The sequence below is a fragment of the Aotus nancymaae genome, unplaced genomic scaffold (genome assembly GCF_030222135.1).
Source record: "Aotus nancymaae isolate 86718 unplaced genomic scaffold, 86718_ANA_hifiasm-v0.15.2.pri h1tg000072l, whole genome shotgun sequence".
Lineage (NCBI taxonomy): Eukaryota > Metazoa > Chordata > Mammalia > Primates > Aotidae > Aotus > Aotus nancymaae.
Genome location: NW_026988487.1, coordinates 2024317 through 2094422, shown reverse-complemented (window position 1 = coordinate 2094422; position 70106 = coordinate 2024317). Strand labels below are relative to the sequence as shown.

Here is a 70106-nt window from a genome sequence, read left to right as displayed (position 1 = left end):
TTTTAAGTATAGGAAACTTACTCCCTCTTTTGTGCTAACATACATATAAATCCTATAATACAGTGCTATGCATTTTGCTTTTAAATAGTATTTAAAATTTTTAAATTTTTTTTTAGAGATAGAATCTCACTCTATTGCCCAGGCTGGAGTGCAGTGGAGCAGTCATAGCTCACTGCAGCCTAGAACTCTTGGGCTCAAGTGGTCCTCCTACCTCAGCCTCCTGAGCAGCTTAGCTGGGATGACTGTACCACTGTGCCCAGCTAATTAAAAAAAAATTATAGAGACAGGGTCTTGTTATGTTGCCCAGGCTGGTCTTAAACTCCTAGGTGTGAGCAGTCCTCCTACTTTGGCCTCCCTAAGTGCTGATTACAGGTCTGAGCCACTGTGCCTGGACTAATCATAGTATTTTAAAAATTTAAGAGAAGGATATCTATACGTCTATATAGATATAAATAGATATGTTACATATGTATGTAAGCGTGTGTGTGTATATATATATATGTTGTTTTTAATCTGAAAATATCTCTGTTATATTTATTGTAGTGTACATCTATCTGTTGGTAATAAATTTTCTATTTTTGTTTATCTGAAAATGTCTTTATTTAGCCTTAATTTTGAAGAATATTTTTAGTGAACCTAGAATTCTGGGTTGACTTCTTTTTCCTTCAGCAGTTTATTTATTTATTTATTTATTGAGCCAGAGTTCACTCTTGTTGCTCAGGCTGGAGTGCAATGGCATGATCTTGGCTCACTGCAACCTCCGCCTCTTGAGTTCAAGGAATTCTCCTGCCTCAGCCTCCCAAGTAGCTGGCATTACAGGTGTGCACCACCACACCTGGCTAAGTTTTGTATTTTTGGTAGAGACGGAGTTTCACCATGTTGGTCAGGCTGGTCTTGAAATCGTGAATTCAAGTGATCTGCCTGCCTCGGCCTCCCGAAGTGCTGGGATTACAGGCATGAGCCACTGTGCCTAGCTCTTCAGCACTTTAAAGATGTTGTTCATTATCTTCTGGTCTTTTTTTAAATAAGAAGTCAACTATATTCATAACATTGTTCCCTATATATATAATATGTCATTTTTCTCTGATCGCCTTTTCTTTGGGTTTCAGCAATTTGGCAATGATGTGTCTGGGTATGGTTTTATTTGTAAAAGGCAAAAGATTTATACGATCTAAAGAGAAACCGGAGTATGATTTTATTTGTATTTATCTTACTTAGGGTTCTTGATCTTGTTGTTTTTATGTTGACAGCTTTCACCAAATTTGAGAAATTTATTGCCATTATTCAAAATCTTTTGCGGCCTTATTTCGTTTCTCTTATCTTCTGGACCTTCAATAACATATATGTTAAGTCACAGAATATTGTCTCAGGGACTTCTTAGGTTCTACTTATTTTTCTTTAATCTTGTTTCTTTTTTGTTTTCAGATTGAATAATTTTTATTGCTCTATATTCAAACTTGCTGACTCTTTTGTCTGCCATTAAGCCCATCCAGTGAATTTTTTATTTCAATTATTATACCTTTAAGCCCTATGGAAATACTACTCAGTTCTTTTTATTTATTTTTTTGCGACAGTGTCTCACTCTATCACCCAGGCTGGAGTGCAGTGGCACAATTAAAGCTTACTGAGCCTCAACCTTCTGGGCTCAGGCAATCCTCTTGCTTCAGCCTCCCAAGTAGCTGGGACACCTGTGCATGACACCATGCTTGGCTAATCTTTGTAGTTTTTGTAGAGATGAGGCTTCACCACATTGCACAGGCTGGTGTTCTTTTTTATAGTTGCTATTTTTCTGCTTAGATTCCCAACTTTTGAATTTTTCATGCATATATTTTTTAAATTATTTGGCCATATTTATAATGCTTGCTAAAGTCCTTGTCTGCTAATAAAGCAACATTTGGGTCATCTCAAGTATTTTATTTCTTTATGTTTATTTATTTATTCTTTTAATTTTTTAAGCAATGGGGTCTTGCTATGTTGCAGGCTGGTCTGGAACTCCTGGCCTCAAGTAATTCACCTGCCTTGGCCTCTCAAAGTGCTGGGATTATAGGTGTGAGTCACTGTGCCCAGCTGGTCTTAGAGTATTAACTACTTTTTGTTCTCTTGAGTGTGGATTATTATTATTATTATTATTTTTCATATCCAGTGGGGTGTTTTGTCTTGTTTTGTTTTGAGATGGAGTCTCGCTTTGTTGCCCAGGCTGGAGTGCAGTGGCGCAATCTCAGCTATTGCAACCTCTGCCTCTTGAGTTCAAGTGCTTCTCCTGCTTCAGCCTCCTGAGTAGCTGGGATTACAGGCATGCGCCACCATGTCTGGCTAATTTTTGTATTTTTTTTAGTAGAGATGTGTTTTCACCATGTTGGTCAGGCTGGTCTTGAACTCCTGACCTAAGGTGATCCACCCGCCTCGGCCTCCCAAAGTGCTGGGATTACAGGCGTGAACCACTGCACCCAGCCAGCTAATTTTTAAACAGTTATTTGAGAGATGAAGCTCTTGCTGTGTTGCTTAGGCTGGTCTCAAACTCCTGGCCTCAAGGGATCCTTCCACCTCTGCCTCTCAGATAGTTGGGATTACAGGCATGAACCACCTTGCCCAGCCTAAAAAGTGATTTTTATTTGAGCAATCCCTTAACTTCAAATTCTAAATCTACTGTGGTGAGCAGAAATTGAAACATTATTAGTTATTTCAGCTTCCAGTGCTATTTTTTTATTGGGTCCCCTGAGATCCTTTCCTCCCTGTTCCATACCCCTCTGCATGTGTAGTTTATTTGTGATGCCAAACTGCACATGAAAGGATTTCACACTTTCACAATTTACGCTCTGTCTCTCTGGCTTCTCTGACTGCTTCAAACTTTACCTCTAGCCAGTAAGGCTGTGGCTTTCTGCTGCCCATGCCTTGTGGATTGTGGGTGTCCTTGGACAAAAAGCTGCAATGCTACAGATCTCATCAATGCAGTTTCTTTTTCTTTTTTTTTCCTAAGATTAGGGTGGTTTTTTTTTGTTGTTTGTTTGTTTGTTTTGTTTTTTAGACAGAGTTTTACTCTTGTTGTCCAGGGTGGAGTGCAGTGGTGCGATTTCGACTCACTGTAACCTCTGCTTCCCAGGTTCAAGTGATTCTCCTGCCTCAGCCTCCCAAGTAGCTGGCATCACAGGTGTCTGCCACTATGCCTGGCTAATTTTTGTGTTTTTAGTAGAGATGGGGTTTCACCATGTTGGCCAGGCTGGTGTCGAACTTCTGACCTCAGGGATCCACCCGCCTCAGCCTCCCAAAGTCCTGGGATTACAGGTGTGAACCACCTCACCTGGCCTCAAGACTAGGTTTCAACTACCCATTTCACCTTATCAGTTCTCCAAGGTAGGGACATACAGGTTGCCTTTGCTTCTCCCCCACTATAAATAATGCAGCAGTGAACATCCCTCTATATGTTTTTTATTATCATAAAATATACATAATGTAAAACTTACCATTTTAATTATTTTCAAGTGTACATTTCACTGTCATTAAGAACAGATACACATTTATGCAGCTATAGCCACGATCCATTTCCAGAACTTTTCTATCACCCTAAACAGAAAATCTGTGCCCGTTAAACATAACTCTTCATTCTCCCTTCCCCTCAGCCCCTGGAAACCCCTATTCTACTTTCTGCTTCTATTAATTTGACTACTCTAGGTACCTCATATAAGTGGAATCATATAATATTTTTACTTTTGTTTCTGGCTTATTTCACTTAGCATAATGTTTTCAAGGTTCATTCATGTTACAGCGTGTGACAGACTCTCCTTCCTTTTGAAGACTGAATAATATTCCATGGTGTATATATATATATACATACACACACACATACATATACACAACATGGAATATTATTCATATTATGTATATATACACACCGTGTATATATACATATATATACATTATATATGAATATATACAAGCATATATATAATATATACATATATGTATATATACACACCATGTATATGTATATATACATATATACTTATACACACATATATATAGTTTATACCATATATATATGTTGTTTATACCATTTTGTTTATCCATTCATCTGTTGGTGAACATTTAGTAGTTTCTCCTTTTTAGATATTGTGAATAATGCTGCTGTGAAGATTGGTGTATCTTTTTTTTCTTTTTTCAGACAGAGTCTCACTCTGTCACCGAGGTTGGAGTGCAGTGGCAGCATCTTGGTTCACTGTAACCTCCATCTCCCAGGCTCAAGCGATTCTCTCACCTCAGCCTCCCAAGTAGCTGGGGCCACAGGTGGACACCACCATGCCTGGCTAATTTTTGGTAGAGACAGTGTTTCACCATGTTTCCCAGGCTGGTCTCAAACTCCTAAGGTCAAGTGATCTACCTGCCTCAGCCTCCCAAAGTGCTGGGATTACAGATATGAGCCACCATGACCGGCCACAGTGTATGTATTTTTCAAGAACTGTCTAATAACATATTAAGTATATATACCTAGCAGAAGAATTGCTATGCCACAGAGTGCTTGTAATTTTACTTTGCCAAGTATTTCTAGATGGTTCAGAATGGCTATAGCAGCCTAGATTGTGAGCAGCCATGGGTTCCTGTTCCTCTGCACAGGAACAGGACAGGCTTTATCTAGCTTTCTAATTTTTGCCAGTCTGATGGCTGTAAAATAATACCTAGGCCAGGAGTGGTGGCTTATGCCTGTAATCCCAGCACTTTGGGAGGCTGAGGTGGGCAGATCACTTGAACCCAGGAGTTTGAGACCAACCTGGGCAATATGGCAAAACCCCATCTCTACAAAAAATACAAAAATTAGCTGGATGCGATGGCGAATGCCTGTGGTCCCAGCTACTTGGGAGACTGAGGTGGGAAGATTGCTTGAGTCCAGGAGGTAGAGATTGCACCACTGCGCTCCAGCCAGGGTGACAGGGTGAGACCCTGTCTCAAATAATATTAATAATAATAATAATAATAACAACAACAACAATAATACCTATTGTTCTGATTGCCAATCTTTATTGTTTACAATCTCTCTCATGTTCAGAGACTCTTAGAGGAGGCTGTAGAGTCGTCTACCATCTTCTTGCCTTAGTGTTTAACCAATTCATGGTGAGGAAACTATTTTAACCTAATCTTTCTTGCTGCTGAACCCAGCTCTTAATCTGTTTATTTTAATCAAGAATAGCATGGGAGCTGAGCATGGTGGCACTCATATATATGTAGTCCCAGCTACTTAGGAGGCTGAGGCAGGAGGATCACTTGAGCCCAGTTTGAGACTAGCCTGGGCAGCGTAGCAAGACCTTGTCTCAAAAAAAAAAAAAAAAAAGCATAGGAAGGAACCCTTTGCTTTCCACACTCTCATTTTGAACTGTCTTTTCTTCCAGCACTTAACCTCAGTAGAAACTACCCCAGAATCCACCACCAAAGTCTCAATCTCCCCAGAGTCTCCACCAACCCTGGCCGTGACCGCCAGCTCTGAGTACAGTGGCCCAGAGACGGACAGGGTGGTATCCTTTAAATGCAAGAAGCAGCAGATCCCGCCACAATTCATCCAGGAGAAAATGTTAAAACCTATTCTGCCTACAAAATCCCAGAGCTTCTTGGGGAGTCCGAACATAAGCTGGACTTTGCTAAAGAGTGACATGAAGAAGCCGCATTTGATGTCCGAGCTACTCACCAAGCTTCAAGTGAGGGGGAAGCTCTCCTTCCCAGTTCACTACAACCCCAAGCTGGGGATGACTAACCTGTCACGTGAGTACCAGTGTGGACAGGGATATGCCAGGAGCTTAAGGGGGAGAGGGATCGATAGAACTAATCCTAATCTTTGGGGAGCTCCCAGTCTTTTGGTGGGGGACAGCCACTGTCCTCAGGGAAACTCCAGTCTGAGGGTGGAGACACAGTCCGTGCCATTAAGAAGTCTCTAGTCTGATTGGGAAGACAAAAAAGATAAAAACAGAATGCTGTCCAAGTCCCTTCTTCAACATTTTCTGGTTCTCGTTCACATGAGGCTCATTCAGCCGAGGCTGCACCAGTTACTGATTTTTAAGTATGAAAAAATGGGGAAGAAAAACTATTTGGAGCAAAGGAGCAATGGCTGATTCTGGCTCAAAGAGCTTCAGCCAGTTATAGACCATGGGACCCTGCTGGGAGGTGGCCTTCACCAGGAATTTGTGCTGAATCCAACAGCACAGATCACTGATCAGGCCCATGACTTTGCCTTTCCAGAAAACCCCTCCCTGCCTGGGGAGTGCTACTCCCGCCGTGACAGCTCTGGCGAGAAGAGGCAGCTGGATGCGCCCTCCCTCCCCCTGCAGAGTCCTCAGAGCTATAACGTTACTCTGAGGGACCTGCTGGTGATCGCCACTCCAGCCCGACTGGATCCGAGGCCTGGCAGAAGCCACACAAGTGCTATGAAGGGCTCGTGTATACAGGATCAAGAAGCATTTGGCCATTGTCTGATCTCTCGTCAAAAAGGATGTGAGAGGAGCTAGGTGGGCCTACTCATATTCTCTTAACGTGTTTGGTGCGTTGGCAGATGCTCTATATTTTTCTGGAATATTGGATAGGTAGGAGGATGAATGGATTGATAAAGACATACAGGTAAGTAGACAATGAAGACTTACCTCAATCACAATGTGATCCTGAATGGATGTAGTGGCTCATGCCTATAATCCCAGCATTTTGGGAGGCCAAAGCAGAAGGATCCCTGAGCCCAGGAGTTTGAGACCAGCCTGGGCAACATAAGGGAGACCCTCATCTCTATAAAAAATTTTAAAATTAGCTGGGTGGTGGCACACATCTGTGGTCCCAGCTACTTGAGAGGCTGAGGAGAGAGGATTACTTGATGCAAGGGCTTCAAGACCAGCCTGGGCAACATAGCAAGACCCTGTGTCTACAAAAAATTAAAAAATTAGCTGGGTGTGGTGGAGCACAACTGTGGTCTCAGCTACTTGGGAGGCCAAGGTAGGAGGATTGATTGAGCCCACACATCAAGGTTGCAGTGAGCCAAGATTGCACCACTGCACTCCAGCCTGGGTAACAGAGCAACATCCTGTCTTAAAAAAAAAAAGTGACCCCCTTGCTATGTATTAATATATTTCTGATAGAACTGATCCGCCCCCACTAGGCGCTTTGCCTTGTCTTCCACTTACGGCTAAAATTGAGACAGTCATATATGCAGATCCCAGAAGTAGAACCATGTCAACCATGATTTTCACACCCTTCAAGCTGCACAGCCTGGTCTAGGCTTAGATCACTTGCTCCAAAGGCTGGCCCTGTGATGCAGTGTGCTGAGGGGACAGAGCAACAGGACAGTGGAGACTGGGATGTGGAACCTAAACTTCTTCCTTGAGAAGCTTTGGTTTTACCGTGCAAAAGGCCCAGGAGGTGGTAAGATGCCCTCTGTCTGAACTTCAGTGCTTCTGAGGGAAGGTCATGTGTAAAAACTTGGGAGAACTCTACAACATAGAGCTGTGGAATTAAGGGATCTGTGCTGCTTGGCTGCCTAAAGAAGGCTAGAGATTGAATCACCTCCCTCCACCCTGCCGCCCAAAGCTTACTGTGAGCAGATACTCTCACCTGGCCCTTTGTGACCAGTAGATCACACTGCAGGAGGGTCTGCAAGGAAATATCCAACCCATAGATGGCACCTTGAGTGCCTGTAAAAAATGCATATTCGAGAGTCTCCTCCCAGAAATTCTGATTCAGTGGGTCCTGGGTGGAGAGCTCAGGAATCTGCATTTTATGAAGTTCCTCTAGTTGATTCTGATAGTCCTCTCACCATGCTCAGAGAAGAGCTGGGCCTGATGTTTGCCCATTTCCCTGATGATGGCAATCATGTGAGGGCCCTTGTTTAAGCCTGTAGTTTCTCAGGTCCAACCCCCTGGGAATTCAGGCATAAGCAGGCTGGGAAGGGGCCCTGGGAATTTGTCTTTTGAACAAGTCTTTTAAATATGAGTAATAAGTACTTGTCTTTTTTTATTTTTTGAGATGGAATCTCACTTTGTTGCCCAGGCTGGAGTGCAGTGGTTCGATCTCAGCTCACTGCAACCTCCACCCCCAGGTTCAAGCGATTATCCTGCCTCAGCCTCCCAAATAGCTGCGATTACAGGCACCTCCCAGCACGCCCAGCTAATTTTTGTATTTTTAGTAGAGATGGGTTTCACCATGTTGGTCAGGCTGGTCTGGAACTCCTGACCTCGTGATCTGCCCGCCTTGGCCTCCCAAAGTGCTGGGATTATGGGCGTGAGTCACCGCACCTGGCTATAAGTACTTGTCTTACATGTAGATCCAGGTCTGGGCAGAGGAGCCTATTACAGCCAGCCCTGACCTGTGGGCTGTCATTGGAGCAAAACTGTCTGATCCTTAAGGAGCTCCAACCCACTCCCACTATCTTCAGCATATGGTTCATGATTTTCTAGTACTGGAATTTTAAGTAAAGATAGTTACTTATGTATTGCTATTTATGTTCCTACTGTTTATTTTTTGAGGCAGAGTCTCACTCTGTCTCCTAGGCGAGTGCAGTGGCGCGATCTCAGCTCACTGCAACTCCCACCTCCTGGGTTCAAGCAATTCTCGTGCCTCAGCCTCTTGAGTAGCTGGGACTATAGGCATGCACCTCCACCCCTGGCCAGTTTTTGTATTTTTAGTAGATACAGGGTTTCGCCATGTTGAGCAGGTTGGTTTCGAACTCCTGGCCGCAAGCTATTCACCAACCTCGGTTTCCCAAAGTGCTGGAATTGCAGATGTGAGCCACCATATGCAGCCTGTTTCTACTCTTTAAAAAAGAGAGGATGATGTAGCAGATTACAATGAAAACTTGTATTCAATAGGACTGTTAAAACAAAATAATAATAATCAGAAGCCACACAAAGAAAGGGAAGAGATTATTATACTAAGAGGGTGTAATAAAGTGCTTCCTGCATTGACCATTGAATTTGGCTCTGAACCTCTTAACAGAAAAGGCGAGACATAGCATTCTGTTTTGGTCCCTTTTTTGTCCAATCATACCAGAGAGTCCCATCTCTGCCATCAGATGGGGACTCGCTGAGGACAGGAACTTTATTCTTCCCCCTCAAGACTGGGAGCTCCTCAAAGATTGGCAGTGGTTCTGTTGGTTTCTCTCCCACCCCCACGCTCCAGGACATCCCTGTATACACTGGCTCTCATCTGCTTGAAGTTGTAGTGAGCTGGGAACAAGGAGAGCTTCCCCATCAGTTGAACCTTGGAGAATACCTCTGACATCAGGTGCTGATTCTTCATGTCACTTTTTAGCAAAACGGGCTCAGATTCCCTAAGAAGCTCTGGTATTTTGTAGGCAGAGATTATTTCAATATTTTCTCCTAGATGAATAATTGAGACAGAATCTCACTCTGTCATTCAGGCTGGAGTGCAGTGCTGCAATCTCGGCTCACTGCAACCTCTGCCTCCCAGGTTCAAGCAATTCTCCTGCCTCAGCCTCCTGAGTAGCTGGGACTACAGGCGCGTGCCACCATGCCAGGCTAATTTTTTGTATTTTTGCATTTTAGTAGAGACAGGGTTTCACCGTGTTAGCCAGGATGGTCTCAATCTCCCGACCTCAGGATCCACCCGCCTCGGTCTCCCAAAGTGCTGGGATTACAGGCATGAGCCACCTTGCCCGGCTAGTTTAGTAGTTCTTTAGGGAAGACTTCTCTCCCTGAAAGAGCAGTTTATCATGTGGAGTCTCATAGATCTTTACTGCCATAATAAACAATGGTTGAAGGCACTGCTATGTGTTAGTATCAGTCATGGTGCTGGGCGTGGTGGGGAGTGCCTGTAGTCCCAGCTACTCGGGAGGGTGAGCCAGAAGGATTGCTTGAGTCCAGGAGTTCTGGGCTATAATGTGCTATCCTGATCGGGTATCTGCACTAAGTTTGGCATCAATATGGTGACCTCCCAGGAGCTGGGACCATCAGGTTGCCTAAGGAGGGGTAAACCAAGATGAAAATGGAGCAGGTCAAAACTCTCATGCTGATCAGTAGTGGGATCACACTGGTGAATATCCACCGCACGCCAGCCTAGGCAACATAGCAAGACCCCCATCTCTAAAGAAAGAAAAATTCAGAGCGATAGATGATGATAGTTACCCTTTTTTTTTTTTTTTTCGCTAGGTGACTATATAGATGCCAGCACTCTTCTAGATAAAGATTTTATCTAATTGAATTTCAATCACAATTATATTTTATTTTTCTTTTTTTTAATTTTTAATTTTTTTTTTTAAAGACAGTGTTTCCCCATATTGGTCAGGCTGGTCTCAAACTCCTGTCCTCAGGTGATCCACCCACCTCAGCCTCCCAAAGTGCTGAGATTACAGGCTTGAGCCACTGCACCCAGCTTCTTTTTTTTTTTTTTTTTTGAGACAGAGTCTCTGTCACCAGGCTGGAGTGCAATGGCATGATCTTGGCTAACTGCAACTTCTGCCTCCTGGGTTCAAGCGATTCCCCTGCCTCAGCCTCCCAAGTAGCTGGGACTACAGGTGCACACCACCACGCCCAGCTAATTTTTTGTATTTTAGTAGAGATGAGGTTTCACCATGTTGGCCAGGATGGTCTCGATCTCTTGACCTCGTGATCCATCAACTCTGCCTCCTAAAGTGCTGGGATTATAGGCATGAGCCACCGCACCCGGCCACTTTATTTTTATTTTCTTTGGAGGCAATCTCATTCCGTTGCCCAGGATGGAGTGCAGTGACAGGATCATGGCTCACCATAATCTCAAACTCCAGGGTTCAAGCAATCCTCCTGCCTCAGCCTCCCATGTAGCTAGGACTACAGGTGCACATCACGATGCCCAGCTAACTTAAAAATTATTTTTGTAGACACAGAATCTCCCATGTTTCCCAGGCTGGTCTTGAACTCCTGGCCTCAAACAATTTTCTTGCTTTGGCCTCCCAAAGCTCTGTTATTACAGGCGTGAGCCACTGCACTCAGCCTTGAACTTTAGAAAAGAAAGAAAAAAAAATACTGAGCTCAAAGAGCATAAGGCCTAACATTCAGAAGGTCCCCCAGTTTTTAATTGGCACAGCAAGGATTTGAGTCAGATACTTCTGATTCCCAAGCCCTAAGCCCTTGAAGCCATACTATCTGTCTTTCAAATGATACTTTTCATATTAGTCTTTAGTTAGAGCTGAGGTGACAATATGTGGCTCTTCAGTGGAGGCATTTCTGCAAGTAGAGATGACGAAGACCAAGCAGAGCCTCCTAGAATACTGTATGGGGTCACCAGATCTCAGAGCTGGCCCTCTGCTTTTAGGCAAATGATGGCTTCTAAAAGTCCTCTCCAAACTAATCAGACTGTAAAGGACTTACACATAAGAAAGCAAACTCACAAAAGACCAATTATATACAGCAGAATGTCCATCTATTAACGCATTGATTTACAGATGGAGCAGAATGTGGTGTGAAAAGAGGGCTTCTGCATAATAAATAATAATTGAGGCCGGGCTCAGTGGCTCACTCCTGTAATCCCAGCACTTTGGGAGACTGAGGTGGGCTGATCACAAGGTCAGGAGATCGAGACCATCCTGGCTAAAATGGTGAAACCTCGTCTCTACTAAAAATACAAAAACTTAGCCAGGTGTAGTGGCACACACCTGTAGTCTCAGCTACTCAGGAGGCTGAGGCAGGAGAATCGCTTGAACCAGGGAGGCAGAGGTTGCAGTGAGCCGAGATTGCACCACTGCACTCCAGCCTGGGTGACAGAGCAAGACTCCGTCTCTAAATAAAAAAATAAATAAAGGTTGAAGGAAAGAAGGAAGAGCAAGCAGAGGCTCCAATTGAGGATCAGGAATTTCCTTGGAAAGCATAATAGTAATAACACCTTCCACACATCAGGTTTACAGACCATATCTCATGGAATCCTCACGCTGACAATGTGAGGTTGGCAAGGTAGATGTTATTACCTTATGCCCAGTTTGCAAGTGAAGAAACTCAAGGTTGAGGATGTTAAATGACTTGCCCAACCTCGCACAAGTGATGGACTCTGGACAAATAGCTTTATGTTTCTTCCTCTTTACCACTTGGCCATGAACTTGGCACCCATCCTGACCCATGTGAGGAACGGAGCCCTGACAAATTCCTCCATGTCTCTGCTTTAGTGGCTATAATCTCATTCTTCTTCCTCTGGACCTGCTTTCACAGTGGGTGGGTCACTGAGTCCAGGGTGCAGTTATGTATAACAGTTGAATTCTAGGGAATAAACAACTTATTTGGTAGGATTTTTTTTTTGAGGCAGGGTCTCACTGTGTCATCCAGGCTGGAGTGCCGTGGCACTCATGGCTCACTGCAGCCTCAACTTCCCAGGCTCAGGTGAGTCTCCCACTTCTTCCTACTGAGTAGCTGGGGCAACAGGTGCTTGTCACCATGCCTGGCTAACTTTTTTTTTTTTCTCCTGAGACAGAGGCTCGCTCTGTTGCTCAGGCTGTAGTACAGTGGTGCAATCTTGGCTCACTGCAACCTCCACTGCCCAGGTTCAAGTGATTCTCTTGCCTCAGCCTCCTGAGTAGTTAAGACTACAGGTGCGCTACCATGCCTGGCTAATTTTGGGATGTAGTTTTAGTAGAGATGGGGTTTCTCCATATTGGCCTGGCTGGTCTCAAATTCTTGACCTCAAGTGATCTACCTGCCTCAGCCTCCCAAAGAGCTGGGATTACAGGCATGAGCCACTGTGCCTGGTCTCATTTTGTAGGATTTTAAGGATGACTCATGGCTTGACAAAGTAGGAAGCCTGACAACTTGCTGAATCAATGGTACCTGCAATGATGGTGATGCTGTTGCTGCTGCTGCTGATATTGTGCTGATGGTGATGAGCCCAGTGTGAACTGGCCCGAGACACACTTCCCATTGGTGTACTAAAAGATTTGCATGTATTATCTCAGTACTCAAGGCATTGTTGTTGTCCTTTTTCAAATCGGGAAACCAAGGCTGAGAGAGGTGAAGTAATTGTCCAAGGGCATACAGTTTCTTAACCACCAGAACATTCTCTCCAGCCAGCCATCTTGGCTGCTCTTAAATGACCCATATCCAATATTTCAGACAAGAAGGCTGCAGGAAGATGAATGCTGTGTAGGTACAATAAGTTTCTGGTGACTACGGATATGAGTCATCTAAGTGTCTCCCGATCCACTAGATGAGAATGGTGATGATGAGTTAATTGACTTTAATATTCTGGAGGGCATTTTAAAGGAATATCTTTAAAAAAAATCTTTTCTTTTTTTCCAGAATCAGACTGGATCTCTGCCATTTTCCCCTTCCTACCTCTTAACTTGCAGGAAATGGTTTGTCTCTTCCCACAGTGTCTCCAGTGTCCACAGAATCAACTGAAGTTTTGTTTCCTCGTCTAGATGTCCTGGTCTTTCATTAGCTCCCATTAGCAGCACTGAGGCCAGCAGCCCTGCCTTTGTGCCCTCCCAGTTAGCTTACAGTGCTACAGGACCATGATTCTTGGGGGTCGATTGGTGCTGCCCCAGGACACACCTCAGTTGCCCTACCAGTGACACTTCTCTGGGTTCCTCACATGGCACCATCATCCAGAACACTCCCCCAGATAAAGCAACTTGGGGAGTAGTGTTTCACAGAAGGACTCATGATTTCCAGGAGTCAAAAGTCCTCAGTCCACCAGTAGAACTGTGCCAGTTGATCTTCACCTCCAGGATAAAAGACAAGGTCAGAGATGGGCAAGGTCCATAACTCTGAACCCTGAGTGAGAGAACTGAGGCAGCTACAACTTTGCAAAGTCAAGACCTGACCTCCTCCCATCCCCAGTCCAAAGATTTGCCACCTCAGTGCCTGAGCATCTTCTGGTGACCTTCCTCACCAGCCCAACTTAATCTCATCAGTGAAAACAGAGGTGAGGTGAGAGTACCCAGCCTGAAGATGCTTCTTCCATCAACCTGCAGAAATGATACACTTTCCCCTCAGGCATCCATTAATAAAAAAAAATTGCCATGCTTACTGCCAGGAGGAGGAGCCTGATCTGGAGGGAGCATGGGAAGGGAAGGTGGTGGGAAGACAGTTATCCTGAGTACACCTCACTAAGAAAGTTCCAGGCCAGGCGCAGTGGCTTACACCTGTAATCCTAGCACTTTGGGAGGCCGAGGTGGGCAGACCACCTGAGGTCAGGAGTTCAAGACCAGCCTGGCAAACATGGTGAAACCCTGTCTCTACTAAAAATACAAAAATTACCCGGGCGAGGTGGTGGGTACCTGTAATCCCAGCTACTAAGGAAGCTGAGGCAGGAGAATCGCTTGAACCCAGGAGGTGGAGGTTGCAGTGAGCCGAGGTCATGCCACTGCACTTCAGCCTGGGTGACAGAGTAAGACTCCATCTAAAAAAAAAGCTCCAAATATATTGAAAATATGTCAGGAAGCTTTGAAGATTTTCTTCGGACAAATGGTCTACAGTAAGCCCTCCCCTTCTTGCTGGGAGCCCAGAGCCTGACATTGCCCTTTCTGGGGCACTCTGACTCCACCAACTCTGCCCAGCACAGGGCGTGACTGTACCCTAGGCATAACATCTTTCCTTGTCTGCCAGCTCACTTTCTGCCCTTTCCAGGAAAGGGCATGAAAAATTAGCTGGGCATGGTGGCTTGTGCCTGTAATGTGATCAATTTTTGCCTCACTTGCTCTTCCTGAGTCCAATCCTTGGTGAGACCTTTTGGGGAGGTGTATGAGGCAGGGGTGGAAGAAGTAAGTTCTGAAGACAAGCACTTGCTTCACAGTGTTGACCCAACTTTGCCCTGTGGATTTCCAATAGAATGAATTTCTGGCCTCAAGAATGTCAGGGGAACCTGGATGCTTGAAGCCTACAGTACCTTTCAGGCAAAAGAACTAAATTATCCAAGGATGGAGATGTTAGACTCAAGTCATTTGTGTCCAGCTCTGAAACACACATGTGTACATGTCATCTGCATGTGGGCCTGGTTTTCAAGGATCCTGGTATAGCATTCTTTTTAGTAAATAGTCAAGGCCCACCTGGATGGCAAAAGAAGCCAAGGTCTGGTTATCTGAGCAGACAAGTAAAAGCATAATTGTCACCTCAACCTCCACTTCACTAGCCCATTCCTAATGCCATTCAGAAGGCTCAAAACAGACTGATGTGTGGCCGTTTTTCCCATTGTTCTCATCAGGTTGCCACAGATCATAGCCTGGCCCAAGCAAAAGATGTAAGACTTGCTGAAGGGGCGTCCTGGAATCTCTACATCTCTCCCCTTTTCTCCCTGGTCACCAGTTTCACCCAGTCAAGGTTCCTGAGTTGATAAAAAGGAAGTCTCGTCGGTCACAGTGGCTCATGCCTGCAATCCTAGCACTTTGGGAGGCTGAGGTGTGCGGATCATGAGGTCAGGAGTTTGAGACAAGCCTGACCAATATGGTGAAATCCTGTCTCTACTAAAGATACAAAAATTAGCCAGGCATGGTGGCGTGCGCCTGTAATCCCAGCTACTCAGGAGGCCGAGGCAGGAGAATCACTTGAACCTGGGAGGCAGAGGTTGCAGTGAGCTGAAATCGTGCCACTGCACTCCAGCCTAGGTGACAAAGCAAGACTCTGTCTCAAAAAAAAAAAAAAGTCCCTTAATAAGATGATGCCAGAATTATTTGGCTTTCTATGGGACACTGTGGTGCCAGCACCTTTGCTCCTAGAGACAGGGCATGCAATCTGCGCAGTCACACGGGGCCCTGCACTTCGAAGAGCCCTGTGTTTGGCTTAATGCCCTATTAGCACCATCTTGAAATTCTGAATAATTTCTGAACAAGGAACCCTGCATTTTCATTTTGCACTGGGCCTGCCAAATTATGTAGCACATCCTGTCTAGAGGCTTTAACAGCTCAGTGTTGTCCAATGAGAAGGCGCGATGTTAGGCTGCCTTCCCAGCCCTACCCACCTCCTGCCTGTTCACTCACAGGGCTGTGCAGAGCAACTGTCTACTGAGTGGCTCCTGCGAGACAGAAAAATGCTGTGGCAGTTCCTGCTCCTGAGGAGTGTGCAGTGGAAGAAGGCGGGTCCATAGATAACTAGCTTGAGTTAAGTGCCACTAAAAAAGAGTGTCAGTAGATGAGAAGGAAACACCCTCACACCTAGCCGAGAGGACCAAGTCCACTTCACTGGAGGAGGTAATATTTGAGGTGGTAGAAAAAGATAAAAGGATTTTAAAAGGTGGATATAAGATATGGACTGAGGTATGGAGGCCTGGAAGAAACTAAAAACCCTGAACGTGATCAAGAGGTAAGGTCTAGGCTGGGCGCGGTGGCTCACGCCTCTAATCCCAGCACTTTGGGAGGCTGAGGTTGGCAGATCACCTAAGGTGAGGAGTTTGAGACCAGCTTGGCCAACATGGCAAAACCCAGTCTCTACTAAAAAGATAAAAATTAGCCATGGTGGCATGCACCTGTAATCCCAGCTACTCAGGAGGCTGAGGCAGGATAACTGCTAGAACCTGGGAGACAGAGGTTGCAGTGAGCCAAGATCAGGCCACTGCACTTCAGCCTGGGCAACACGAGAGAAACTCAATTAAAAAAAAAAAAAAGAGGTAAGGTCTAGTCCAGTTTGGCTGGATCAGAAAGGAAATTGGGAGGTGATTAAGAGACCATATTGGAAACCCAGGGACTCTTTGTTTACGTGGCTGTTATTGGACTCACTCCTCATGATAATGAATTTGTGCAGCTGCCTGTCTGCTGGAATGTACTATGTCTCTACGTCTTTATATTCTCTGCTTTTAGTTTAGTACCTAGGACATAATAGGAATTCAGTAAATATTTGCTGAATGAATAAATATTGCAGAGGGGCTAAACTGTTATCCTGGGTAGTGTACCTAATTCAGCAGGCAGTGGGAAACTGCTGAAGGTTTGTGAGTGGGGGATTTTATTTAGTGTTAGGAACATGAGTCTGGTAGTAGATGGTAGAATGGCTTGGCAAGGGGAGGGACCCAAAGATGAGAGAGGGCTTGGGAGTCTCATACAGTGGTCCAGGATTCAAGCCCTTGCAGCCTCTATCAGGTTAGCTGGCTAGGGGAAAGAAAAGGAGGCAGACGTACCTCAATAAGCTGGAAGAAAAAGGAGAGACAAGTGAGAAAAGTATCATAGAGCTGGGGCTTAGCAGCTAACTGCCTGGCAGAGGGAAAACAATCAATAAAGAAGGTTTTGGCTGGGTGTAGTAGCTCACACCTGTAATTCCAGCACTTTGGGAGGCTGAGGTGGGAGGATCACTGGAACCTAGGAGTTTGAGATGATCCTGGGCAACATAGAGGGAAGCTGTCTCTACCAAACGAAAACAACAACAATTTGCCAGGCATGGTGGTGCACACCTGTAGTCCCAGCTACCCGGAAGACTAAGGTGGGAGGATTGCTTGAGCTGAGGAGGTCGAGGCTACAGTGAGCTATAATTGTGCCACTGTACTCCACCCTGGGTGACAGTGGGAGACACTGTTTCTTAAAAATAAAAAAATAAAAAGTAATTTCAGACTCCAGCTTTCCTTCCACCCTGGCAGAGACTGTCAGCAAGGCAGAGTGGCAGCTGTTGCAGGCTCCCTCCCCACACTCATCCTGGATGATTACATGAACTAAATGTAATCATTCACAACCCTTGTCTTTACAGCTGGCATGTCACTTAGCTTAATTATAGTACGCAGTGGTATTTCAGCTCGAGGAATCTAAAAAAGCAATAAAATGAGTTTTTCAAATTGTTAGGAAGGCAATGAAGACCTTGAAACTGCAATTAACTAAGCATTGCTTTCAATTATTTTGCATTCTCCAGCCGTGATTCTAAGTTATTCACCAGCAGCCTGGAAAGCCAAGCAGGCAGTGTGTCATGTGGAGGGTATTTCATGTCTCCTGAATGCGCACTGTGTGCTGGGGAGGTGGCTGAAGGCTCTGGGAATTGCTTTGGGTATGGGAGGGGACATGATTGTTCTGAACACATGTTCTTCCCATCAGGCACCTGATAATCGTGCTTCCTCCAAGACTCTCCAGCCGTGTGCTCTGGCTGGTCTGGGGTGACCTTCAGCAAGGGGCTCCCTTCCCCTTTACTCCCCGCTATCTACTACTGTCCCCGGAAAGCATGAGGAAAGAATGGTGGAAAGCAAAGCAAGTCCTTTAAAGATCTAGGGTTGGTGCCTTTGCCTGTTTTTTTCTGGCTCTGTTTCGTTTCTTTTCCTGGCATACTGCCTGATTCATCTTAGTCCTTGAGTATGTACTTCTTGGGGAGCCATTTGAAAGGGAAAGTCTGTGGCCTCCTTCTCAAGCATAGGAGTCTTTCTCAAGCATAGGAGTCTTATGATAACGATAATAAAATAGAATTCCATCCATCTGAGAAAGGGGAAGCAGCAGCAACAGGAAGTCTCAGTCAGCATGATAAGCAGGAGCAGAATGCCAGCTGCCTCAGCAGCCATGCCAGGCGGGAGAGCAAACACCTAAATCCTGTTGGCAAAGCCAGCAAGACACCATCACACTGTGGCCAAAGCAAACAGGAGCTGAGACAGGCCTACTGTAATGGATTCTCACTCCCCCCTGGATCTGACAGAGGATAAGACTAAGCCAGCTGAGCCCACGTGACAGGGCATCAAGTAGCCGTGGGGATGCTCATACCCGTCCCTGGGCTGGGGCCCAAGCTGGACCCTTGCCTTCTTTGCATGGTCTCGTCTCTTTTCCTTCCTTTCTTCCTTCCTTCCTTTTTCTTTACTTCTTTTTCCTTCTTTCCTTCCTTTTTTCTTTTCTTTTCTTTTTATTTTACAGGGTCTTGGTTTGTCACCCAAGCTAGAGTGCAGTGGCTAGATCATGATTCACTGCAGCGTTGCCCTCCTAGGCTCAGCGATCCTCCCAACTCTCCCCCTGAGGAGCTGGGACTACACCACGCCTCGCTAATTTGTTGTTGTTGTTGTTAGATATAGAGTCTCACTATGTTGCCAAGGCTGGTCTCAAACTCCTGGGCTCAAGAGATCTTCCTGCCTCAGCCTCCTAAGGTGCTGGGATTACAGGCGTGATCCGAGCCGCCTCGCCTGGCCCACCTTGTCCTTTCAATTTGGTCCAGGCCAAGGAGAGGCTGATAATGAAAAAGCACTGTCACATTTATTACATTGTTGATTATTCACAGCAGTTCTGTGAGATCAATATTATCCTCATCTTATAGATGTGAATACTGAGGCTTGGGGACATCAAAGACACAGAGCCAGGCCTTAGTCTCAGGCTTCTGACTCAGTGTCTGCTGCCGATCTCATTTCCTCCACCCTTCCACCCTCCACCCCAAACTCTCCCATGTCAATTCCCAAAGTCCCTTCATGGGTTGAGCTCCCACAGTCTAAACGGGACTTGAGTTCTTTTTTTCCACTTCGTAGCTAAGAAGCAGAGACTCCAGCACAGGGGTGGGGCTGGGGGTATTTTTTGTTTTTAAACCAAGAAACAGCTAATTGACATACTTGATTCTGTCTACCACATCCACAAACACGAATGGAGGTCCAGTGACAAGTATATGTTTACAAATATTTTCAATCATTTTGCTGTATCAGCAGCATCCCCCTCCCTTATTAAAACGTGAAAGATCTGAGTCAAGACCTCTTGTTTTTGATGCCATGATTGGGTTGTGCTTGGACATAGCCTGAATAGACCCTCTTATGACCTGAAGCTCCTTGGCGTCTCTAGGGCCCAATGTTCCTATGAAAATTCATATCCCTCACCACCTAGTTGGGAAATTTATATTTATTAATGGAGAAATGCACAGTAGCTATATTCATATCTAAAGGAAAGACTGGGCTTCTATTGAGAGAAGAAAAACCAACTGTTGGATAGGACGTTCCCTTCTGGTTCTCCATTTCCCAGCAGATTTGCTGATTATTGAAATGATTTCTCAATTGCTCTGTTGGAAGTGAGAGAAGGACTGGAGAAGGAAAGAGGAATCGTTTATTGGACTCAGAGCCAATTCACCGGTTCTTTTTGTTTTTTGTTTTCTCTTAACCTTTTCATTTGCAGGCTTCCTCCCCGCACTTCTAGGGACCCCAAAGGAAAATACCATTCAACAGAAGGGGCCGTAGAAAGTGTAGGTGGAGGGAATATCTCCTTCATTTCCCCATATCTGAAGGGGGTAGTTATAGGGCAGGTGGGGATTTCCCAGGAGAGGGCGAGGCCGGCGTGCGTGAGGCTGGTTTGGAGGTCCTGTTGGAGAAGGCGCGCTCGGGAAGGTTATTCCTAGCGAATTTGCCTGGAATTGGAGATTAGGAAGCACAGAGAGGAACACCCTGCTCCCCACAGCCCAGTGCCGAGTCCTAGAGCCCCGGGCTCTTTGGCGGAGAAAGACCCCAGGTCGACAGGAAAAGTGCTTCCCCGACGTTGAGGGGACCCACGCCCAGGAGCCGCCTACTCGCTCCCTCCGCAAGAGAGCACCCTGGCTCCAGCGCAGGAACCGAATCCGCACCGCGGCCGATTGCAACGCAGCGCCAAAAGGCCTTCGTCCCAGCAGGGTCAGAGAGAGAGAGATCTACCCGAGGCTGGAAGAAGCAGGACCGGGGTCTCTGTAGAAATGTTCAGGGCAGGGCCGGACCAGCCCGTTACCAAGAGCTTCCCTCTCGCTCTTCTGCTCGCTTCGCCCCAGCGGCTCCGGCTAAGAAGCCCCAAAACCTCAGAGGTGAATTCGGTTCCAGAAGGAGCCTGGAATGGGATTCCTCCGGTTCCTGCGTGTACGCGACATTGTTAATGTAGCGAGTATTATGTACCAAACACTGGGGCAAAGCGCTTTTACAAACTTTATTATCCCCAAAAATCACTTTACGAGGGGAATACGAGCCCCATGTACAGATGAGGAAATTGAACCCAAGAGACAATGTAAACCAGTATGTGTCCCAAGCAAGACTGGACGGCTTCGGTGACTCCGCGGCCACGCGGGACCTCTGTGGCCCTTCCCCGACCACGGTAGTTTGAACTTGAACCGCAGACACTGAATTCTAGTGTGGAGATCAGTGTGAAGCCACGCAGGAGAACAGCGCTTCGGGTTCCAGTGTGGTCACCTTCATTCCATCACTGCTCCCATTAGGACTCCCGAGGAAGACGGAGTGAGAATGGTGGTTATGCCAATTTTACAGTATAGGAAACAGATTTATGCCCAGGTCATAGCTACTCCAGAGACGAGATCCCATCCCAGGAAGATCTGATGTCCCAAACCCAGGAAGAGCTTTCAGCCAGGGCGGTCATCCTGAATTTTTCATGTGCCACGTAAATGGGGTGCTGAAACAGGCCCTGAGGAGTGTTGCTGCCATGGTAACTGGCCCTCCTCAGACCGCCTAGGTCTCCTGGTGTGGAGGACCACCACGTGAACGACAAAGAAAGGGAACTGAGCTTTCCCTCCCTTCTTCTCTTCCTCCCTTCCTCCTTTCCTTCCTTCTGCTCACCTGCTGTGGAGAAGAGCAGACTTGGGTGATTTTCCTTTGATTCACTTCTCAGTCATCCTAGTCACTTGGCTGAGACGGGGCAGAGGTCAAGTGGCCAAGGGTTTTCTTGGGGACACGCGAAGTTTGGCCTTGGCAAAAATCCGAGAGAAAGCTGAGGCATGCCGGGCATTATTTTGGCCACTAAGCACGGGGCTCTGCAGCGCTGGGCTCGTCACTGTATTGATTTGATTCCAGCATCAACTCTGCCATTATTTTACCTATGAGGAGACTGTGCTGGGGAGACGGAGAGATGGTTGCCTGGGCCTGAAGCTGCTGGGGAGTGGAAGTGGGGTCTAAGCTGGGTCTCTGTGACCTCAGAGCTTTGCTCTGCTCTGCTCTGCTCTGCTGGTGGCCCAAGAATGGAAATAGGAGTCAAAACAGGCTCCCTCCGCACTATTAACATTAAAAATGAGCCACAAGATGTGTCCTTGCCTTTTTCTTTCTTTCTTTTTCTTTCTTTCCTTCCTTCCTCTCTCTTTCTTTCCTTCCTCCCTTTCTTTTCTTTTCTTTCTTTCTTTCTTTTCTTTCTTTCTTTCTCTTTCTTCTTTCTTTTTTTTTCTTCCCTTCTTTTCTTTTCAATAAGAGTCCCATTATATTGCCTAGGCTACAACTCCTGGCCTCAATCGACGCTCCCACTCGCATCTACCAAAACGTTGGGATTACAGGCATAAGCCACCGAGCTCAGCCCAGTAACCGTTTTCTTAAAGTTCAGTGACAAAGTCCCTTCCCAAGGAGTATAGATTTCCACTCTTGTCCTGGGGAAAGTTGACAGCATGTGCCCCTAACCCATCACAGATGCCCACTCTCCCTTCAGAGAAACATCCTTCAGGTGATTCTTAGCAAACGGGAATCTGGAAGCTGTGCGCTGCAGCTTCCCCCGCCACCCAGCCCTTCCAGCTTTCCCATTATTTCCATAGTCGCGTTCCCGAGGCCCGCGTGAGCCGTTCTTTAGCCGGAGAGAAACTACATCCCATGTGATTGATGCTCCTGCCTCGGCCTCAAGTAGGCAGCGTGGCTGCCCTCTCGGAAGGCCGCCCTGGTTTCCTGGCAGGAGAGAGGATTTCAGAACGTCTCCTCCACTCAGAATTCCTCCCTTCCCCGCTCCCTCCCTCCCCTTGCCGACCCCTCCTTTCTAGTCCCACCAGTTTCGAAAGCGGAGAGGATGTTTACCGTGCGGACCGAGGCCCGGGCGGCCTGAGGTCAAGAGCCTGATTCACCGCAGGGAGGCCCCCCGAATCCACCCTTACCCAGCGCCCTGGCTCTGCCAGGCGAGGAGATCTGGCTTGGAAACCCCACCCCGCCGGGCCAAAAAACGCCCCCACTACTCCCCAGCCGCCCAGGCATCCCTACAGTGCCCAGGCCCTTTCTCCTAAAGGCACTGGCCATGCTCAGATGCCCGAAACCGTGGGAGAACCGGGAGCCGGCCCTGGGCGCTCTTCCACCCCGCCCGTCACTGGCCCTCCCTGCTAAAGATTGAGGGCCGGGGCTGAAGAGAGGGTAATGTCTCCATTTTACCCCCCACCCCCATTCCTTTTAAGACTGGGGCATTCTCTGCCAAATGACTAGAGGTTTCCGGTTTACCCCCAAACAGGGCTGAGAGACTCTTCTTCAGGCTTGGGGCCAGGGGCCAGGAGGCAGGCGCAACTTGCTCCGTTTCACCGGCCGGGAATTGGGGGTTCAGGGGGTTTCCAAATGAATTTCAAGATAAAGGGACGTTTGTCTTCTCACTGTGTCTTCTAAGGATGTTCCCCTTCCCTTCAGAACCCTGAAGGGGTTAATATTTCGGCAGTCACTCCCTTCTTCCTTTTCCTCTCACCTGGGGGCTCCAAGAGGCACGCCCACTCCCCAGCCTAGACTACCCAGTCCCAGGTTGGGTCAGTGGGATGGGCCTTTCCCCAAGCAGCCCCTCCTCACCTGCATGTCCCAACCCTGGCTGGCATCCGCCTGAGCTTGTTGCCTCGGCCCCCACCTGACCCCAACGCACTGATAAGACCCCAGACGGCCAAACATCGTTAACTTCTTTGCCTTTCTAGACTTCTCAGCCTGTCCTTTTCCTGACCCCAGGCTGGAGGGTCTGTGCTTCCCTAGGCATTGGACTCCACCATACCACGGTTGTCTTTCACCATACACTCCTCCGCCCCAGCCCACACCCCTCCTTCTGGCTTCTCGACTGCAGCAAACTTTCTGTCACACCCAGTTGGTCTAACAGTGTCCTCTCACCCTCTATCCCACCACAACTCTCTTGCCTGCTGACACACTGCCTTGGAAGAGCTCCAGGAAACAGTAAAACTAAAGAAAAAAAAGGGGAAATTGATGTCTGGTGCAGTGACACCCACCAGGGAGGGCAGAAGGTAAATGTGACTTCAGAAATTGAAACTTAAAATCCTTCCTTGCTCTATCCTGAATATGAGGGGAGGAGGGAGGGATTGGGTTGTCCAAGTATTCAATCATATTCTCAGCTTATTTCCCTTTGCTTTTAAAGATCCTGACCACAAACAAATAGGGATCAGACTGACAGGAGACAGCACCTACACTAAAACAGCCGGTGCTGGGAAGCATCAGGATGATTGTGGTTTCCCCTAGTATCGTTAGACAAAGCCTGTGTGAGTGAAGGCCCTAGGTTCGAAGCCCATCTGTTCAGGGTGGAGGGAGCTGCCATTAGAAATCTGGTTTTTTTTTTGCTGCAGCTGCTTGCTTAGGGCACCCCCACTGCCACCACCGTGTGACACTAGCTCCACCCTTAGATCTTTCCCCAGCTCTTTCCCCCGCACTCTGGAAGACAGGTTGTGGACAGACGTGGAGTGGGAGCATGGGGAATGGCATCCACGCATACTCGAGGGCACTGGCACCTACAGGGGAGGGCGGAAATGTCTCTGCAGTGGGGACAGGAGCTTTTCCTTCCTGAAAGGACCACCTCCCTTTCTAGACAGGAGTGGACATCTTAAATATGGGTGTTCAGTTCACACAAACTCAGGCAATTGTTTGGACGAATCGTTTTCTCACCTGAAATAATCTGATAATGAGAGCAAAAAGTTAAATGTTGTTTGGTCAGAAATAAGATAAGAAAGCCCCTCAGGCCACACCTGGCAGAGGTCTTTTGGCAAAATAATAATAATAATAAAGCATTATCTGAATAATTTTTTGTTTTTGTTTTGTTTTGTTGGGACAGTCTCACTGTGTCATCCAGGCTGGAGTGCAGTGGCTATTCGCAGATGTAATCATAGCTCCCTGAAGCCTTCACCTTCTGGCTTCAAGCAATCCTCCCACCTCAGCCTCCCAAGTAGCTGGGACTACAGGCATGTGCCACCACCCAAGCTAATATTTTTTGCTTTGTTGGCCAGGCAAGTCTCTAACTCCTGGCTTCAAGTGACCCTTCCACCTCAGCCTCCCGAGTTCTAGGATTACAGGTGTGAGCCACTGAACCAGGCCGTAAATGATTTTTTTTTTCTTTCGCTCACCCCCCAACCCCGCCATAAATGATTTTTAAATAAAAACTTAAAAATTTAATATACGAAATCCTGTACCCCACGTCTAATAATTCTGAGGGGTAAAACTTAATAACAAAATCTTGGGGGAAGTTTATGTCTGTTTCAAACTTTAAACGCTGCAGTGAGGCATTTGAGGCCGACTGAAGTCTCCTCACCTTGGAACTGCTGGCAAGTTCCTAGCACACAGAGCATGCTCAGGAAATGTGAGTGATTTCCTCTCCCAAATTAGGTAGGCCGGGCTCCGAACCATGGAACTCTGTAAGGCCGACTTCTCTTTTTGCCTTTCTTCTAAAAACCTGCTTTTTCTTCCTTTTTTACCTTTTCTTGTCTGTGTTCCAGGTAGGATAAATGGGCACAAAACATTCTGTCTTCCAAATAATTCGTGGAAGTGGCTGGAATGCGGGGTTACGGCATAGACCTGGGCAACGTGCTGGCGATGGCGCTTTTTCACACCAGGGGAAATGCGGTGAGATTGGAAAGCGCTGTTTTTGCGACCCAGAGCCCCCGATGCGGAGGCCAATGCGGAGCTCCCGCCTGGAGACTTTGGGGCGATTGGCTGAGCGCGGGGATCCGGAGAAAGATGAGGTGCCTCTCGGGAGAGCGAGAGCGGCCTCTGCGGACCCTAGGATCCAAAACCACCTCGCCTCCAACTCCTGCATCGCCAACCCTCCCGCCCCAGCATAGTCCTTACAGTCCCACTCCTAAGCAGCCGCCTGTCCTCCAAGGAACAGACATCAGCCCATGGCGATCACTAGGTCCCAGGAGCTGGGAGTGGGGACCAGCTGCTTTCTCTCAGTTCACTGGGAACTGGAGGCCAAGGCACCCCAAGGCAAGTTCTCAGTTCACTGGGAACTGGAGACCAAGACACCCCTCTGCCGGACCGACACCTCTCTGCCTGGGAAGAAAGGGGAATGTCAAGAATCCAGGTGCCTGGAGGGGCTGCAGCTTAGATCCTACCCTACTTTCCTTCAGGCGGTTTTCCGTGGGGCTTCGGCGTGGGGGGCTGATGACCGGCGGAGGGGAGTTTGTCCTAGGCTGAGGCATAGAGCGAAAGAGGCTGCCGGATGAGGGTGGGGACCGAGGACTGAGGTCTTGGTTCTGCAGTGATCAAGCCTTTTCCGTCCTGGTCCAACGTGGAAATTTTCCGTGTCTGCTAACCTTAAAAAGAGTCAAAGATAGCAAGAAAATAATTAAGAGAAAAAAACAAAAAACAAAAACAAAAAAACCCCTCTCCCTATTTTTTTTCAATAAGGTAGGAATTCCACTAGAAAGAAAAAAATCTGAGCTGGCAATAGTCCACATTCGGCATCCCCTCCATTTTGTCTTCCACCCCCAGGAAACAATTGTCGGGAAAATTCTAATAAGTGTAGATGGAGAGACTTTACATTAGCCATGGGTATAACTTTTATTGACAAAACCGAACTGAACCACAACCTCACATTTTAGCAAAATACCATAAAAACAAATTAGTAAAAAACGAGAACAATGAAAAACAACAGAAAATGGGACAACAGGAACAGTTTTCTGAAAAAGAACATATAAATTGCTTGTAATTCTGAAAATATGTTCAACCACTTCAAAACTCAAAAATGCACAAGTCCTTTGAAATCACCCGTTTCTAAGAACATATCGTTCAGATGTACTTGCATATACACAGGATAGAGCATATTGTGTACACCAGCAGAAAAAAGAAGAAAATAAAATTGGAAACAATCGAAATATTTCTCAATAGTCATCTAATTACATAAATTAAGATACATTCATAAAACGAAGTGGAACCATTGTAATGAAAGAGACATTAGTAAAAACACAAAATCATCATTAAGATGCACTAAGTTTTTAAAATAAAAGGCAAAATATAAAGCTCAGCAAGTGGAATGTTGTCATTTGTGTTAAAAGAAATGTATGCACATTTCTGTAAGGATACGATGGGAACAATACTTGCTTCTGGGAAAGGAAGCGGGGATAAGAGGTGAGAGAAAGACCTACTTTACTTTTTAATATATCTCCCCAATGTAACTTTTGACTCTTTCCTTTAGCATACATTATCTATTTTTTTCTTTTTCTTTATTTTATTTAAAAAAATAGAGATGGGAGTTCTTACTCTAATGCCCAGGATGGTCTCGAACTCCTGGGCTCAAGATATCCTCCTGTCTTGGCCTCCCAAAGTGCTGGGATTACAGGTGTGAGCCACTACAGTGGCCCCTATTTTTTAAAGATAGGTTAAAATCGAGAAATTATTTTAGTAGCGTTTGTTTTTAATATGCAGGTAACAAAACTACTATGGACAATTTTGAAAATATGAAAAATTTTAAGTTAAGTACATTTCTGCTTATTAAAGTCTGGTCTACATACTCTTTATCACAACTAAAAGGTAGAGTTTTCTCAGATAATTAAAACAAATAAAAATCAGACTGCTGACTTGATAATTCGTTTTTTAAAATAAAAACTTTTTTTCTGAGCCGAGCTTTCAGAGCTTAATTCAACAAGAATGATATCTAGGCGGTTGCTTCAGCTGATAGTACGGGTAAAAAAAATTGTTGTGGGGGAGAATAGACACTAACTTCTTTTTAGCTCACAGAGCAGCTCTATACTGCTGAGATCGACTGAAGAGTGAGGAGGAGAAATTATTTGCACCATTCAGACGAAAAACTAAGCCAAACGCTAATGGTTTGTCTCCAATTGAAACCTATTTGTTGTTGCTGGGCTTCCCGAGTTCTCCGGGTCTTCCTGGCAGCATAGATCTTCGGACCTTTTCGCCCTGGGACCCGGTGGAACCCGCTCTAGGAGATCCTGTTTCGGCAGCGACTTGGCCGGCGGAAGTCATCGCGCGACACTGGGTGGAAGCCTTTGGAAGAACCGAGGGGGCCCTGGGAGTGGAGCATGGGCCGCGATGGCATTCATCACACCCCGAGGGGAATAGATACTCCTGGAGGGCAATGCCTCTCTCTGCGCCCCTCTACGCCCTGCTTCCGCCCGGGTAGGCGATGGGTGACCGAGCAGCGGGAGGAAGGAAATGGGGAGCCCCTCTCTCTCCGGACCCACACCCCGGACCGCTGGGCCCCGCTTCGGGCCCTCTCGCCTGGTTGGACTGGCTCCTGTGCATTACTCAAAACACAGCCGGCCCTCTGTGCCTGCGCCGGTTCTCGAGGATTTGGTGAGGAAGCCCGCCGGCCGAGAACTCTCACGCTCTCTGCACGAAGCTGGAGGCCCAGGAAAAACATGGGGCAGGAGCCGGGAGGCGGCTGGAGGCGCCTGTGGGTCCGCAGCTTCCCGCTGGCCTCGCAGAGAGGCTCTCGGAGGCGCGGGCTCTCGCTGTCCCTGGAGCGACCGGAGACAGACTCCAACCCACGCGGGAGAAACATGGGTCTTGGGTCTGGGTCCCTACCCACAGATTTGCCCGAATTCTCCCCTTTCCTGCTAGGAAAATAGCCTTAGCTGTCTTCTGAGTCCTCCACAGTAAAAATATAGGGAAACTGAGGCATGGAAATATAAAGAGATATGCCTGAACCGGGTCAAGAAGGGAATTCTGGGGACGCTTTTGTAGTCAGCAGGAGCCTTGGTGACCCTGGAGGACGAATAGTGACGGGGAACAGACAGGTAAGGATGGCCCAAGGTGGGACTGGGGGCATCGATGGCAAGAGAGAAGTTACAAGAGGGACAGAGAGATCACACTCCCCCGGAGTGCCCAGAAGGAGCACCGGGAAGGGGGTCTCTGACTTGAAAACCAGCAAGCAAATTTTCCAGGCTTCTGGTGTCTCCTCAAAACGCAGCCTCTCAGAAGGCAAAACGATGCAGACGCCGTGGAATTATAAAGGGACTGATTTACCCCGAAACCAGCAACCCTCTCTTTCCTTCTTGCCCCATTTCACTGATGGCAGCATTCCACCTCCTCCACTCCTTTCCTGGGGATTCTCCTCTCCCTCAACGGTCCCTCCAAAGAAACTGCTAAATGAAGGAAAGATCACCGTCAGCCAGGCCGGCCCTGGGAATCTTGTTCCTCGATCCCCCCATTCCATTCCCATTCGCCTCCGGGGGGCCTTCCGACTGAAGTGGCTAAATGGAGGGGGTGTTGGGGCGGAGCTTGGAATCTGAGTATTTGCCCAAATGCTTCTGCTTTCTTTGTTATGAATGTAGCTATGCCTCTTGTCACATCAAGCAAATAGAGATAACCAAGAATAAAACTAATGATGAAAATGAAAATAAAAACAAAAACTTCCCCATACAGGTCACCACACACACACACACACACACACACACACACAAAATAAAAACGTGTAGACTTTCTGGGACTTTAAAAACCTGGGTGGATCTCTGGTCCTGTTTCTGGGCCTATAACTTGATGAAAGAGATGAGATTAGAGTTGATAAAACTTCCAGATCCCTCTAGATTGTTTTGTTTACAAGCAATAAACCAAAATACTTTCCTCTTGATATTCAATCAGTGGAGGTGAGTGATTGAGAGATTTTCCCCCACTGACAGTTTGATCAGCTCTTGGCTGAGAGAGAAGGGGCTGGGTCTACTCTTAGCTAAGGACAAGGGGCCCTGACCAGCATCCCACAGGAGCTAACAATCAGGGAAAGTGAAAATTCCAGCCAATCAACTATTGTTTGGTCGAAGAAAAGCCAAACAATGGCTCTGGCTGATTTCTCCCAGAATTGGCAAGGCTGGCTGGTTGTCTTGGCATCCTAGAAACCCAACCTAGTGGGTGCTGAGCTGAACGATGTGTACCTGTGTCAAAACAAGTTCCGGATAACCCCAGCCTCAGACACTCTCCTATCCAGCTCTCTGGAACGTTCCCTTGGCTCTGCTCTGCATGCCCCGAAGGTCCCTGATTTCTTTAACTTCGATTTTCATCTCACTTATTTTCCCTATGTGTGCTCCCATCTGTCCCGCTGTCCCTCTGCCTGTCTGTCACAGACTGCTTCCATTTCTCTGGGGTGGGGCTTCTCTGGATTCAACACCTGGGGTCTGGTGAAGGAATTAATCCATCTCTGGTTAATTGGCTCCTTCAAAGGCTGGATCAGCTCATCTGCATGCGAGGACACAGCTGCTGTTGTTTCGTTGCTGTATCGTTTTGCAGGTGGTTGCTTGTGGGCACTGTTTTGGATGGCACTGTTTCAGATGCCTTGTGGGGCAGACAAAGTTGTCTTCTTAGGAAGACTGACCCTCCACAGCCTGCATTTATTAAATTCCCACATACTTTGAAACTGCATCACATTTCTTTCCTTCCTCCTGGAACAGAAAGTTCAAGTAGGTCAGAGAGAGGAAGAAAATTCAATTTTTTTTCAAAAGTTTAGAGTCCCCTAGGCCTGGCCATGAGTGAAAAAGAAATTCCAGGCTAAGACGCTAGCTGAGACACAGACTTTATCCACTGTTTGGAAGGCCCAGAGGAACTTCAGGAACCAGACGGGGCAGAGTTCTAGGGTCCAGAGGGAGTGAGGGGATGTTTGGAATCTAGCCTCTCTTTTGCTTAGAAAAAAAATGTCTGGCTTCCAGGTCAAGAAAGGGAATTAAAGGAGGCAAAAGGGAAAAGAAAACCGAGAAGGAAAAGGCTGAAGCCGGCTTCCTCCGCTCAGAACTGGCTGAGTGCAGGGCCCCCAGCAGAGCCTGTCACTTCCAGCCTAGGGGTCAGACAAAAACTGAGAGAAAATAAGCCATCCCATTCTTCCTCCAGTTTCTCCTTCCTTCCTTCTTGCCTGCCTGTCTTCCTTCCTTCCTTTCTTCTTTCCCTGAAAAAAAATCAGATTTTATCCTCTTTTCTGGGGCAGGAACCTAGGTGCAATGACAGAGTCTCTCCTTCCTTCTGTGGCTGAACTCTGGGTAGGGGCTCGCAGTCTCCCTTGGATCCCTTCCCCTCCCCCACCCTATCCCCTCCTCTGCATTGCCTTGGCCTGGAGAAGTCACCTGGTAAACAGGTGGAACTACCTAGAGTAGCCAGATGCACTCCCTCCCCATTTCCAGATTCCGTTTACGTGAACAGACTCAGTCCCCCAACCCTACCATCCCCAAAAGGTTTCAAAAATGTAGACTCCCTGATGCTGTAGACCAGGAGGCCCGCAGTGTTAATGGCTCTATGGGGGAGGCTCACACCCACTCTGGACAGAAGCCTGTTTTGTAGATGTGGGGCCCGGAGTTTTTAAAGTTACACAGAGAGGAGTATAAATCCCAGACAACAGCAATTCCACACTGCACAGGAGAGACCTGGAGATGTGAGGCAGACGTGGATCTTGGATGATAAAGACCAAATGTCAGAGGCCCTGGCAGTAGGAGGAGTTTTGGCTGCCAGATTCACTGTAGAAAAACTCAGCATCAATTTCCATTCTTCAATGAGATAGTTTCACATATCCTTTGCAGATATTGCAAAACAAGTGACTAAATTATATAAACGTATATGTGTGTACACATGTATACATATTATCTATGTTATATATATACTATATATAAAACACTAGATTTACTAAGAAATAAACCTTATCAAATCAGCAGTTGAGAAAACAAGACCCAGTCTCGTAGTGTTCCTAGCCAGCTGAGTGAGCTCTCTTTAAATTGAAGTCACCCTTACATATCGCCCCAAGGCCCTCAGAGGATAAATATAAGTTTCGTGTAAGTTTCTGGAGAGGATAGCTCACAGCCAGTTACTTAGAATGGATTATGTGAGATTCGGTTTACGAGTGCAAATTGCGTTTCACACGAGTCACCTTGAATAACCCAATAATTAATTAAAACCAAGTCCCACAGGGGAAAATTTATTACATTCCCTGGCTTTTTATGAGCTAAGTGTAGTTTGGAAATGAAAAATGTGAGGTGTCTTCAATAATGTCTGTGCTGCATTCTGCACTCATGGAATCACCCTCTCACCAGGTCCCGGAGAACAAAGTTTTGGGGAGGAGAGACTTCAGCTTAGAAGAGTCAGGCAGATTTATTGCAGCCTGGTTGGGCCCCTTTCAGCTTCTGTAACCAGATTGGTCAGTGTTTCTTGAAATTCCTCTTGGAGAGAAGTTGAGGTTTTGGAGTAGCTGGTACACCAAAACTAGAAGTCCTAGAAAGAAGGAAGGGGTGGAGGACTCAGGGCTGAGATAAAGCCAGGCTCCAGGATCCTTGGTGGTTCCTGGGGAAGAGGAGTGGACGTCCTGGTACTCTTCCCCGTGCCAGGACGTCACAGCTTCTCCAGTGGGGCACCATCCAGCCCAGGTCTCTTCCTAGCTTGAGGGACGTGGGGCGTATTATGGCTTCTTTATACACAAGAGGCCAGAACAAGTTTGTCTGCTGGTTCCTCTTCCAACCGAAATCTTCACCTTCTCCTCCAATACCACCAACTACGAGAAAAACAACCCTTTGTTATATAGGCATCACATTCTTTGCAGAATCTCAATTTCCCTCATCTTGATTGATTGTCTCCAAGCAGCCCTGTAAGGAAGGATGAACAGAGAGGATCACTTTTATTTTACAGATGAGAAGACTGGGGGCTGCAGAGAGGAGATGGCCCGCCCAAGGACACACAGCTTGGTAGCACAAGCCAGAGCAGAGACAGCAGTCCAGGCTTTCCACCTCATTGGCACCCTAAGGGCAGGAAGGAGTGAGAGATGATAGAGCTAGACTGGCCACTCTATCCCAGAAACAGATCATGTTCTTTCTTTGGTTCTCTTGGGAAGCATTCAGGCCTCTGGGTGTATCCCCAAGGCAAGAAATGAACAGTCTTGCCCCTAGAGAGGCAACCTTGCCTTTAGATCTGGAGATGTGTATCCAGTCTTTGAAATTTACATAATCCAAAGACTTACCTGAGGATCCCATTCTTGACTGCCTTGAGTGAGAGAGGGAGTGAGGTCTCTCATTCCAAGAGCAATGAGGGGGCCAAAAGGAGTCGGGAAGTGCTCTAGTAGGTTGGCGGGGAGGGCACAGCCTGTCCCAGCTCTCCTTTCTTTGGCAGGGAGTGGAGGGAAAGGTGCAGCTCTCCTGTCCACACCTGGCTGCCACAGACAGAGGACAGTGAGGAAGACAGTGAGGACTGTAAGAATCAGTTGTTTAGTTCAACACAGAGCAGTTATCTTTTTTGAGGATGTCCAATACCTTTTGAGAATTGGATTGGCCCAGATTTTTAAATAAAGTAATGGCATGAAAAATAGGGACTGGGGGCAATTGTTATAGGTTACAAGACAGTTAAGATATATCAAGCAAATGTAATGTGTGAACTTTGTTTAGATCCTGTCTTAAACAAACTGTAAAAAGACATTTTTGAGACAACTGAGGAAATTCAAACATGGATCATATTAAGGAATTATTCTTGTATAATCACAAAAAGGTGTACACACACACACACACACACACACACACACACGAAAAAGAACAATGCCTTACGCCCATAATCCCAACACTTCAAGAGGCCAAGGTGGGAGGATCACTTGAAGCCAGGAGTTTGGAGATCAGCCTAGGCAACAAGCGAGACCTTGTCTCTACAAAAAATAAAATAAAAATAGGCCAGGCACAGTGACTCGCGCCTGTAATTCCACCACTTTGGGAAGCCAAAGCGGCTGATCACGTGAGCATGGGAGTTTGAGATAAACCTGGGAACCCCTGTCTCTACCAAAATAAAAATAAAAAAAATTACCCAGGCATGGTAGCTCATGCTTCATGAGTGACAGAGTAAGATGCATCTCTAAAAACCACTTTTTAAATGTAGCTGTTAAAGATTCAAACCAAAGTATTCTGGAACAAAAAAAAAAAGGTCTGGGATTTGTTTTAAAATACTCCAGAAAGAAATGCAATAAGATGGACTATGAGTTGATTATTGTTGAAGCTGGATGACAGGTATGAGAGATTGAATTATACTTTTTTGTTTACTTTTCTGTATCTGTGAAATTTACCATTAAAAAACAAATAAAGCAGTGGGCTCATGTTCTAGAAAACCACACGTGCACACCAATGTTCACCCTCAATTTTAAAGGGTGAGACTTTGAGAGCCACCCATAAAATCAAGTTCTGAGTCCTCAGTGCCCACCAGACACCCATTTTTTCCCCATGGAAGGGACAGGCTTGGAAGGTGTTTTGGCGCCAGGTTGACCCAACCATGCTTCCTTCTCTTCTGTCAGTGCGGGTAACAGACCATTAGAGGAGTTTGGGCCTCCCACAATTCAACTCTAGGTGAACATTTTTCAGACATAGTTCCTTTTGTTACTCATGCAGACTCAGCCTCCAAAGTGAAACAGGTTGGCAGGAACGGAGTGGGAGGAAGGAGACAGAACTTGGTCCCCATTTTTGTAGTTTTAGTAGTCATGGGGGGCACTGATTTTAAAAAAAATGACTGTGTATTAAAGGGGTTTGTTTTATTTTATTTTTTGAGACAGAGTCTCACTCTGTCACCCAGGCTGGAGTGGAGTGGCACGATCTCGACTTACTGCAACTTCTGCTTCCCGTGTTCACGTGATTCCCCTGCCTCAGCCTCCGGAGTAGCTGAGACTACAGACACATGCCACCACACCTGGCTAATTTTTGTATTTATTTATTTGTAGTAGAGCCAGGATGGTCTTGAACTGCTGACCCCAAGTGATCCACCCGCCTCAGCCTCCCAAAGTGCTGAGATTATAGGTGTGAACAACCATGCCCGGCCGGGTTTCTTTATTTTAGAGTTCATGTCTTGATTTTTCAAAATCCCTTAATTCTTCCCCTTTCCCTTTAATACTTTCCCAACTATCTTAAATCTGTTTGTAATATCAGTTTGAGATACTATTGAGATTTTAATGAAATTTATTTCCATTTTAAAATTTGTCATGGCTGGGAGCGGGTGGCTCATGCCTGTTATCCCAGCACTTTGGGAGGGTGAGGTGAAGGATCGCTTGAGCTCAGGAGTTTGAGACAAGCCTGGGCAACATGGAGAAATCTTGTCTCTATAAAAAATTTAAAAATTAGCTGGGAGTGGTGGTGAGTGCCTGCAGTCCCAGTTACTCTGGGAGCTGAGGTGGGGGAATGGCTTGAGCCCAGGAGGTAGAGGCTGCAGTGAGTCGTGATCGCACCAATGCACTCTAGGCTAGGCGAAGGAGTGAGACCCTGTGTCAAAATAAAACAAAACAAAATAAGATAAAATTTGTCAACGATTTGTGTTTGAAGAGGGAAGAGAAGTGAAATTATCAGAATCAGGATTTGGTGCCATAAAGACTCGATCTGCCTCCAGAAGTTGGACAAATTTATCTCCTAAACCTTAAATTTCTTGTTTTCTTTTTCTTTTTCAAAACTGGTTCTCACTCTGTCTCCCTGGCTGGAGTCTAGAAGTGCAATCACGGCTCACTGCAGCCTCCAGCTTCGGATTCAAACCAAAACTTCAGGGTGCAAGCCAGGCTGGTCTGGAACTCCTGGGCTCAAGCGACCCGCCGGCCTTGGCCTCCCAAAGTGCTGGGACTGCAGGCACCCCACCCCACTCAGTTCTCTTATCTACAAAACGGAAGTAAGAATCGCCCCCCACCCCTGCCCTGTTTTTTGTTGTGCAGATTAAATAAAAGGCACCTACAGGGTACTTAAAGTACTCTGCACTTCGGAGACTTTCCGAAGGGACCACCCCAAGGAGCCCTAGAGGGCACTGGGATTAAAGATGTAGGAGTCTACGCGGCCCGAGGTGCTGGCCACAGCGGCGTCAGGGAGTGCAGCTTCTCAATTCCAGCTTCTCAGTCCCAGACCAGGTCGGCGGCAGCTCGCCACCCGCTAACGCACTAAGCGGGTTTTCGCCTTGAGGTACAACCTCGGCTCAAGGTGAGGATTCACGAAGGGCAGGTGCACCTACCACCCTAAAGGAGATCTTTGCTTGAGTAGAAGGAAGGGGCTGCAAGGCTTCTCGGCTCTCGAGCTGCCTGGCTGGGCGGTTAAAGACCTCACCCGTGGGTGGCAGGGTGCTTTGCTATCTCTCCAGGAGCTGGGGAGAAAACCCCAGATGGTGGGGTGACTCAGTCCCATTGCTGGAAAATCTACCCGACCAGGTGTTTACACATGCGGAAGGAAGGAAAGACTGTCTCTGGGACAAAAAGGGGAAAAAAATCTTTAGACTGGCCTTTAGTCCTAATGAAGAGTTGGCAGGTTCCCCTTAGTTCCTATGAATTCTCCTATCTGAGAGCGATCCACCTTGCCAGCTTGACCTGCAAGGCTCTGGGGCCATGCAAGGCCTGGGAGGGTGGGCTGGTCGGCCGTCAGTCTGTGCCTTCCCTTGTCCAAAGCTTGGCCTGCACTACCGGGTCAGGTGATTCCCGAGGCTAGAAAAACCATTCAGATGGGGGTGGGGGATAAGGGGGCAAAGGAGGCAGAATCTACCGGTAGACTGGTGTGCCGGATTCCAATTCAAGGGCAGAGAGTACACACCCCCTGCCCCTGTAGGGCTGGGCCTGTGCCAGACAGGTTATTGACGGGTGGAGGGGATGGAGAGACCAGGGTTTGCTTCCCATGGTTCTTCCCCAGCTCCCCAACCTGTCTCTGGGGCTGAGCACCATTTCTAGGGGAAGTTTCCGGGTTGATCTCAAAAATAAGAAACTGGGAGCCTTGGCCTTGACTCAGTTAGCGGCAAGAACAGCAGTTTTTCAACGTGGAAGGGGGTGCCCTTGTGACCCACCTTTGGCTCCTTAGGATTTAGTGGACAGGGAGCTGGAACCAGAAAACCATCCTGAATGTGTGAGCTTCTACATAGGCAAGTCCCAGCCTGCCTGACTCTTTGGACTCCCCTGGGGCAGGCATGGCGAACAGTCAGGACATGGAGAACATGGGGCAGGCATGGAGAACAGTCAGGCCGTCACTGGAAACTCCAAAATTGCATCCGGCTGCCATAGCTGCCAGCCTTTTGTGTTCTTTATTTCTTCTCCTGCTCCCACTGCAGTAGCTCAGAGCTGCCTGGTACCACAGAACTGGTCATGGTTGCCCGAGGTCAATTCTCTCTAAATTGGGAAGGACAGTGTTCTTTCCTAGGCATCTGCCACTCAGCCACCCAAGCACAAAGCTGGCTAGCATTAAATGATATCTAAGGATTCTCCTAGCCTCAAACACCGACTGACTAGTTTGGGTAGCCAGGGAATTTGGAGCCCTCTGCTCTTTAAGAGAAGGGAAAGACGGGGAGCTCTCCCCTAAGCAGAGAGCCCTAATGATTTCATTGGAGGAAGCTTTTCCTTCCTTTCCTCTTTCCTTCCTTCCTCCCTCCCTCCCTCTCTTTCTCTCTTTCTCTTTCTTTCTTTTCATCCTTCTTTCTTTCTTTCTTTCTTCTTTCTTTTTTTGAGACAGAATTTCTCTCTGTTGCCCAGGCTGGAGTACGGTGGCATAGTGCCATCTTGGCTCACTGCAACCTCCACCTCCTGGGTTCAAGTGATTCTCATGCCTCAGCCTCCAAGTTGCTAGGATTACAGGCGCCTACCACCACGCCCTGCTATTTTTTTGTAATTTTTAGTAGTGATAGGGTTTTGCCAAGTTGGCTAGGCTTGTCTTGAACTCCTGACCTCAGGTGATCTGCTTGCCTTGGCCTCCAAAAGTGCTGGGATTACAGGCATAAGCCACCACTCCCAACCAGGAGGAAGCTTTTCTAAGCTGCCCTGGTGTCAGTTTTAACACAGTAGCCTCTAAAATTGGAATCTCCTCTGAAATCCCAGCCCTACCTATGAGCAACACGATGGGAGAGCAAAGATCTTCATTGTCTCTTCAATACTGGCTATAGTCCCTTCCAATTATGAACAAATTATAGATGTTACAGAGACCAAATAGAAAAAAAGAAACTGAATAATTTTCCTTTTCTTTTTTTTTTTTTTTTTGAGATAGGGTCTCATTCTGTCACCAAGACTGGAGAGCAGTGGCGTAATCTCAGCTCACTGTAGGCTCAACCTCCCAGGCTCAAGTGATCCTCTCACCTCAGCCTCCCAAGTAGCTGGGACTACAGGTGTGTGCCACCACACCAGGCTATTTTTTGTAGAGATGGAGTTTCACCATGTTGCCCAGGCTGGTCTGAAAATCCTGAGCTCAAGTGATCCTCCTACCTTGGCCTCCCTAAGTGCATGATTTTACAATTTAAAGTGAAGAGCCTTTTACTTTCCCTCTCAGAACTCTTAGAAAACCTCTGAAAGAGTAGAGAGGAAGAAGGACCAGTTTAGTCTCAGGTGATTCAGAGCGAAAGCAGATTAAAAGCCCAGAGCTCTTTTCCAATCCCAAATCCCACTTTGATGAAGAGTCTTATGTGTATGGCCCGATAATACCTCTGGACTATTAGGGTCAATGCAGACAATCAGCTAGACTTTTCCAGTCTCAGAAAGTGTCAGGATTTGGGGTAAATGGCTGGCCCGGAACCTTGAGAGCCTGGCTAACATGGACTTTCCCCAGGTTAGAGTCCTCAGGGCAGTAACCAGGAACTGCCCAATGCTCATCTCAACCTGGGGCTGAGATTCAGAAAGGCAGATACTTTTGGAGCAGGAGTGTTATTTTCAAGCCTTTATTGAGTCCCAAGAGGTTGGTCTTTTGTGGCACTCAAGAGCAGGAGCCCATGAGCACCATGAACTGGTTAGGACTTGGTAAGGATGGATTATGGACCATTTTTTCCCTCCACCTTGTGTGTCTGTGTGTGCGCGAAATGCCTGCTTTCTTCCTCTCCCAGCTTTGTTTCTTTGAACATAGAGCTTAGTGGGACGAGAAGGAAAAGGCTTTTGCTATAGGGACTGGTGTTGTTGGGACAGTGAGGAGGGGGCTAGGCCACAAGATGGTCATATTCTGGAGTTTTGGAAGGATCCCGGGACTTTTGTGAGGGTAAATGGGGGAATCAAAGTAATAAATCAAATCTTTTAAACTGTACTTTCCCCTAAGCCTTAACTCTACAGCTCCACTTCAGGCCAAATAGGTGAGTTTGGGACTTGAGGGGCCAGGTCCCTGGTGCTGACATTCCTCTTGATTTAAGGAACGAAGACTCAATCTTGATCTCTGGCAGGGTTGACACTAGCAGTCCTGAGAGTAGCCAGCATTTTCCTAATAGTATAATATCATCAACACCCACATTCCCTGAAAGGAAAAACAAAGTGGAGATGGTGGGAGAATTGTAAGTGACTCAAACTGCTTTCTTCAATTTGCAGATAGGTTTTTTTGATACATTCCTCACTCCTGAGTCCTATCCATGATCCCAGAGGTTGGAACAAAGAAAGCCCAGTCTCCCATGATTCCAGAAGTCAGTGCAACCCCTAAAGACACTAATTTTGGATCCCTATTTGAGGATCCCGTTCCTATTCCTTTACTTCCGAGTGTCTCTGGGCTGGGTGGCTGGCGGGATTTATAGGGAAAGTAGGGAGGACGTGATCTCCCATGCAACTTGGTCCCCTTTAACGAGCTAGGGCAGAATTTACACTGTGGGGCTCACTGCCCCAACTGAGTCAGAACATGACAGTTGTCTCCACAGAGGCTGGGCTCCCTCAAAGCACTAATAGCTGTGCCTACCCTAGATATGCATGGAAAAATCAGTGGCAGCTTCCTAGACTCTTACTTGTTCCTTCTAAAGTTTTCCTCCCTCTCCTTCCGGTAAAGCTTCCTTCCCTCTTGCTGCCTGCCTTCACTCTTCTGTTCAAGGTGAACCCTGGCAAGGATTTAAAGGTCCGCTAGTCCAGTCCTTCCCTCCTTACACAATGCAGATAGGAAAACTGAGGCTCAGAGAGGGTGACTGACTTGGCCCAGCACGTTGAGCTAGAACAGAACTTTACATGGCCGCAGTGCGGCCACCTAGGTCCGGAATTCCTAATGGTTGGGGCCTGATCTGGGCTGGGTTTCTCCAAATTGGGTAACTCCCCAGCAAAGCCCAGGGTTGGAGAAGGGGGCTGGGGACTCTGGGGCCAGCCAGTCTCCCTATTCAGCACAGGCGACTGGCAAGAAACAGCTGGCTTGTTCACCTAGAGCTGCCGGACCAGAGGAAGGGAGACTCTTGGTCTTTGTTCAGTCACCCTCATATTTGACCCACTTCCTCCCTCTTTCCTCCCTCCGTTTTCTTTGGACCCCACTTACAGTTCTCTGGGCTTGGCTAGGCCCTCCTCTGGTTTCTAGGCGCCATCAGGGCGCGCAGCAGCAGCCGCGGTTGGAGCAAGCCTCTCCCTTCAGCTGCCCATCCTTTGATTCCTCCTCAGATCCATTTGTCCCACGGTTTTGAGGCCAAGATGGGCTCTAATTTCAAAGCTGGCTCCCTCAGCCTGGCCTCAGAGGCACTTAGGCTTGTCCTGAGAGGGTTCTAATTCCTGAGGATGTCGCAGGGCTGACTGGGTTGGGGAAGGACGCAGGAGGTAAGAGTGGCCTCCTCCTGACCAGCCATGCCTCCTCCATCAGAGCTCTTAGCTCTCGGATCCCGCTGTCAAGTTGTCCAAAACATTTTCCTCCAATGCCAGGAGAGAGCCCACTTGACTTCATTTCAGGGAGAAAGGCCAGAGTCACCCCTCATCCCCAGCCGGAGCTTTTCTAGCCTCAGGCAGGGCTCCGCAGACCCACCAGCCACACTAGGCCGTCCTCCAGGCTGTCCCTTGCCAAGCGCAGGCTCCGGCCGCTGAGAGCTGTAGCCGGGCAGGCCCTTTCCAGACTTCACAGAAGAACAATGGAAAAACTGGGCAAGATCGCTGCAAAGGAAAAACGTGTGTGTTGGGGGGCGGGGGGCAGGGGGAGAAAGTGAAGTAGAATGGAGAAGAAAGAAAAAAGAAATAGGAGAGAGAGAAAGAAAAGGAAGGAGGAAGGAAAAATTAGAAAAGAGAAGGAAAAATGAAGAAAGAAATGCAAACAGAGAAAAACGGTGTTAAGTGAGATGAGAGACAGAGAAAAGTACCAAATGAAAAATGAAGAGAGAGCAACGGGTGGGTGGTGGAGCCAAAAGTGAGCAATAACAAGAAAAGGAAATAAGAAAGAGCACACCAAAAGCAAGGTAACTGAAACGGAAGGAAAGAAAGGCGGCGAGAAAGCACAAATACAAAGAGAAAAGAAGATGCCAAGACTAAAGACAGTGGGGATAAAAGATGAAAAGAGGAAGGAAAGAAAAGAGCACACCTCAATTAGGCCATTTGCATAAAACCGAGAGAAGCCGGGCGACCCCAAGCCGTTGAGCCAGACCCGCGCGGCCGGCGGGACCGCAGAGCCCCACCTTTCGGGAGCGGGGAGCGTCGCGCTGCGGAGAAATCCTCTTTATTCATCGCGGCCGACCGGACGGCCGCCATGGTCGCCGCCACAGAGGTTGCTCCCGTTGAGAGAACGAAGGCAGCGGGCGCTCACTAAAACAAAAAACACGTAGTTTAGCAAAAGCCCCCAAGTGCGGCGGGTGGGCGCCTCCCGCCCCCACCCCTCGTTGGCGGGTCCCCAGCCCTGGCGGGGGCGGGAGCTGACACGGAGGTGCCAAGTCCCCGTCGCCGGAACCCCCGGGGGCGCGGCGGCCGCGCTCAAAGGCCGGGCTGTAAAGGTCACAGGCGGTCTGTGGGGCCGAGCTGAATGGGCTCCCGGAGGTAAACAGACTCTTAACTTTCAACTTGGCCTTGACCTTCCTGGAGGTGTCTGGCGGGTATGTAAAGGAGCACGCTGAGGCTTTCAGCGCTTTTGGCTGGGTCAGTAAAGAAGGCTGGGGGAGGCTCCGGGCTCCCCGAGGGTCTGCAAGGAGGCTCCCAGCAGGACACAAAGGCATCTGTGGGGCTGGGGGAGGGGACGGTTCAGCCCAGTCCGTCCGGGAGATCGGGACGCCTGGGTTGTGCAGGGACTTCCCCGCTGAATTCATGTAAAGCCCCAGGGAGACTTGGGGGTTCCGAGCCCCAGGTTCCCGATGGGAGAACTATGTCGCCTATACAGGACTGAGGGGGCAAGTGAGAAGTGACTGGCACGCTTTAGGGCAACTGTCCTTTTCAGCAGGTGGCTTGTAATTCATTAGAAACAGATACACATAGAGGAATACAAATAGAGCTCATATTTATTCTGACTGTGAAATGCTTTTATGTGCAAAATCTCATTATATAATCATAGTATTTTTGTGAGGTAAGAAGTAGTATCCACATTTTACAGATAAAGAAACTTAATCTTACTTTACCTGACGCCAGTTGAGGTCTATGATAGGTCACAGGCAGATGCACATACATGCCTATGTGCACGAAATAGGAACGCATACCCAAGTGCTTGCTAATAAATATAAGATCCTAGGCCAGGTGTGGTGGCTCATGCCCGTAATCCCAGCACTTTGGGAAGCCAAGGCAGGGGGATCACTCTAGGCCAGGAGTTCGAAACTAGCCTGACCAACACAGCAAAAACCCATCTCTACTAAAAATATTAAAAAAATAGCTGGGCCATGGTGTCACACACCTGTAATTTCAGCTACTTTGAAGGCTGAGGCATGAGAATCACTTGAACCCGGGAGATGGAGGTGGCAGTGAGCTGAGATTGTGCCACTGCACTCTAGCCTGGGTGACAGAGTGAGACGCTGTCTTAAAATAAAATAAAATAAAATAAAATAAAAATGAGATCCAGAACTGTTCCCTGTGATCTGGCAGATGCTAAATAAAATTGTAAAGCAAACGAAGCAAGCACCGTGTAATTTATTTGTATTGAAATGTATGTTTACAGAAGGTCTCCCTCACAGCTGGTGACCTTCTCCCCACTCCCCCCAAGTTTTAGTTGACCATTTTCGCATTCCGTAACACTGCAGTTACATGCGCTTAGCCACTTATTTCAATGAACATGGATAAGAACACTATATATCCAAAAGAACAGTTTCAGGAAGTGTTGGCAATGAATTAAAATTTTTGTTTTTAATTGTTTTTTTCTTAAAATTTGAGATATAGCTGATATACAATAAAGTGCAGAAATCCCAAGTGTATACAGCTTGATGAATTTTCACGGGGAACCAAGTCTTGTAACTAGCATACAAATTGAGATGGAGAATATTTCCAGCACCCCAGAAGGCTTCTTTATGCCCTTTGCCAGTCAGGAGACCTCTCCCCATGGCAATCTCTATTCTGACCTCTATCACTATTGCCATAATTTTGCTTGTCCTTGCACTGTATGGAAATGTAGAAATTGAATCATACAAAAGCTACTCTTTTGTGTCTGGTTTTTTTCATCCACATATCTGTGATTCATCAACGTTGTGTATAGTAGTGGTTAATTCTTTTTCAAATGGCCGTGTAGTACTTCATTGTTTAATTATAGCATGCTTTCTTTACTCACACAACTGTTGATAGACATTTGGGTTGTTTCTAGTTTTGAGCCACTATGTTTTGGTTTCGTTTTGAGATGGAGTATCCCTATTATCCCTATGTTGCTCAGATTGGTCTTTTTTTTTTTTTTTTTTTTTTTTTTGAGACAGAGTCTTGCTCTGTCACCCAGGCTGGAGTTCAGTGGTGCAATCTCAGCTCACTGCAACCTCTGCCTTCCAAGTTCAAGCGATTCTCCTATGTCAGCCTCCCGAGTAGCTGGGTGCCCACCATCACACTTGACTTTTTTCAATTTTTGTTTTTAGTAGAGACGGGAGTTTCACCATGTTGGCCAGGCTGGGCTTGAACTCCTGACCTCAAGTGATCTGCCCCCCTTGGACTCCCAAAGTGCTGGGATTACAGACCTGAGCCACTGTGCCTGGCCCCAGGCTAGTCTTGAACATCCGGGCTCAAGGGATCCTGCCACCTCTGCTAGGATTAGTAGCTAGGATTACAGGCATGCGCTGCCGTGGGTGGCCTTGAGCACCTATGGATAAAGGTGCTGTGGACCTGTACTAGTACATGCCTTTTGATGTGTATAAACATTCATTTCTGTTGGGTTTATGCCCAGAAATGGAATTACTGGGTCATAGGGCATGACTATGATTATTTTTTTAAATTTAGGGATCCATTAATGCCTCTACCGTACAAGCATGAATAAATGTGTGTGTGTGTGTTTGCCTACTGGAAGCTAAAACTGTGGACATGCCCTATGTATCTATCATCTACCACGTAAAAACTGGTGAAAAATTCTTAGTCTTTAGGTAAAAATCTGGATATTTCTGCAGTTCATAATTAGACAAGCAAGAAACTCTGGTGAGAAACTGGAAAGCACTGAAGAGACATTTCCTCCCTTTGCTTCCACACTGTTTTTAAATGCAATAAAATCTAGTGAAGAGTTTGTGCTTGGTGTCTTCAATTATCGCAATGTTCATTAGGAGTGATGTACACTACAGCCTATGGGCCTTTTCCCACAAACTGGCTCAAGTTCAAGGTCACGTTGGTGACAGGCTATGATTGAGCCCGCCCAGAGTTTAGGGTAATCCATTCTATATAATTGCCAAGACCCTCGTGTAGAATGGAAAAATTCCTGTCTTCTTCAGAAAAACTGAGAGTTCTAGAAAAAGCAGACAGAAGGATTTAATTTGGGAGGGGTAGTAAAGGAAGCAGAAAACCTCTAAGACAGATTTGTGAAACAAACCGTTTGATTCTTCTGAATTGCACTGCACAATAGGCCCCAATAGAGGGGCCTCAAGCAATTCTGCCAGTGGTTGGGGCTTCCTCTCCCATTCCCTTTTCCTTCTAAGGAAGTTTAAAGCTTGGAGGAGGCAGATAGGGGTCTTGGGCTTTCTGGGCAATCAGCTTGGGTAGGAGTGTGCCAGTATCAGGGAGAGTTTCCTGGGCCCCGAGCAGACCCTCAGGAGAAGACTGCAGGGTAGGGAGACCTGCATCTCCACACAGGCGTCTGTACTCTTGGGGTCCAGAACTCCCACAGCTGGTTTCTGGCAATCAGCCAGGCCTGGCTTCCTCAGACTTCTTACATCCCAAGAAAGGGGGGAATGTGACTCTTTTTGCTTTCTCTTTTCCGACTGGCACTTCGGGATTTTATAAGATTTTGTCCCATCCCCTCTGTCAATTTCTCTCTTTCCCTCTTTGTGTTGCTGGGTCTCGCCTCTCCCTCTCCCAGTCCCCTCTCAAGTCCTGTGGGTCTCTGTCCCTCCGTGCATCTTTCCCCGCACTTAAAGGGAAACCCAGACCCTTCCACGGGCCACTCTAGAGGCTCCATTTCCCCTTCGGGTCCAGACGTGGAGTGTCCTGGGCTCCATCCAGATCGCGCGTCTTCTACGTTTGCGTTCGTGTCTCCGGCCTCCTCCCTCAGCCTCACCCGAATCAGGGCCTCCAGAGCATTCTGGGCAGTAGCGAGTCCCTGGGCAAGGGGCGTCCCGGGCACCTCCTTGGGGGCCGGAGCAGCTCATTCCAGGACATCTGGGACAGGAAAGGTACCGGGAATGAACGGGGTGCTAGCACTCAGGACCAGAAGCCAGGGGCAGCCAGAAATACCCATTAACTCGCAATTCCCAGCCTCCTCTTAAACAGGCTCATTCCCGGGTCCTCCTTTGAGGCCGGGAGCGGCCTCCCAGCCCCACCCCCGACTCCCCTTCCCCCCTCAGGAGATGGACACTTTATAGGGAGAGCTTTTTATTCTCTCGTTAAACCTGCCAAAGCGCAGGAGACGGAGAGCCAGGGAGGGAGAGGAGAAGGAGGTGGGGCCCGGCTCCTCGTCCCCTCTCCCTCCGCCCACCACGCCTCCCCTCCCCCCGGACGTGGAACTGGGACTCTGCAAACTGGAAAGCAGCGAAAAGACACCGCCTTTCTTTTCTCTCGTGTTGTTTTTAAGAGCAATGAGAGAGAGAGAGAAGAGTGGAGAGGGAAAAGAAGAGAGAAAGGGAGAAAAGAGAGACAGGAGAGAGAGAAAGAGCAAGAGAGAGAGAAAGAAAAAATAAGCTGGGATAAAGTATTTTAGCAGTTTCTGCCTTTAGGATTTTATTAGCTTCTCTCCCGCAGGCCGCAGCCAATCAGCGCGCGTGCCCGGGCCCCTGCGTCTCTTGCGTCAAGACGGCCGTGCTGAGCGAATGCAGGCGCCTCGCGAGCTAGGAGCGTTTTAAAACGCTTTGGATTCCCCGGGCCTGAGTGGGGAGAGCGAGCTGGGTGCCCCCTAGATTCCCCACCCCCGCACCCCATGAGCCGACCCTCGGCTCCATGGAGCCCGGCAATTATGCCACCTTGGACGGACCCAAGGATATCGAAGGCTTGCTGGGAGCGGGAGGAGGGCGGAATCTGGTCGCCCACTCCCCTCTGACCAGCCACCCAGCGGCGGCTACGCTGATGCCTGCCGTCAACTATGCCCCTTTGGATCTGCCAGGCTCTGCGGAGCCGCCAAAGCAGTGCCACCCATGCTCCGGGGTGCCCCAGGGGGCGTCCCCAGCTCCCGTGCCTTATGGCTACTTTGGAGGCGGGTACTACTCCTGCCGAGTGTCCCGGAGCTCGCTGAAACCCTGTGCCCAGGCGGCCACCCTGGCCGCCTACCCTGCGGAGACTCCCACGGCTGGGGAAGAGTACCCCAGCCGCCCCACTGAGTTTGCCTTCTATCCGGGATATCCGGGAACCTACCAGCCTATGGCCAGTTACCTGGACGTGTCTGTGGTGCAGACCCTGGGTGCTCCTGGGGAGCCGCGACATGACTCCCTGTTGCCCGTGGACAGTTACCAGTCCTGGGCCCTCGCCGGTGGCTGGAACAGCCAGATGTGTTGCCAGGGAGAACAGAACCCACCAGGTCCCTTCTGGAAGGCAGCATTTACAGGTAATCTCTATTGCTCTGGGTTCCCTGGCCTCTGAGCCTGGGTTGTGGGTCCCACTGGCACTTCCCCGAGGAGGAGGAGGGAGACTTGGGGCTGGTGAGGATGAACTTGGTGCTCCTCCCTTGGTTATTAGGACTCTGAGGGAGGGTCTAGGCAGCTGGAGTGACTGGATGGAGGTCAATGTCAGGGGCCTGAGCTGGGTGCCATCTGAAGCCTGAGGGCCACCTCACTTCTCCAGGAGGCCCTGGGACCAGCCTTTCAATATGTCTGAGAGGTTTGGATCTCTTTGCTGTTGAGTAGGGATCAGGGTGTCCCTATCCAGCACAATTCTAAACTAATTCTACACAAAGGCTAAATAACTCTCAATTCAGTGAGTGGGGAGTGGGGAGTGGGTGTGGGAGATAGGTAAAAAGGTATTGGATATTCTGTAGAGAATGCAACCCGTCACTTTCTATTATATGAGTTTTCCAATTTCTAAAGAAAAATTTAGGTTTCCTGCAGCCATGACATAGGTGTGTGCATTGGAATGGGTGAGAGAGAGAGAGAGTGTGTGTGTGTGTGTGTGCACGCACGCGTGTGTATGCGCATGTATTGGGAGTGGGGGCAGAAATGTGTTTCCAGAATTTGCCTGTAGAATCTACAAGAGTGGCCAAGAGTCTGGAAATGCATGAAGAGTTGACACATGTGATGGTGGGCAAAGGCCTGTGTGTGGTGTGTGGGTGTGTTTGCAGACTCGGGTGTGAGACCAGTGACGGGTGAGGGTGGCCAGCAGGAGCCACGGCTGAGCGGTGGTGAGAGAATAAGTCAGAAGCTGGCGTGTCCTTGTGTGCTTTGGAGGAACAGGATCGAATGTGCACCTGTAGGGTGACCTGGGTGCACCTGTGGGATGACATAGCTTGGGGCTTGCAGGGCCTGGGTCTGCATGGGTGGGGATCTGACCATGCCTTTTTCTCCCTCCCTTTCCTGCTGCACAGACTCCAGCGGGCAGCACCCTCCTGACGCCTGCGCCTTTCGTCGCGGCCGCAAGAAACGCATTCCATATAGCAAGGGGCAGTTGCGGGAGCTGGAGCGGGAGTATGCGGCAAGCAAGTTCATCACCAAGGACAAGAGGCGCAAGATCTCAGCCGCCACCAGCCTCTCGGAGCGCCAGATCACCATCTGGTTTCAGAACCGCCGGGTCAAAGAGAAGAAGGTTCTTGCCAAGGTGAAGAACAGCGCTACCCCTTGAGAGATCTCCTTGCCTGGGCGGGAGGAGGGAAAGCGGGGGTGTCCTGGGGAGACCAGGAACCTGTCAAGCCCAGGTTGGGGCCAAGGACTCTGCTGAGAGGCCTCTAGAGACAACACCCTTCCCAGGCCACTGGCTCCTGGACTGTTCCTTAGGAGTGGCCTGGGTACCCAGTATGTGCTGGGAGAGGGAAGCCCCATGTGACAGCCCACTCCACCAGGGTTCCCAAAGAACCTGTTGCAGTCATAATCATTCATCCTGACAGTGGCGATAATCACGATAACCAGTACTAGCTGCCATGATCGTTAGCCTCATATTTTCTATCTAGAGCTCTGTAGAGCACTTTAGAAACTGCTTCCATGACTTGAGCTGATTATGAATAAACTTGGAAGGCGATCCCTTTGCAGGGAAGCTTTCTCTCAGACCCCTTTCCGTTTACACCCCCCATCCTGGTACCAGCAGGAAGACTAAGGAGAGGAGAAAGAGCAGGTTTGCTTGTGTGGCTGTGATGTCCATTTAGCATTTTTCTCAGATGACAGCTGGGCAGGTAGACAATTGTAGAGGTTGCCTCTTCCTCCCTCCTTGTCCACCCCATAGGTTGTACCCCCTGGTCTCAGAGGTCCCCATCCTTAACTCTTAGATTTTCTCCCCTCGTGTGAAAATGAAGCGAGCAGGCTGCCCCTAGTCAGTCCTTCCTTCCAGAGAAAAAGGGGTTTGAGAAAGTGCCTGGATAATTCACCATTCATTTCCTCCCCTAAACTCTCCATCTTCCTTTAATATTTCTGGTGGCTCTGACCAAAGCAGGCCATGGTTTGTTGGGCATTTGGGAGCCCAGTGAAGTAGATGTTTGTGGCCTTGCATACTCAGCTCTCCTAGGCACAAACAGCAGTTACAGAACAAGAGTAGTGTTCTTTGCTACCCTCAGGCAGCCCTAGACAATAGGGCAGGAGAGAAAACCAGAAAATGGCCTCTTCACCACTCATTTTCTCCTCTGCCTCCCCCTGACATCCAGAGGAGCTTTCAGGCCAGGGAGATGGGGCAGGCCCTTTTGCAGTTGAAAGAGCAGCTGTTGGTGGAAGAGCAAAGACTCAGGCTCAGGGTTGGGGAACCCCAGGCTGCTGATGGGACAGTGGCTGTGGACTTCATTTCCTTTTCTTTTTTTCTTTTTCTTTTTCTTTTATTTTATTTTATTTTTAAAGACAGGGTTTCACCATGTTGGTCAGGCTGGTCTCGAACTCCCGACCTCAGGTGATCCGCCTGCCTTGTCCTCCAAAGTGCTTGGATTACAGGCGTGAGCCACCATGCCCGGCCTCATTTCCTTTTCATTTTGCTCTGGCTCCCTTCAGTACCCTGAATCCCAGGTGGGTGGAGGGCAGAGTGGTGCCAACCCTGTTTTCCCGGTCCATGTAGACAGATCCACAGTGCAGAATTATGGAAGCTGGAGACAGACGGGCTCTGAGAGGGACATGGGGGCCTCTGCCTCTGTGCCCATTCTCTGATGTCGTGTACTTGGGCTCAGTGCCCGGTGGGACTCATTGCCTAGGCAGCGCAGCAAAGCCAGCGGGTTCCTGCTGGGCCTTCCTGTACCCTAGGCCAGGGGTGGGGGTCCTGCAGGCACTTTCTTCACGATTGAGCGCACAGGCCTGAAGTCTGGAGAACCTGCAGAACCGAATTTTAGAGCAGCAGGCCCGCAGCTAGCAGTCAGCGGTGGGCTGCGGCCGCCACTACCTCGAGAACCTTACCCTCCCGATCCAGCTCTCCAAGAAACCCCGCGGCGGCCAAGGGATTTGAGTGTTTACGGCCTGTGGTCGGGTGGGATTCAGCTCCTCTCCCGGGAAGGAGTGAGGGTGGGAAGTGACTTAGACTCCTACAGATCTGTTTACCAAAGTGGAGCCGAGACTGAGGGACATGGCCAAAGAGTGTGAGTGAATGGGGACTGGGGGGTCGGGGGAAGAGGACAAGGAGGAGGAAGAGGAGGTCGATTACCTGATTTAAAAAATCTTCCAAGCCCAGTTTAAGGGCTCGGTTACATGCACCGCTCAAAGGAGGTCACTTTCTGCCTTCCACGTCCTCCTTCAAGCGAAGCCCATGTGGGTAGCTTTTAATATCTCAGGTTCTTACTCCTCTGTCTCTATAAACCCAAACCGGACCAACGCTCAGGCAAGCAAACCCCTCCCTCGCCAACTTCGGAAGTGGCGAGAGTTCAGCGAAGACAGGCCTGTGGGGAGGGGGCGAGATAGATGAGGGGGAGCGGCGTGGTGGTGCGGGGTGCCCCCTTGGAGAGAGGAAAAAGGCCACAAGAGGGGCTGCCATATCCACTAACGGAGATGGCCCTGGTAGAGTTAGAGGTCTGGGACCTCTGGACTCCCCATGCTCCAACTCCCACACTCTGCTATCAGGAACTTAAACTTAAGGCACTTCTCTGTTTTTCGCTCGCAATAAATTCAGAGCAAACAAAAGATGTGGAATCTTAGAGATTTATTCCACGAGTGTGTTAGGACCATTAAAAAGACAAGGGCGCCCCCTCCCGGGAGAGGTTCGCCACTCCAGGAGAACCTGCGAGCAGGCTTTCATCCCCCGCGGAGCTACCGGCTTTCCACAGCCTGGAGCCTCGAGGTACTGGGCTGCGTGTGGGGGCCCCAGGACCCGATGTCGCCTGCCATTCGGCCAGGATATCGGGAGATGTACTGGTCCAGACCCCGAGAGACCCAGGAAGAAGGCAAGGAGGTTCGGCACAAGCGATCGCCAATGGAGGAAGAAGGAGGTCAGGCTCCGGGAGCCAGGCCGCGGCGCCATCCGCCCTCCGTCCATGTCTTCTTTCGTAATATATTTATCTTCCACACCATAACAATTCGCGGTAGACGCTCCCCCCCCGCGACCTTTTTTTCTGATTTACTTGTATAGAACCTGTGCAAAAAATACTTAATTTCGTTTTGTATTAAGCCCTTTTATTGGGAATCCCTTCCCAAACAATTTTAGTCTCCCACCTATCCCTGACCCACCACATTGAAATCTCTCATTTGCATTTAAATCACAACAAAATCCACAAACCTACACTCGCCTGCAGCTATTTACTTTTAAATAAGGGCCATGTTAAGCTACAGGAGGAAATGTTTTGCTTACCATTCGGACAAACGTGTGAACACATGTCACAATAGATGAATCCAGACAACACTGTCACAAATAAACTCAGAGGCACACACACATACTCCGGAAAACAAGCAGAGCGCCTTTTCACCAACAAGGCGCAATTGTACCCTGAACTGCGCCCCAGACATTTCCCCTCCCTCGGAGCCAAACACCACCTCCCGCAGCGAGTCTCTCGGCAGGCCGGGAAACAGGATCGGAGGGTCGCGTCTACGCGGGCTCCTGGCCCGAAATCAGTTCCAACTCCAAAGCAGGTGGATTTTATTAGGCCTCCAGAAGTCAAATAAAGGAGTCGTGGCGAAATGCGTAAACACTACCTCCGAAAGCTCTTTTGGAATCTCGGTTCCAGCACCCGCAACGCAGAGAGCGAACGTGAGGCTCCATCTTTCGGGTTTTACTCCGGCTGAGGAGCGCTTCCGGGGACCCTGCGAGGCCGCCGCCGGCCGAGCATCCGCCCCGCCTTCCCTGCACGAGATCCCTACTCCGAGTAGTAGTTCCAGGGCCGGAAGCTGGAAAGCCCCCGAAGCAGGAAAAAAGCCCCGTCCAGGCCCCCCAGTTATCGGGAGCAGCTCCGGCTTTCCTCCCCCAACCCGAAGCAAACTTCTCTTCCTGCAGCTCCCCTCCTACCCTTCATTAAAGTTGTATTCAAGGTTCTAAGTGCTGTACTCTAACTAGGTTTCCTTCAGGGGAGACTCTGTGACCCGCAGCCCCCAGACCCCCGCCCTGTCTAATAGAAACCTCGGAGCTACAACCGCGAATTAAATAAATGAACTCGTTACCGTAAACTTGCAGTAAAGCCCGGAGGCGACTGCTGCGAAGGGGGGCAAAAGGAGGTTTCGTTGTTTTTGAAATTTATACCATTCTCACCCTACCGAACAGTCGCTCTCCAGGAAAGAGGGGAGAAAGCTCTGGAGCGGCCCTGGGCCTCTCGCACGCCAGCAGGACACCCCGCCCCTCCCCCCCGGGCGCTGGCCTCGGCCTGAGACAGATTTAAAACATCCAATGGGGAACCGCTGCCAGCCTTTCTTCCTCTCTCCCTACTAGTTAGTTCTGTGTAGAGGGGTTGAGGGGGAGGGGACGAAGTGATGGCGGAGAGTGAAAGAAAGAATTCTACCGTTACCCCCTCTCCTCCCCTAAGTTGCCCCCCAACTGGGAGGGTCACAGCGGGCAGCAAAAGTGTTTAATCGCCCTCAGAATAATGCTGGCGCCCAGCCTAGGGGGAGGGTCGGGGACTTTGCCATTGAACTTGAAGTTCCAGGCTGGTGGCCTCCACCACTCCCATCCCCACTTTCCTAAAAGTTTTATGGGAAGAGGGAGGAAGATGGGGGGAAGAGGGGACACCTCTGGCCTTGGGAAAGAGGGAGGAAACCAATCAGGGGAGGAAGGGCCACAGCAACCAGGAGGTCCAGGGGAGATTAGGAGGTTTGCTGGGAGTCGAGGAGGCCTGGGGCTGCTGGGAGGAAACACTCCAGCCTTCGCCCGGACTTGCAGCTATGAGATGGGGAGCTACCAACCGCAGGCCTTCTCACTGAGCCCCGCCCCAGACTCTACAAGGAGAGGGGCACCCAGTGTTCTGCTCCCGTCCTTCCTCTCCTCACCTAAGGTGTGCTAGCAGAGCGCCACTGGGAGGCTGAAACCTTCAGGCCGATGCCTGCCTGCCAGCTCAGGTAAGCTGGATTCTGATCCCCACCTTTGCAGAGGAGAGCAGCGATGTTGTGCGCCCATTTCTCAGACCAAGGACCGGCCCATCTTACTACCTCCAAGACTGCTTTTCTCTCTAATAAGGTAAACTAGCTGATCCGCGGGCCAAGGGCATTACCAATGGATCTCTCAGTATGGTAGCTGCTTTAGGAGGCCCTGGAAGGGGGTCTCCCAGGAATTTGGGGGCCTTCAGAGGTTTTGGCAAACAAAGGAAGGGCGAGCAGCGGGCTTTCACCAATACCACCTGGCGGGAGCACCTCCTCACTGGTTCCTGGAGGGACCGGCAACCACCCTGGGCAGAAAGGGACAAAGAAAATGTTTGCAGCACGCAGGACCTGCAGGGACTGGACGGGGGAGAGGCTTGGGGGTGGGAACTATTACCGGATGTAAGGTTCCCTGGCAAGACTTAATGTCTGTCTCCAATCGGATGGAGTCCTGGCAAAAGCAAAATTAATATTGTTAATATTATAATTATTAAAAAGTATAATATTTTACAAAACACCTACTTTGAAAACTGGGCAAGACCAGGCATGGTGGCTTAGCCTGTAATCCCAGAACTTTAGGAGGCCAAGGCAGGCAGATCCCTTGAGCCCAGGAGTTCGAGACCAGCCTGGGCAATGTAGCAAGATCCCCGTCTCTATTTATATAATAATTCTTTTTGTAAAAAGAAACTGCATGAAAGTTAACAGTGATTTTAACATTTTTTTCTTTTTTTAAATAACATCCTTAAGGAAAAAGCTCTGGCCCTTAAAAAAATAAAAACAGGCCAGGAACACTGGCTCATGGCTGTAATCCCAGCACTTTGGGAGGCTGAGGTGGGCAGATCACTTCAGGCCAGGAGTTTGAGATCAGCCTGGCCAACATAGTGAAACCTGTTTCTATTAAAGATACAAAAATTAGCTGGGAATGGTGGCGCACGCCTGTAATCCCAGCTACTCAGGAGGCTGAGGCACAAGAATTGCTTGAACCCGGGAGGCGGAGGTTTCAGTGAGCCGAGATTATGCCACTGCACTGCAGCCTGAGTGACAGAGCAAGACTGGATCTCCAAAAAAAAAAAAAAAAAAAGTAACAATTGCACCTTTTTCTCTGGGCTCTGCCTTTCTTCTCCCCTTTTCAGTACCCTATCAGAAGCTCTGCCTAGGCGAGTGTGGGATCCATGCCACAGCAGGCATGTGTGTGCACAGGGGCTCTGGGTCCAGCACAAAAGTAGACTGGGGCCACATGCCCACATCTCCAGCCAGCCACTGACACTGCCAAGTCATTCGTCCTGGGGTGGGCACAGTAATGCACAAACACGCTCAGGACTCACCTAACTTTCTTTTCCCCACAGCTGGTTCCTTCCCTGCCAGTGACCCTCCCATACTGACAAAACCCACAACTAAGTGAGCACTTTATAACCTAAAGAAATTGAGACTAAGAGGGCAACTTACTTGATCAGTGTCACAGTGCCACAGTGACCCAGTGGCAGAGCCTGGGTCCCAAAGCAGGAGCTCTTAACCTCTACCACCAGCTGATAAAATAGAAAGCTCAGTGGCTCCTTCACTGGCAACATACCTCTCCCCACAAGGCCCTTCAGACACTGACAAGCACCTATTTCCATCCGGAGTCACCCAGCTCAGATCACACACGTACACCTAAATGCCCTAGACCCAGCCCCTCCTCAGGCACTGGACAGATCCTCATATATGCAAATACAGGGGATTAAACACATGTGGACATTTATATCAACCAACTACTCATTTACCGACTTCCACTAGGGGTGAAAGGCAGGAGGAAAAAGTTGGAAATATGCTCTCCCTTCCCAGGAGGCCTGACTCCTATTAGCTGGTAGATCTTGGGTCTGCAGCTTCCCCGTATGTGACCTGAGGCCAGAGGACTCTATTCCATGACCAAATGACTACAATCAGAACAAATGGGGAACAGGATGGGGAACAGGGAATGAGAGATTCACACACACACACACACACACACACACACACACACACACACACACACACACGGCTTCTGGGAGGCTTCCCTGTTTTGGAGAATGCTTGAAATATCAAATCCGGAAGGGAAGATGTGAGCAAAACTCTGAGGAGGAGGCCAGAAAATGCAGGTTGCGGTGGGTAGGAGGAAGGTGTGGCTCCTGGCTCGGGGTGAGCTAGAGCTGGCCAGGCAGAGAGCAGAGGCATCTTACAGGGTCCTGGGCCCGCGGGAGAAGCCTGGTGAGGAATCAGACGTCCCTTTGCCCACTCAGACGCCGATCGCCTTACCCCCACCCCAGGCGTGCACGCACGCGCACTACCCCGCCCCCGCGACCTCTGCAGATCCCAGGCGGAGAGCAGAGAGGCAGCTCTCCGTCCGCGGGGTCGGTACCCATCCCGTGAATCCTCAGCTCCCCGACTCTAGATGAGCCCAGCCCGTCGCCCCCGCCCGAGATCTGCGCCCAGCATTTGTCAGGTTGATGGCTGAAGCTCGCCGCACCTCCCACTCTAGGCAGGGTTTTGTCGTTGAACTTGAGTCAGGCTATAAACATTCCTTCACCCCTCCGGAGCCAGGCTGAGTGGAGGGGAAGGGCGGAGGGGGCTGTGGCGGGACCCGGAACGTGAGAAGCCCGGTCTCTCCCAACCAAGCCCTCGCGGCTTTATCAAAGAGCTTCCGACCCTTGTCTTCCGGGGAACAATCACTGGGTCTGCAGCTAAAAGCCGGATTCTTGAGGCCATCTGCAAGTCAGGCCGATGTGTTAGTCAAGACGACATTGTGTAACTTTTTCTCTTCCTCATTGGCATTTCATGTTCGTTTACCTTATTTTAGCCAGTCCGATCCTTAATTTATTTCAACAATCAGGATAAACAGATGCGTACACAAACGAATTCTAGCTAAGGCCGATGAATTATTAGAGAATGTTCTAGCCGGTCTTCACGAGGCCGTCGCCGCTGGGTTTTACAAGCGCCCCTCCCTCGGCGTGGTAATCCCGGGGGCTGTCGCCCGCCGCGCGATCCGATCCCGGGTTGCCACCAGAGCGGCTGCCGAGCCCCGCAGAGCTCCCGGCCGCCTTCCCAGGACCTGGAATTTTAAACTTCGCAAATGGGGCGTCTCCCTACTCGGTGGCGGAGGACATAGCGGCCTGGAGAGTCGTCCGACCCGGGAAACCCACGCGTTTCTCCCGGCGACGCGCCGACTGCGGAGGCTGCGAGGAGCGGCCTGCTGAGACGGTAGTGGTGCTGCGTGTGTGTGTGTGTGTGTGTGTGTGTGTGTGTGTGTGTGTGTTTGTCTGTGTGTGCGCGTATTTAAATAATTCAGGATCTGGAGCAAGGGAGGATCAAACACCCGATCCCGGGGGCTCTCCCTGGCTCAGTAATATCCAGTCGAAGGGGAACGGAGCGCGCCGGCGCGCAGGGAGGCGCGGGGGCCACTCTGCGTCTGGCGCGGGCCTCTCCGAGCGCGGGGCTTCCTTTCCAGCCCAGAGCCCCCAGCAGCTCCGCGACACCGGCTAACGAGATACCAAATCCGGCGACGCAACGAAAAGTCCCGGGCCTTAGTATTTGGGACAGAGACACCGCAGGAAGGCAGGTCCCCGCCGACAAATCGGAAGAGGCCTGCGGGAGTTAGCCGGATAAGGCTCTCCCTGTCCTACCCGCCCCCACCAATTTGGCTTTTACCTGCCACAGAGCCTGCTTGAACCAAAGGGGTTTGCTATCTCCTCCTCCTCCTCCACTTTCGATCCCCAGGCCTTCGGCGGGGCCTGAGAAAGAATCCAGACAACCCTTCTGCCTTCGTCTGACCTTCGGGGAAAAGAGGCGTGGGGGCCTGGGTCAAGTTCACGAACCTGGTCAGCGTCGTTTAGGGCCAGCGAAGGCACCGTTCACATTCTGACGAGAAGGATTGTAAGCAATTGGGACAATGTGGGGGAGAAACAAGCTGCGAGAAAGGACTTGCCATTTCAATCTATTGTCCCAGTCTCACATCCCCTCCCCCTGTCGCAGCCCTGTAGAGAAGAAATAATTAGATCCGAAGAGAAGCCTTTTAGTTGGAAAAATGCGAAGGTCTCATGGAGTGAGCTTTCCAGAAATGGTGTTTGGCACTTGGGTAGTTTTGCGTGAGTTCGGTGCCGGCCTTTATGAAAGTTAAGAATTTACAGTATTCGGCACAATGGTTTCTGTGAATCTGATTCAGAGCAAAAAAGATCGCATCTATACTGCTTTCCAAAAAGCTTCAGACTGATTGAAATGATTTCCCCCAATATCCTGGTCCCTACCCTACTCACCACCCCCCTCACTTTTTTTAAAGGGCCTGATGCAAAATGATATTCTGCCCTTTAAAAAAAAAAAATCAAAGTGAAAAAAAATACTATCCCGATTGCAACAAATAGAATATGCATCTTAAAACACAGAGCTACTTTAAAAACTTTTTATAAACATCGCCTTCTAAATTAAATTTTTTTCAATGTGTATGTTATATAATTTTCAACCACTGTTAATACTTTTTGTTACCCTTCCCCTCAACCTAGTTATGTACAACCTAATTTGGTTTGAAAACATACATTTTCTGTGTCATAAGCAATTCCCCAATTTATTTTTAGATTGCACAATACGCAATGAAAGAAATTGTCATAATTTAGAAAACTATTTCCCTAAAGTTAGTCTTTTAGGCTGTCCCCATATTTACAAAGAGAAGTTTCAGCTGGACACAGCAGCTGACACCTATAATCCCAATACTTTGGGAGGACAGGGTGGGAGAATTGCTTGTGCCCAGGAGTTCGAAACCACCATGGGCAATACAGCCAGATTCTGTCTCTACACTTTTTTTTTTAATTAGCCAGGCATGGTGGCACCTGCCTGTAGTCCCAGCCACTCTGGAGGCCGAGGCAGGAAGATCGCCCGGGAGTTTGAGGCTGCGGTGACCCTCGATGCTGCCGTTGCACTCCAGCCTTGTCTACTCCAGCTGGGTCAACAGAGCAAGACCCTGTCTCTAGAAAACACATAAATAAAAAGAAGGATGTTTTTTCCTGATTAGAAAAGTAACACATTCTTATTATTAAGAATTTCAAAAATATAAAAATAATTAAAAAGAAGGAAATAGAATTTACCCCATTCACTACCATCCAAAGTTTACCAAACTACTCTTTTGTTATATTTTCTTCAGTTATTTTTCCTTGCACATACGTACAATTTCAAAACTGAGATTCGGCATGAATTTTTTTGTCTTGCCTTTTATTTAATGTGAGATTATGAACATTTCCCAGTGTTATTAAATAGTCTTCAAAAGCTTGGTTTTAATGATTGCATAGTATCCAATCCACCAAATGTGGTATCAAAAATCATTTCTTTAATTATTGATCATTTAGATTTTTTGTTTCCATGTTTACTTTTTAAAATAATTCATAAGAGAGAAATCGTTGTGCCCCTAAGTATGTTTGATAGAGAGATGGGAATAGAATCCCCCTGGGATAGAATGCTTCAAAAATTCTAGGTTAAAAATTCCCCCTTCTGAAATAGCCAGGTGTGGTGGTGCATACCTGTAGTTCTAGCTACTCAGGAGGCTGAAGTGACAGGACTGCTTAAGCTGGGGATTCGAGGCTGCAATGAACTACAGTGACACCACTTCACTCCAGCCTGGGCGACAGAGCAAGACCCTGTCTCCTCTGTCTCTTTCTCTTTTTGAGACAGGGTCTCGCTCTGTTGCTCAGGCTGGGGTGCAGTGGTGTGATCACTGTTCACTGCAGCCTTAACCTCCCAGGCACAAGTGATCCTCCCCCTCCCACCTCAGCCTCCCCAGTAGCTGAGACTACAGGTGTTCACCACTATGCCCGGCTGATTTTTTGTATTTTTGGTAAAGATAGGGTTTTGCCATGTTTCCTGAGCTGGTCTTGAACTCCTGGACTCGAGTGATCCTCCTCCTTCAGCCTCCCAAAGTGCTAGGAGTACAGGCATGAGCCACCGTCTCTTAAAAACAAAAAAAGAAGAAGAAGAAGACTGGGCACGGTGGCTCATGCCTGTAATCCCAGCACTTTGGGAGGCTGAGGCGGGTGGATCACCTGAGGTCGGGGGTTCGAGATCAGCCTGACCAACATAGAGAAACCCCATCTCTACTATACAAAAAATTAGCCAGGCATAGTGGTGCATGCCTGTAATCCCAGCTACTCAGGGGGGCTGAGGCAGGAGAATTGCTTGAACCCGGGAGATAGAGATTGCAGTGAGCTGAGATCATGCCATTGCATTCCAGCCTGGGCAATAAGAGCGAAGCTCTGTCTCCAAAAAAAAAAAAAGTCCCCATCGTTAGGAGGACATAAAAGGGGACCTTTTAAGGTGCTCAAAATGTTCCATGTTTTGATCAAGGTGGTGGTTATGTGCATGTATACATGTGTAAAAATTCATTAAACTCAACATTCAAGATTTGCGCCTTTTACTTTTAAATTTTTAACACTGCTCTCCCACCCTCTGAAAGCTTGTATCTGTTTACAAAGAAAAAGAGCAATGCAGGAAATAGGTGGAGGAAGCAAAGTAGGGGTGGAACGAACCCAAACTGGATGGGCTCACCCCTTGCTAGGGTATTATCTTTGGTTCGGAGACCAAAATATTTACCAAAAGTAAATATTTGACAGTTAGTGATGACCGGTTGGGGGGTGGGGAATGCCTGGCGTTTCTTCCCCACCCCAGTGCTAGCTCTTGTTAGATAGAGAGGATTTTTTCCTATTATGGTTGCACTCTTGTGGCTTTGACCTTCTCTAATGAGTAGAAGAGGGATAAAAATAGGGTAGAAAATATTTTAAAAGAGTTAAAATGAACAGATACACAACTGAGTCATCTAACACTGTCATGTAAAATAGAAGTGGATTTTAAAATATAAAAATAATTTTTTTCAGAAATAGATTTTTTTAAAAAATTACTTTGTAATCTACTTTCAGTTAAAAATACAACAGTCAGAACTTGGGGATTGCAAGGACAGCTGCTCTCCCAGGTGACAATAAGGACCTGGAGGGACTGGAGTGGCGTCTGAGTCTCGTTTTATTGGCACTGTTGTGTGAGGTCAGTGGGGCTGCGTGCAGTCCAGAGCATATGTTTAATCCTTGGGATGCTGAGAAGGGGGGAGGAGAAAAACCCTTTATGCTATTGGGCACCAGAGTTACTTCCTGTTTGTGCTTCAGACGAAGGACTGCTACAGCGGCTTCACACATTCATATTTAGTGGTGACTTCTTATTTTTTATAGTCATTTTATTCCTTTTTCACTTAAAATCAGGATAAAGTTGGATTTTTAATATTTTATAAAGAAAGACATGAGACATCTTTTCGTGTCAAAAAATACTGTGGATGTTTTACAAAACGGCTTTCCTTTTTCCAAGTATAACATATATCCAATAAAGTGTATTAATCTTAAGTATATAGCTTGAAGAATAGTTACCTAGATAACCACCATTCAGAATAAGATATAAAACATTCCCTCTATCCCTGTGGGTTCCCTCCAGACCCTTTCCAGTATAAAATTCCAGATGTAACTGCCATTCTTTTATTTTATTTTATTTTTTGAGACAGTCTCACTTTGCTGCCCAGGCTGGAGTGCAGTGGCATGATCTCAGCTCACTGCAACTTCTGCCTCCCAGGTTCAAACAATTCTCTTGCCTCAGTCTCCCTAGTAGCTGGGATTACAGGCTCCTGCCACCGTGCCCAGCTAATTTTTGTATTTCTAGTAGAGACAGGGTTTCACCATGTTGGTCAGGCTGGTCTCGAACTCCTGACCCTAGGTGATCCACCTGCCTCGGCCTCCCAAAGTGCTGGGATTACAGGCATGAGTCACCATGCCCGACTGTAACTGCCATTCTGATTAGTCTCAAATCCCCACATCTATTGACATTAATTTGTTTTGGCCCTTCTCGAACTTTGTATAAGTAGAATTACACAGTGTGTACTCTTTGGGGTCTGGTTTCTTCCATTTGACAAAATGTCTGTGAGATTAATTCATGTTGCTGTGTGTATTGGTAGTTTATTCTTTTTCATTATGCTCTGCTGTTCCATTGTATGAATATGCCACAAATAGTTTATCCATTCATCTGTTGATGAACATTTGAGTTGTCTGTATTTTTGGCTATTACAAATAAAGCTATTATTAATATTCTTGAACAGGCCTTTCAGTGAACAAATTGAATAATTTCCTCTAGAATTTCTGGGTGATAGGGTAGGAACTATGTATGTTTAATTTACTACCTCTGTGGTATTTTTAAAAGTTCAGTTATCTATCAGTCTTCAATCCCCACAAGCAAGTGGTCAAATTAAAGAACATGATTGATTACATTCGTTTGGATTTCTCTCTCTCTTTTTTTCTGTTCCTAGTGCTTTTTCTTTTCTTTTCTTTTTTTTTTTTTTTTTTTTTTTTTTAGATGGGGCCTCATTGTGTCACCCACGCCAGAGAGTGCAGTGGTGCAATCTCGGCTCCCTGCAACCTCTGCAGTTTCAAGCGATTCTCGTGTCTCAGCCTCTCAAGTAGCTGAGATTACAGGCATGTGCCACCATGCCCAACTAATTTTTTCTATTTTTAGTAGAGACAGGGGTTTCTCTGTGTTGGCCAGGCTGGTCTTGAACTCCTGGCCTCAAGTGATCCTCCCACCATGGCCTCCCAAAGTGCTGGGATCACAGGCCTGAGTCACCACATCTGGCCTTTCTTTCTTTTCTTTCTTTGACTTTCCAGTAGGTTTTATTATTAGTCGAGTCATTATTCAGGGTCCCATGGTGGGGGTCGCCATGTATTCAGGTCCCCTTTTACCACCCTGGGAGAAGGACGGAGGACAGAGGAAAGGTGGGGTACAGCCAGTTCAGATCTTCCCAGGGAGATGTGCTTTCTGCCCAGTGGCCGTCCCAGGTGAGACTGAGGATAGGGACTTGTACACACGCTGGTACTATTCACACACAGAGACATTGTCCCCTTTAGCAGTCATTGCCTTCTCAAAGAGGTAGAAGTCCAGGTCATCCTACCAGCAGTTCCCGGGCTGGTTCTGGTTGGGGAAGCTGCTGTCAAAGGGAGCGGTCTTGGAGGTATTTTTTTTTTTTTTTTTGGAGACAGAGTCTGGCTCTGTCATCCAGGCTGGAGTGCAATGGCATAATCTCGGCTCACTGCAACCTCCACCTTGCAGGTTCAAACAATTCTCCCACCTCAGCCTCCTGAATAGCTGGGGCTACAGGCACCTGCCAGCATGCCCAGCTAATTTTTGTATTTTTGTAGAGATAGGGTTTCACCATGTTGGCTAGACTGGTCTCAAATTCCTGACCTCAGGTGATCCGCCCACCTCGTCCTCCCAAAGTGCTGGGATTACAGGTGTGAGCCACCATGCCCAGCTGTTCTTGTGTTTCTTGATTTTTTTTTTTTTTTTTTTGAGACAGGTTCTCATTGTGTTGCCCAGATTGCAGTGCAGTGGTACGATCTTGGCTCACTGAAGCCTCGACTTCTTGGGATTCAGTGATACTTCTGCCTCAGCTTCCCAAGTAGCTGGGATTATAGGTGTGTGCCACCTATATATTTTTTTGTATTTTTAGTAGAGATGAGGTTTCACCACGTTGGCCAGGCTGGTCTTGAACTCCTGACTTCAGGGGATCCGCCCGCCTTGGCCTCCCAAAGTGCTGGGATTATAGGCATGAGCCACCATGCTCTTAAAGAAATCCCTGATAACTCACCAAAAATGCAAGTGTCTGACAGAACTGCTTAAATTTCTATGATGAGCTTATTTTGAAGTCTTGATGACCAGGATCCTTGGGACAGCAGAGATTTGTGTTTGCTATGAGCATCAAGACTCATGGCTCTTGTCCTCCCTATGATCTTCCTCCATTGACCCCAGTCCTAGGGCACAGTCACACCAAGTTATGCCCTTGTAGATCTCACCAAACTCCCCCAAACGCAAACACAATGAGCGGGGCAAAGAAGAGCTGCGACTGAGGTTAATGGCCAGGGTCAGCAGGGACCAGGGGCCAAAGGGTTAGTGCCAGAAGGTAGAAGTGATTCTCCTGAGTCCTGATTTGGAAGCTGAGTTATGACTCAGGAAATTTATTGCCCCATGGTCTTTTAACAAGAAGCGATCTATCTTCCCAGGCAGAACTTCCATTACTGGTGACAGGTGCCTGGAGCCAGCTTATTAAAAACCATCATTTCAACCCCCAAAGCGAAGGCCCCACAGTGTGTTGGAATAGAATGTTAATTTCTAGCTCCATATCATAATTTAGGACGTGGGGAGAGTATTATGAGGCATTTTAAAATTCAGGAGGAAGGAAACTTGGTGCTATTTCTTCACTCTGAGCCCAGGAAGCATTAGGATCTTTATTTCACAGGTCTCACTCCCCTATTCCAGCAGGTTAATACAACTCACCGGCTCTACCTGCTGCCGTGGGCTGGTCCTGCTCTGGCTCTGCCCTGCCCCAAGATAGAACTTGCGTTATTGCTCAGCAGCTGTGGCAGAATAGAATGAGCACTGGACTTTGAGCCAACGGGTCGGATTCAAGTCCTGCTGTGGTCTAGGGAAAAAGCTCTCTTACATTTGTATGATGCCTTTTCATTTTTCAAGTACTTGTGTACTTCACATCTTTTATCTCATGTATGGTGAGGTACGGGGAGAGGGAAAGAATGTCCATTTTACAGAAAGGGTAAATGGATATCTTGGCGGCAGTTTCTTGTTATTGGAGGTGAGAGGCGCCTCCCCTCATTGGCTTTTATTTATTTTTTATTTTATTTAATTTGTTTGAGATGGGGTCTTGCTCAGTCACCAACGCTGGCGTACAGTGGCACAATCACCACTCACTGCAACCTTGAACTCCCAGGCTCAAGCAATCCTCCCACCTCCACCTCTGGAGTAGCTGGGACTGACTACAAGTGCATACCACCATGCTAGGCTAATTTTTTGTAGGGTTTCCCTATGTTACCCAGGCTGGTCTCGAACTCCTGTGTTCAAGTGATCCACCCACTTCAGCCTTCCAAAGTGCTAAGATTATAGGCATGAGCCACTGTCCCTGGGCCCCTCATTGGCTTTTGTCTCCAAATCTTTCTTATGCAGCTTTGAGAATAGCTCTGAGAAATTTGGATGGGAGGAAGAGGAGGTGTTGGGGAGACCGTTCATGGAGATCTCTCAGGGATGAGCCAGTTTTTCTGCCTCCACAGAGCTTCTCTACCTGTGTGGTCTCCCAGGGGACCTCCTTGGCTGAATTATTCAAATTGTTAGTGAACTTTCTGTGTCACACAGGCCAGGGTGTGCTTAGGCACAGTAAAAGAGAGATCTAAGCAGATGATATGAATGGTCAGGTCAATAATTGGCCACACAATTGGACGAAGTACATCTTGTAGCACATTGGTGGATATCCCATTGAAAATACTTGGTATGGAAGAATGGGAAATGGGGAAGCTGGTTACTTAGACAATGGCAGAGATCCCCCTGAGGTGTGAGGTTGAAGGATAATTTATAGCTGCATCAGAGCAAAATATTCATGATTTTATGAGTTTTGGTTTCTATCTTAATGATCTGCATGCATTTGACATGGTTGCCATGGAATGTCAGATGTTTCACAGTGTATGTGGATGATTTATGTTCTTTGACAATTTATAGCAGTTAAATAAAATTGCCCTAAAAAGTCTTGTCCCTATGGGAATTTGGGGAGCACATGCTATGTCCCTCTTCCTGTCCCTCCTTACCCTGGCAGTCTACCTGATTATTTTCTTCAGCTTCTTCTCCCCTTTATAAAATATTTGGATAAGGAACACAAACTCATCTAAATTTCCAGTTGTTTTAATATCTCAGTGATGTGTAGGAAAATAGTGCCTGTGTGTCTAATTGAATTTTTCATCTAGATGTCTGGTGCCATGTGGTCTGAGGCTTGGGAGAGCTGAAAAGTTGGTTGTCAGGGGCCTTTGTGGAGTATGTGTACAGGTGACAATTAAAACCAGTGTTGGGCTGGGCACAGTGGCTCATGCCTGTAATCTCAACACTTCGGAAGGCAGAGGTGGGTGGATCACTTGAGGTCAAGAGTTGGCCATCAGACTGGCCAACATGCTGAAACCCTGTCACTACTGAAAATTAGCTGGGCTTGGTGGCACACACCTGTAATCCCAGTTACTCAGGAGGCTGAGGCAGGAGAATCACTTGAACCAGGGAGTCGGGGGTCATAGTGAACCAATATTGTGCCACTGCACTCCAGCCTGGCAACAGAGCAAGACTCCATCTAAAAACAAACATACAAACAAACCAAACCACACACACACACACACACACACACACACACACACACACAGACACAAATAAATAAAATCAGTTTTGCTTCATTCCCAGCTTGACCCAAGGTGGAGCTCACTCTGCCTATAAGGGCTTTGGACCTAAGGATCAGCTGTCTGCCTTCCTAATGCTCTTTCTTTGAACAATAACCCATGGCTTTAAAACAAAGGATTCTCCATTCATGTGTAAAGCTACAAGGTACTTCCCAGAGGAGTGAGTGGCTCCTGCAACCCAGGTGTGAGTAATCACAGACTGTTGTTTCGTTTCAGAGATATGATTTGGATGATAGATGCAAGCCCTTTCTCAATAAAAACATTTTATTTGTCCCAGAAAAGGTTTCCTTGGAAGCATCTCAATATGCCCCATATACTATTTTTACTCTGAATGTTTCCATGGCCCAGAATCATTTTTGGCATAGCTGTTGGGTATAAGTGTGACTCTGGGCTGAGATAACTTCCTCTAACTTGGCAAGGGTTTTTCTTTCTTTCTATCTTTCTTTTTTTTTTAATAGTCCAGTGGGCCAGGTGTGGTGGCTCATGCCTGTAATCCAAACACTTTGGAGGCCAAGGCAGGCAGATCACCTGAGGTTGGGAGTTCAAGACCAGCCTGACCAACATGGTGAAACCCTGTATTTAAAAAAAAAAAATTAATAGTCCAGTGGTCTTTTATTTTTTTTTTAACACCTATTATGCCATGAATTCGTAGGAAGTAGGTTCCAGCAGCTCAGGTCCCTTCCCATTGGTTCTCACACAGTGCGCTTCTCTGGGTGAAGCAGGCTGGCACTTCAGTTGAACCCAGGTACCTTTCTCTTTTGTGTCTTTCTTTTTCTGATCATTTTCCTTCACACATTTCAGGAAGCTGTCTCGGCTCTTAAGAGTGCTTAATGTGCTTAACATGCACATTAATTATCTTGGCAAGAATCTTGCCCTTGTATGTTTACAGCAATGCCAACAGCATGCTGGAGAACAATGTAGACTCTTCCAGTTTGCCCTGATAACACTTGCGGGACACTCCATTTTGAACAGTACCCATTCTGTTGATGTCTAAAGTATTGCCTTTCTTATAGATTCGCATATATGTGGCCAAAGGAACAACTCCATGTTTTCTAAAAGGCCTAAAGAATATACATCGAGTGCCTCTCCTCTTTCCCTCTGTGTTCATCATTTTGGTGAATTACTGGAAGATGGCAGTTCTGGACAAAAGACGGCAAGGGTTTTTCTAGTGGTTGGGCTGAGGATGACATCTCTGCCACCTTGGCTAGTTAGAGAGGCAGATGAGGCTCGCTCTGTAGTTTCTACCATACGTCAACTTATATCCTCGACTTCCTAAAAGCAGGAAAGTGCTGCACTGAAGGAGAATCCGGTCAGACAGGCAAGTGGGAATGAAGCATTTCCTCCATTTGTCTTGAACCCCCAAAGGGAGAACAGCGCTCAGTAATGATACATCATCAATTCCCAATTACCTGAAATAAATTGTTCTGCCCCGGTCTTCTCCTGGTCTGGCTAATCTTTTTCTTTCTTTCTTTCTTTCTTTTTTTTTAGAGATGGGAGGGGTCTTCCTATGTTGCCCAGGCTAGACTTGAACTCCTGCATTCAAGTGATCTTCCTGCCTCAGCCTCCTGAGTAGCTGGGACTGCAGGTGTGTACTGATGCACCCAGCCTTGGCCAGTCTTGAGCCACACTGTTGACATCATGACTTCATCCTCTGGATCTGACTCTTCTGTTGTCTTCAGCCCTGCTATGGTCAACTTCTTCTAACTGCAGGGAGCTAGAAGTAAGAGAAATGTGTGATCTTGCTTTCTCTGCCATGATGTTCCAAAGAGGCACTGGGGTACGACTGAGAGGCTGTGGAACTCAGCAGACCGTCTTCAGTCAGCCCTCCTGGCATGTTGTCTGGTAAACTGACTTCAGGATAGAAGGTATGGCACAAGTGCCTGACCGTTCGTAGGTGCTGGACAAATGTTAAATGACTAACTGAGGAGTGAATAAATCAATATATTCCACAAATACCACCATATAGTTACAGAGTTACTACCAACAGAAACTGCATTCCTAAGTGAAACTATAAATCATTTTTATAATAAAGTAAAAGTTTATCTGACATGTAGTTGTCTTTCATTGATAACCAAGAGATAAGATTTTAATGCTACCTTACAGCATCTCATGAAATGCCTGTCATACCACCCCACACCTTCTCTCTTTGGTCCTATCTGTCATTACTTTATCCCAAACACTTCACTGATCCCTTCTCCAAAGCCTTCAGAATAAAGCCTGAGCACTGCATCATGGCCCCTGGGCCATATAAGATCAATTCCTATCCGTTTTTCCAGGCTTAGCACCTCACACTGTGCAGTCCTTTCTTGTGATGTCTTCATTGATGCTGCCTCATCAAATCCTTCTAATAATGCGGGAGATAATTTTTATCCAGCTTCACAGATGAAGAACTGACTAACTAGTAGGAGATAGAACCAGGACTTAAATCCAGGTGGTAGACCCCAGTTCTCTATGTTTTGCCACTGCACACACGGCCCCTCCAGCTGTATCCTCTCCCAAACCCCTAGGCTTCTGCCTTTCACTTCCTTGCATGTGCCAGAACTTTCTCACCTTGAGATCTCTGACCACATAAAACCCTCCTCTTCCCCAGCTCTGTGTATGCAGAATCCCATCCATTCTGCAAAGTTCAGCTCAGACACCGCTCCCTACCATGAGTCCTTGGGATTGGATTTAATCTCTTCCCTCTTCTGTGCTCTCAGTGTTCTTAGATTTTACTTATTTTATTTATTTTTTATTATTATTACTATTTTGAGATGGAGTCTCACTCTGTTGCCCAGGCTGAAGTGCAGTGGTGCGATCTTAGCTCACTGCAACCTCCGCCTCCCGGGTTTAAGCAGTTCTCCACCTCAGCCTTCTGAGTAGCTGGGATTACAGGCCCAGGCCACCACGCTCAACTAATTTTTTTGTATTTTTAGTAGAGATGGGTTTTCACCATCTTGGCCAGGCTGGTCTTGAACTCCTGACCTCGTGACCTGCCCGGCTCAGCTTCCCAAAGTGTTGGGATTACAGGCATGAACCACCGCGCCCAGCCAACTAATTTTATTTATTATTTTTTTGAGACAGGGTCTTGCTCTGTCACCCCAGGCTGGAATGCAGTGACACAAACCGTGATTCACTGCAGCCTCAACATCCTGGGCTCAAGCAAACCTCCTACTTCAGCCTTCCACATAGCTGGAACTATAGGCACGCACCACCTCACCATGCCCAGCCAATTTTTTATTTTTTGTAGAGACAGGGTCTCACTATGTTGCCCAGGCTGGTCTAAACTCCTGGACATGAGTGGTCCTCCTGCCTTAGCCTCCCAAAGTGCTGGGATTACTGGCATGAGCCACCATGTGTGGCCACTTTTATTTATTTAAAGGCATTTAGCCCTCTACAGCATGGCTGAATGTAGATGAGCCTGTTGGGCTTTGTCACTAGACTGTCTGCAGATCCTTGAATGTGGAGATTGTGACCGTGTCTTGTCCACCCATGTATGTTCCACAGTGCCCAGCAGGCACATAGCACATGGTAATCACTCCATAACTATCCATTAATAAAATCATGTTTTTATTATCAAGTGAAAAAAAAGTGCAGAATGGGATTATGGTAGTTTATCTTTTGTGTAGTAAGGGGGAAATAGGAATATATTATCACAGTAGTTTTCATTTGCATAAAGACACTCTGGAAGGACATGGAAGAAACTAATCACAATGGTTTCCTCTAAGCACAATGGTGAGACCAGGAGAGGTGGAGACAGTGTGAGAGAAAGAGTTTTTTTACTTTATACATTTTTACAGTTTCTTAAAACCTTGTGAATGTATTCCTTTTAAAAATAAAAAAGGTAGTTGAAGTGGTTTAGACATCAGGGCTATTTTTGATGCTGTCCCTGCACTTGTGACATGGCAATATCCACAAATTGTCATTAGCCTATCAACTGTATGGCAGGTGGCAGGGCTGCCCCTGCATAAGGTGATGAAACTCTGCTTGATATATGGAAGGCCAGGCAGGGGGTGGGAGGGAGGGAGGGAGGGAGAGAAACAGAAGGGAAAGGGAGGGGTGAGAGAACAGAGTGAAATGTGGGGAGAAATAAAGAGAAATGAGAGACAGGAAAAGAGATGGAGACAAGAGAGGGAAAAAAGGAGAAAATCAGACTTACGAAGATAGAAAAAAGAGAGAATGTGAGAGAAAGCAAGTGGCTAGGAAAGGCTTGGAGGGAAACTCCAAAATCAGGCCACTTCCAAAAAAACTCACACACTGGGTAAGACAAGCCCATCCTACCAGAGGCCTGCTGGACTGTGAGATGAGGGTGAGGCTCCACACTGAGGGAGCAGAGTGTCATCAAACGTATGGTCCCAGCTGCTCCCCACCCTGGATGTGAGCAAGCCCTCCCCAGTACCACCTCAACAGCATGAAGCAACAGAGAGAGGCAGGGTCCTCTGGGCTTCCATGGGTCTTCTCAGGGCCCAATCCCAACTTACCTTCAGGAGTTGAATTCCCAAGGGCAGATACCCTTGGTAGCCTGAATCATGCAACCTCTGGGGATAGTGTCCAGCAGAAACACATCTGTCCTGCTCTTGGTAGTGGGGGTGATTGCCAGAGGACTGCCCCTGGCTTCAGGTTCCTTCCTTAACAACTCTGGGGAGGTGTGGCTGGTACAGTGTTGGCTTCAAAATCTCCTTTCCTGGGTGGAAAGTGTTTTGAAAACGGAGGGAGAGGGATACAGCAGGAGTTAAAGTTGATGGTGGGAGAACTTTGGCCTTAAGGAGGGATGTCCAATTCCAGACAAGATGAGGCTCTCTGCTCCCCACTCTGGACAATTTCCATTCCGTTGGCAGAACATCTGCAAAAGAGGAATTTAACAGGATTTTATTAAAGGGGTTAAAAAAAGTTGCATTCCGACTTTTGCCCAGGGTGTCCTCCCTAACTAAAAGCAGCTAGGAAGTTCTCTTCTGTCACCCACCACCTGGGTGCCTGGCTTCTATTCCCTTCTTCTACATATTTCTCTCAGTTAAAGTCCTGTCCTCAGGCTACACACTGGACTTTGGGTGGAGGGGACATTTATTTTCTAGGGATTTTAAAGCCTTTCCACTCCTCCCTTTGGAGAGGGCAGAGAGTGTTGCCTGGCTGCTAATGGGAGAATGGGGACCCCAAAAGCCTCTGAAAGCAAGTAAGATTGTGTGCTCCTCCATTTAAATCTTACGTGGTTTATACCTCCTTGAGCTGTTAGGAATAACAGACACGAGTCTCCTTCTCCAGCCATACACTTCTCAGCCTCGCCTTTAGAGGCTTTAGTTCTTCTCTTACTATCTGTGGCCTTGCCCAGGTTGT

The 70106-nt window shown here is 47.9% G+C and overlaps 4 protein-coding genes across 6 annotated transcripts in view; 3 read left to right on the top strand and 1 right to left on the bottom strand.

Annotated features, from left to right (window-relative positions):
- The window catches only part of TTLL6 (tubulin tyrosine ligase like 6), a 55176-nt gene extending 41206 nt beyond the window's left edge, over positions 1 to 13970 (top strand). For 2 of the 3 annotated variants that reach the window (XM_064367431.1, XM_064367432.1), the window contains 3 exons: positions 5379 to 5745; positions 6220 to 6485; positions 13233 to 13970. In XM_064367431.1, coding sequence (XP_064223501.1) covers positions 5379 to 5745; positions 6220 to 6485 — 633 coding nt within the window. In that variant the 3' untranslated portion in view covers positions 13233 to 13970. The remainder of the gene's footprint in view (positions 1 to 5378; positions 5746 to 6219; positions 6486 to 13232) is intronic. The other variant, XM_064367433.1, reaches the window with a different exon arrangement.
- A 31530-nt stretch (positions 13971 to 45500) lies between these two features.
- Positions 45501 to 48070, top strand: HOXB13 (homeobox B13). The gene is made up of 2 exons (XM_012451834.2): positions 45501 to 46451; positions 47424 to 48070. Exons 1-2 carry the CDS (start codon positions 45851 to 45853, stop codon positions 47675 to 47677), a joined length of 855 nt encoding a protein of 284 aa, XP_012307257.1. The 5' UTR covers positions 45501 to 45850; the 3' UTR covers positions 47678 to 48070.
- A 2074-nt stretch (positions 48071 to 50144) lies between these two features.
- Positions 50145 to 50710, bottom strand: PRAC2 (PRAC2 small nuclear protein). Its single transcript, XM_064367502.1, has one exon. The coding sequence runs from the start codon at positions 50483 to 50485 to the stop codon at positions 50153 to 50155; it is 333 nt and encodes a 110-aa protein (XP_064223572.1). The 5' UTR covers positions 50486 to 50710; the 3' UTR covers positions 50145 to 50152.
- A 1628-nt stretch (positions 50711 to 52338) lies between these two features.
- Positions 52339 to 53149, top strand: PRAC1 (PRAC1 small nuclear protein). The gene is made up of 2 exons (XM_012452046.2): positions 52339 to 52606; positions 53034 to 53149. The coding sequence occupies exons 1-2, from the start codon at positions 52532 to 52534 to the stop codon at positions 53109 to 53111; spliced, it is 153 nt and encodes a 50-aa protein (XP_012307469.1). The 5' UTR covers positions 52339 to 52531; the 3' UTR covers positions 53112 to 53149.
- Positions 53150 to 70106: the final 16957 nt, after the last annotated feature.

Coding starts and splice junctions, on each gene's coding strand:
- HOXB13 (XM_012451834.2), top strand. CDS start 45,851: ATGGAGCCCGGCAATTATGCCACCTTGGACGGACCCAAGGATATCGAA. Junction 46,452..47,423: donor CTGGAAGGCAGCATTTACAG/GTAATCTCTATT, acceptor CCTGCTGCACAG/ACTCCAGCGGGCAGCACCCT.
- PRAC2 (XM_064367502.1), bottom strand. CDS start 50,485: ATGGACGGAGGGCGGATGGCGCCGCGGCCTGGCTCCCGGAGCCTGACC.
- PRAC1 (XM_012452046.2), top strand. CDS start 52,532: ATGTTGTGCGCCCATTTCTCAGACCAAGGACCGGCCCATCTTACTACC. Junction 52,607..53,033: donor CTGCTTTTCTCTCTAATAAG/GTAAACTAGCTG, acceptor CACCTACTTTGA/AAACTGGGCAAGACCAGGCA.